Raw genomic sequence first — 72,089 nt, forward strand, 5'->3', positions numbered from 1 at the left:
CAGACCTTTGTGGTATGGTGGGGTTTCAAGGAGTCATCAGCATGAGGCTAGCAGAGTTTATCAGGTCCAAACTGACCAAGATTTGGCTGCATGATGTGAGGGCTCTGCATCTGTCAGGTGTGTAAGGAAAAAACTGCCCCCATCCTAAGGCCACACAACTCAATCTGTCCTGGATTCTGCCTGAATCTCCTGGAGAGTCCAGGAGGTGGGGCTAGTGGATCTTCCATGAGGACAAGGCACCAGTCAGACTCACAGGAAGGTGGGAGGAATGGCCCCTGCAACTGAGCCACACAACTCAGCCACTGACAGCCTCTGAGTCTCCTTGGACTTCTACACCTGGGCCCAGGCAGCTGCCTCTTCTGCAGAGGATGAGCTTCACAGGGTGGGCCACAGGGTGTTTGAAGGGTGGGGCTGTTGCATTCCCCCAGGTTGATGCCATAAGGAGCGGAGTGCTCCACCCAAGAAAGTTGGCGTCTGTAGTGTGGGAGAATGACTCGGCATAGGTACCCTAGTTGCTGTCCCTTCAGCCCTCTCCCCGAAGCCACAAACCCCAGTTTTTCCTCATACAACTCTAGTCCCCTCCACCCTCTGTCTGCCAGAGCTCAGGGTAAGGAGTTGCTGCAAAAGAGATTGTGTGTGCTGTCCCTTTAAGAAGGTACCTGGGTCTCCAGCAGACTCCTATCTGTCCCTGGTGGGTAGAACCTCTGCTGATTTTCACAGCCAGGTGTTATGTGGGTGCTCCTTCCCAGCTCTGGTGCTCTGGACTAGAACAGCTGGCAGGGGGTTGAGACCCTGCGCTCCTCAGGGGGAGCCTTTGCCACTGAGATATCCCTCCAGAGCCTGTGCGAGCAGGGTGAGCCCTTTTCACATCTCCTACCTCTTTTCCAGTCTTGATGGGGCTTCTTTTATAAACCCTTGGTCATGAGGGTTCTCTCTAGCTCGTCCTCAGTTGGCTATTCAGGCTGATTGTTCTACATTTTAGTTGTAATTCCAGTTTGGTCCTGGGAGGAGGTGATTGTAACTTCCACCTACTCTGCTACTATCTTGGATCCTTATATCTTACTTTAAAAATAAATTTTCAAAAATATGACTCAAGGTGTTAGCTACTGTGTACAAATATTTTAAAACCTATTATAAACTTAAAAAGTTTTAGAAACTAAAGTTTTTCTTTTATTAGCTTTAAATAAAATTATGAAATATAACTATAAAAAGAGCCTTTTAAATATGCAAATTATATTTAAATATTTTTATATAATACACAATGATTCAGCCTTGTTCTCCAGCTGAGCATAGTAGGTTTATTCCACAATTTCGAGTTTTAACTGTTTTTATTCCTAGCTGTGTTTCTGAGTCATGGACTAAAGCTGATTATGTTATAATATAAGCCATTTAAAGCGTTAGCTGTAATAAGCCATGTTAATGCATAATAAGACTATTAGTGTTAGACATAATACTATTAATATCAGGTTTTACATCAGCTATAGCTTACTAATCTCAAGCACAAAGAAAAGTGAGGAGAAAATGAACATGAGATAACATTTTGATGTTGTTGATTTGAAATCATTAAATCTGAAAGCAAATATTTAAAAACCATGTATTCAGTAAAGTACTGGATAAGGGAGTAGTCAATAATATTGAGATAACTATGCATGGTTACAAGGTACTGAAAATATGGGGGGGGGTACTTTGTAAAGTATATGATTGTCTAAGCACTATGCTGTACACCTGAAACCAAAAAAAATAAAACTGAATGTAAACTATAATTAAAACAAAATTTAAATTTCTTAAAAAAATAAAAACCATGTATTTAATAATTAGTGTTTTGTTTTTAGTCTTAAAAAAATTTTATTCAATGGAGCCATAAGAAAGAGCACTTTTACCTTAAAAGGGACAAGTAAAATTTTTATTTGTTGCCATGGACAGAGAATTTGCCTTTCAATAAAACAAACAAACAAAAATAAAGTTTGTCTATATTGGTTAACATTTTTCTTTTAAGAGCTTATAAGTTTGCCTTACACAATGTTTCTTTAGTCATAGAATAGTAATAAAGAATTTGTAGACAGAAACATGAACAAAAAATTTATGCTTTGCAACACTCAAAAAATGTTATCTAATAACAAAGTGATTGCTAGCTTCTGAATGAAAGAGAAAACTAAGAAACATATGTGAGGCATTGAACATATGGCATTATTTAAATGTTAGTATTTATGGACTGCTATGAAGGCAGTAGTAAAAAAACCAAGTTCTAATAAAGTTTGAAACAGACAACCATTTAAATATCTTAATAATTTAAATCATTGTAAATTCAAGTGTTTCTTTTCTTCTAAATTTTTACTTCATATAATAGTGAAGGCAACAGTTTATAAACAGGCATTTGTGAGTACAACTTATACACGAAAAATGTTCATAGAGTCTACTTTTCTTCTGTAAGCATTCCTATTGTCTATCTTCTGCTATCAATTGTAGGGGTGGAAGGACTAATTCAAGAAAGAGAAAATATATGTCATTAAGACAGACCTCTGATAGTGGAAGCTCACTGGTAAGATATATAAACGTAGAACCACTGTGTTGCACATGTGAAACAAATATAATATTGTGTGTCAACTACACTTTAATAAAAATAAATACATTTTTCAAAAAAGAATCCAAATGATTTCTCAACATTCTGTCCCGTAATTTTTGCGGGAACGCTCTGTGCTCTACATTGTCCTACAGCCGTGTTAATCTTTCATTGCAATGCGCTTTCTTAGTTCAGAGGCAGTTTCTTCTAGGTGCTGAATGTTCCATTGCCATTGCCTTCTATTCGACTGAAGCTTGTTCAGCTGACAATGCAAACGCTTAAGAATTGCACCATATCTCTTATGTTGTACCTATGAAAAGAAGAATACACATTGATGGGGCTTGAGAAGGATAAATAGTAAACAGTAAGAAGGAATGTTTTGACTACTCTAAAGAGAGAAGTACTTGATTAGAAATTAATCACTGTAAATAGTAATAAAATAAACAGTAATTATAACTGTTTGATATTTATTACATGTTAGATACTGTGCTGAGAACTTTTTATGTATTATTAAATTCTTATACCTTATGATGTGGATATTATGATATATATATTTTTAAATCCTCATCTGGGGATATTTTTTCCATTGCTTTTCAGAGAGAGTGGAAGAGAGAGAGAGAAGCAATGTGAGAGAGACACATCGATTGGCTGCCTCCTGCACACACCGAGACCGGGGCCAGGGATCGAGCCTGCAACCAAGGCAAGTGCCCTTGACTAGAATCAAATCAAAGACCCTTCAGTCCGAGGGCTGATGCTCTAACAACTGAGCCAAACCAGCCAGGGCTATAATACCCATTTTTGTATAAAGAAACAAAAGGTAAAGAGATTAATTTGACCACCGTTTCCCAGCTAGTAAGTGATGATGTTTGGCATTTGAACCCAAGTAAAACTTCTGTGATAGAGTGCCTTCTACTGAACAAGCAGTTACCAGTTAACAGTAATGGCTGTTTCTGTATCTGGTGGTTCACTGAAATACAGACTCATTGATCTAAAAGGTCTAGATCTTGTCCATTTCCCTGCCAGTAAGTAGAAGTGTATGTATGCTGAGCCAGACAATGTGACACTGGAAGGCAATGAAGCACAGTGAAAAGTGCAAGGGTTTTGGTGTCAGGGCACAAGCGAACAAAAAAGTCGTAATTTCTGAGATTAGTGTTGGCTATACAAAGAACTTTTTTTTTTTTTAAACAGCTTTATTGTGATATAATTCACAGACCATATAATCCATCCTTTAAAATATACCATTTAATGGATTTTGGTATATGCACAGGGTTGTGCAACCATCACCGCAATCAATTTTAGAACATTTTCATTAGCCCAAAATGAAACCTAGTACCCATTAATAGTGACTCCCCATTCCCCCACCCCCACCCTTAGCACCAGGCAACCACTAATCTACTTTCTCTTTATACAGATTTGTCTATTCTGGACATTTTATAAAGTGGAATCATATAATATGTGGTCTTTTGTGACTTGCTTCTTTCACTTAGCACGTTTTTAAGGACCATCCATGTTTTAGCGTGTATCAGTACTCCATTCCCTTTTATTGCCTAATAATACTCCATTGTATAATATAGTACATTTTACTTATCCACTTTATCAATTCACAAATATTTCAGTTGTGCCCACTTTTCTGTTAACTATGAATAATACTGCTATGAACACTCATGTACAAGTTTTTGTGTGGACATGTTTTCCTTTCTCTGGGGTACATACATACCTAGGAGTGAAATTACTGGGTGATATGGTAACTTTATATTTAACCATTTGAACTAACAGACTGTTTTCCATTTTTCCATTCCCATGATCAATGTGTAAGGGTTTGAATTTCTTCACATCCTTGAAAATACTTATTATCTGTCTTTTTTATAACACAGCCATCTTAGTGTGTGTGAAGTGGCATTTCACTGTAGTAAAACACCTACTTTTAAATGAACTGACAGAATAACAGTGCTGAGAAGCTACCTCTTCATTCTTAATTCTATTTAAGGGAATGCTCTTGCAAGTCAGGAGGGTGGTTCTAAGTCAATTCAAATAAGGATCAATTTCTCAAAACACCAATTCACCAAATTTATCAAGATAACATATGTCAAAAATAAGTTTATAGCCTAAGAAGGATGTAGGAAGACAAGATTCTTGGTTTCTGGGGCCTTAAGACTCTGTCCCCAACCTGTCTCCCTTTTCTACCCTTCAGCTGTCATTGGGGACCAGATTGTACTACATGTTGAATCTTGTCTATTTCTCCCCCAGGAAAACTCCCCCCCTTTCTTTCCCAGCTCCTCCCTTAGTTCCGGGCTTCTTTACCTTTATTAGGCCATGGATCATTTGGACAATATAGTGAAGACTACGGACTCCTCAGAATAATGTTTTAAATGCATAAAGTAAAACATACAGCATTACAAAGGAGACCAATTATATTGAAGCACAATGCCGCAGAAGAGCAGAGGAGCTGGGACAAAGATACTTTAAGCATTCCAAAACACTGTTATAAAAACAAGGTGAAAACTTGTGAACTAACACTTCACATAAATTGCTATAAACTTTAGACATCTTTTTAAATTTTAAATTTTTGGTAATTCTTCAAATGAAGGTAATTCATTGAAATTGGTGAATGAGGCCTGATGATATGTTGGAAAGTAGAAAATGACTTTAAAAGGATTAGAAATAAATATGGTATAAACTGAAATATTATCAGCTTATTCTTAATTTCTTAATTATCATACCTAATGATGGAGCTATGTTCAAAAGATTTTTATACATTGAATATATTCAAAAAGATATATATCCATTGATATATATGTATATATTACATATGTCTATATATAACCTGTCCTTTAGCTTCATAATGTCTTTATTTTACATATAAAATAACTGGAAAAAATGTTTGGTTAATCGATAAATGTGGTTGGTTGCATATTAACCTGCTTCTGAAATTTTCCTTCAGTAGGTAACATATGAAATAAACACACAACAGATCAGAAAAGAGATGTGCAAGTTCCCCTTAGTGTGACTCTAGAGCACCAGCCACAGCTGGTGCTATATAACTTACTGTATATCTTGTTTATGTCTGTCTCTCCAACTAGAACACAAGTTCCATGAGGAAAGGGGCTTTTATCAATTTACTTTGTTCACCACTCTATTGTAAGCACTTAAAAGGGTAATTGGCACATAGTATGAACTCAATAAATATGTTGAACGAATTAATGAATGAATACATAAGTAAAATGAGACAGTTTTTGTAAATCAAAGGCTGCTACCCTATTTAGAGAAGAACTCTATTTATGTAAAATATATTGCTAAATTCTGTATTGTTCACAATTTCTCCATATTATGTAACAAACACTCACACAATCTCATTTTTCTACCCTGGAGAATATACTGCACTTAAGGGACTCGGCATTCACTTGCTGCCATTTGTATATGTCATGTAACTTCTATTTGTTACTGCTGTTTAAAGAGTATGGTTAAATATTTTTATGAAAGTATAAATATACAGATTTTTTAAAATCCCCATCCAACGATATGTATTTTTGTTTTTTTTAATTGATTTTAGAGAAAGAGGAAAGAGGAGAACAAAATATCTATGTGAGGGAGAAACATTGATCGATTGCCTCTGTAGGTGCTCCGACGGGGGATCGAATCTACAACCTAGGTATGTGCCCTGACTGGGAATCCAACCCGCAACCTGAGCCACCCGGCCAGAGCAACTCATATGCTTTTTAATTGTATTACACTAGTCACAAGCAAGTTAAAGATATATCTTTTTATTTTCCAAATTAATATCTTAAGGATGAAAATTAGTTATTTGCTCTTAACAACATATTCTTCTCCATTTTCATTTCCATTCATCTAAACAATAATGACTATTGCAGTCTACCAGTGGTACCCAAATTTAGTCTCTTTTAATTTTGTGTATCAGTTTTTTAAATTGAACTCAATAATTGCAAATATGAAGTTGGAAGGGTTTGTAATACTGACTTCCATTGCCTTTTACTCTATTTTGAGGAGGCTCTGATATGTCTAGGACTGGTCATTTTGACTCAATAGTCTCTGTTTTCTATCGATTAATTGGGTACCAGGCTGTTGGTGGAATGAGACCTGGAAAAATTTTAGGCCAGATTTAAATAGGAGTAAGTGCTTGTTTTGTCTGAATACATTCATATTTGAATATTTTCGAATGAGGGAGTTATTTCCAATGATCTATTAATGATTTGTTCTTATCGAATGCTCTATATAGCTCTTTATTGTTCTCTGGCTGTTTGGGGATTAAGAGTAAACTGTGGAAAGATCAATATAGTATAAGTTTAAGAAAGGATTCCATAAAACATTGAAATCCAGGTGATTAAGACTTACCTCTATTTCTTTTCTTAATTTTTCATGTGTCTTATTTTCTTCCTCAAGAAAACAAGTTTTTTCAATTATAGATGCTTTTATAGTTGTAATTTTATCCTTTAGCTTCGTAATGTCTTCCTGTATGTTTGTAAAATTTAAAATATACAAGTCAAACAATGAATGATCAATATAAATCCAAGATTTTCAGTGTTTCTATAATTTAATAAAACTAGTCATATTTAATTTTTATAAATAAAATTAGAATATTACTTCCACAGGTATGAGTAATTTAAAGAAAAACTACTGTCTAAACAAACCAACCAACCAACCTTAGGTTTGAACATTTAGAATTAAAATCTAAATGAAGTAACATGCCCAGTAACAACTAACAATTGTCCAGCAATAGTGTAAAGGAAACTTGCAAGTCTCTAGCAAGACATAATAGATATTTTAAGTTTGTCTCTCCCACTGTCTTCAAAGAATAGTAAGAGAAACAGAAAGATGTATAAGTTGCAATTACTGATTCATATTGTTTGCATAACAGCACTAAGCATACTAAATTGACTTGGATTGGTCTTGATCCATTAGCTCAGAAGCTAGAGTTTCAACACTTTTGTGAGTCACACTTTCTGGAAAAAATGGATTAATTGTTCACCATGATTTTGTTTGATTATGCATTTTTATTAATCCACAGGGGATTTAGGGATGTTTTCTTTATGCATTTGCACATTTGGCATAGTTGTTACATAGCTCATGTACTTATCCAAGTTTTTTTAAGTTGTGAAAATAGTTTCTGAATCTCATTAAAACAACCATAGATATTTTATTAAGTTAATGATAAATTTATCACTTAATAAGTATACAGTGAAACCTCGATATGATGGACTAATTTGGGCGAAGGGGTGTCTGTTAAAGCCGAAAGTCCTTTATATAATAAAGTAGGTTTCCCCAGTGTGTTAAAAATTGACAAATTAGGTAGTATAGCTGTTTTTACTTATGTAGACATGTTTGTGTAATTAAAATTAAGTATGTATGAAAGTTTAATTACCCTGGCAAGTGTTTCTCAGTGGTTAGAGCATTGACCCATGCACTGAAGGGTCTTGGGTTCAATTCCTGGTTAAGAGCATGTAGCTGGGTAGCAGGTTTAATCCCTGAGTGTGGGAGGCAACCAATTGATTTGTCTTTCACATCGATGTTTTTCTCCCCCTCCCTCCCTCCCTCCCTCCCTCCCTCCCTCCCTCCCTCCCTCCCTCCCTCCCTCCCTCCCTCCCTCCCCCCCCTCCCCTCCCCCCCCTCCCCTCCCCTCCCCTCCCCTCCCCTCTCTCTCTCTCTCTAAAACATCAATGGAAAAAATATCTTGGGGTGAGGATTAACAACAACAACAAAAGTTTAATTTCACAGAAAAGTTTTCTACATGTATTACAGTAATTTTAAATTTATATGAATAGGTCTAGTAAGTTTGGGCATTCACCAGTCACAGCTCTTAAACAAACGCATACAGCTGGGGTGTGGCTTGGCCAGCAAGCGTTAAACTTGCTGCAGAGCCCAGCCATCATGGCTCAGCGAGTGAGCATGCACCTATGATCTAGGGGGTCATGGTTTGATTCTGGTCAGGGCACATGCCTGGGTTGCGGGCTCAATCCCCAGTGGGGGATGTGCAGGAGGCAGCCGATCAATGATTCTCTCATCATTGATGTTTCTCTCTCTCTCTCTCCCTCTCCCTCTCCCTCTCCCTTCTTCTCTCTGAAATCAATAGACATATTAAAAAAAAAAAAAAGACCTGCTGCAGGAAGTCAAACAAGTCAAGCCAGGAGACAACAGAACCAATTACCATGAGTGCTGTGGTGTGATCGCATGCTAATCATTCGCCAAACATTGTTTACAAGCAATGACTCTTGGATTTAAATATATAGACTACAGTTGTAGATATGTAATATTTATTTATGTTGATGAAATTACTACAGTGTTTTTTCCAACATATGGCCTATTGGCTAAAATTTGTTTAAAATAACTGTGAATAAAAAAAAAATCTGTTAATTTAATTACAAGCAAATCTTGGTTAAAAGCATTTTAAAATTAACAGGGTGGCCCGGCTGGCCTGGCTCAGCAGTTGAGCATGGACCTATGATCCAGGAGATCACGGTTCGATTCTGGTCAGGGCGCATGCCTGTGTTATGGGCTCAATCTCCAGTGGGGAGTGTGCAAGAGGCAACCGATTAATGACTCTCTCATTATTGATGTTTCTCTCTCTCTCTCTCTCTCTCTCTCCCTTCCTCTCCCTGAAATCAATAAAAATATTTAAAAAAAATAAAAAATTTTTAAATATTAAATTAACAGGGTGTTAATTTTCACATATGAGATATAGACCGGAAATTCTGCCTGTTAAATCCAAAGTCAGTTAAATCAAGGTCTGCAAAATCGAGGGTTTACTGTACATGAAAACAAAAAGAATAGCCCAGCCAGAGTGGCTCAGTTGGTTGAGCATTGTCCTGTGCACCAAAAGGTTGCCAGTTCAGTTCCTGGTCAGGGCACATTATCTGGGTTGCAGGTTCAATCCCCAGTTGGGGCATGAACTAAAGTAAAGGCAACTGATTGATATTTATCTCACATCAATGTTTCTCTCTCTCTGCCCCCCTCTCTCCCATCCTCTCTCTAAGCATGTCCTTGGGTAAGGATTTAAAAAAAAAAAAGAAGAACGAGAAAAGAAAAAGTTTTAATAAGTGATATTTCAAACCTGTACTTGTTTCATCCGGTTTCCTTCTGGATCCTGAAGATCTTGCCTAAGTTCCTCTTTCATTGTCTTTAGTTTTTTTACAAGATCTTGTTTTTCATGGAGTTCAGTCACAAATGACCATTTGCTTTCTTCCTCCCTCCAACTATCTTTATGCAATTTTATTTTTGCATAGTATTCATTATATCTTATCGTGTGTTCCTCGAAATCTTCTTGGGCTGACTCTATGTCAAATTTAAGCTTTACATTTTCTGTATGTAAGGATTTGATTTGTGTTTCCAGGTTTTCACACTGAAGTTTACTATTCTCTATGGCAGCATCTTGCTGATAAATTAGCTTTTCTGTTTCTTTAGTTTCTGCAGAAATAGATGCTTTTTGTTTTTCTAGCTCATGAAGTTCATTCTGTAAAATATTTCAAAATTATTATTATCAATTCATGATACTCAACATGAAAGTCATATTTCTATCCACAGTGTGTGTAGGAAATCACAACATAAAAAAATATTGATCAGATATAGAAAAATTGATGTATAATGGAGGAAACATTCAATAATGTAACAAAATTGTGTTATAATCTCAGAGGGGGCCCAATTATATCTTTCTTATTTTTAATGTTCATATAATTCTAAATATTAAAAATTTATCATTTGTCTTAACATTTTATATGTAAAAGATACTTTAGTAAGATATTTACATCAGAAATACACACTGAAGAAAGACAACATGATACAAGTGATAAAGCCCTGGGTTAAAAAATCAAAAGACCTAGGTTCTAGTTCCCTTACTATTATTTATAAGTTGGGATGATCATACATGGCAAACTTAATTAACCTATCCAAATCTCACTTTCTTCATTTGTAAAATGAGTATAAAGATGTCTACCTTACCTCTCTGGGCATTTGGGAATTCTAGTAATCTTTTTATCTTTTTTAGTTTTTCAATTACAGTTGACATTCAACATCATTTTGTATTAGTTTCAGGTGTACTGCATAGTAGTTGGACAATAATATACTTTACAAAGTGTTTCCCCTGATATTTCCAGTACCCAACTGGCACCTTACATCATTACAATATTATTGACTATATTTCCTATGCTGTACTTTACATCCCATGACTATTTTGTAACTACCAACTGTACTTCTCAATCCCTTCACCTTTTTCACCCAGTCCCCCAGCACCCTTCCCCTCTGGCAACCATCAGTTGGTTCTCTGTATGTTTCTTATTTTCACATCACCACTCTTCTCTAGTTCTCCCCACATATCTCTGGGAATTCCTTCTCAGTCACAACGGTTCCTTCAAATGCAGGTCTTCCTTAGGGTGCAGTCATCATAATTTTCTCCTTTCATTCTATATATATTCCTTGGGTAACCTTATCCATACTTGCATCTTAAGCTCCGTCTATGCTGATAATTCAAAAAACTTAAGTGGCTGCTGAGTCCTACACCCAGCTGCCACTAGCCATCTCAAATGCATCATGCCAAAAATCAGACTATCCCATTCTGTTCTCCCCTCCATCCCATTCTGTTCTTCCCTCGTATCAATGATGTACTGTCAGAATGATAAAACCTCAGTGACTTAAAAAATAAGTGTTTATTGCTCACATGACTGGAACAGTTGAAGTTGGCTAGATGTTGACCTTGGTTGGATTTGCTCAAATGTCTGGGGGTTGGCCAGCTGTTAGATGATTTGGTTTGGCTGACGGCCAGCGGGGGTCTCTTGCCTTTGCACCACATGTATCTTATCCTCCAGCGGGCCAGGGCAAGCATGTCCTTCTCATGATGATAGCAGATGTAGAAGAATGGAAGCCCAATTATGGAACAGCTTTTTCAAGCTTCTGCTCAAACAACATCTGCTCACATCCCAGCTGGTCACATAATGAAACTCACAGCCAAGGGGCAGATGTACGCGCACCCGTTACGGGAGGGCATTATAATCATACATGGCAAAGGGTCTGAATGTACACAAGGATGAAGAGTTGGGACCAAAATGAAAATTATCACACTCCTATTTTCACAAATTAACTAATGGTACTACTTTGGGAGCCATCCTATGTCCTTCCTTCTCTTTATTATCTAGATCTAACTGCCAACAGAACAACTCTGCAGGCCATCCTCCATCTTTTTTTCTATCTAATATGGTTATACTTTTTGAACACATAATTTTTGGAGGAAGTCACTGCACTAAAAAGCAGACCCAATCTATCCTCTTTCTGGCGAAGACAAGAGAGGGGAGTACAGCTAAAAATACAACATGCTGATGAATCTCAATCTTTATCTCCAGTTCACTTTTCTATTTCTATATCTAATAGACATGTCAACTATACATGTTCATAAAAGAAATTTAAATTTACACACTCAGCAAGTTCCTTCCCCAGTCTTCCAGATTTCAATAAACTGTACCACTTGCCACCTGAATACCCCCAAATCTAGGAGTCATTCTTAACTCTTCCCTTTACCTTACCCCCAACACCTTATTTACCTGCAAATCTTGCTGGTTTGGCCTCCAAAATAAAAGCCCAGATTCACTTCTTATCTATTTCTTTTTTTAGCACAGCCTAGCTTCTATTGATCTTCCTGTTTCCATTCTTCCCCCTGTACCTGAACTAGGCCCCATATATTAGGTAGAAGAATATTTTAAAATCATAAATCACATCAGGTTACTTACCTGTTCAAGATCCTTTAACAGTTTTCCATTGCATTAATAATAATTTCAAATAGCTAACATAGCTTACAGGGTCATCTATGCTCTAGTCTCTATCTACAGTTCCATCTTTCTCATATTTTTCTCATCCTCCAGACCCCTTTCTGTTTATTAAATATCCCTAGTTCTTTAAGGGTATTTGTAATTGTTCTAATTTAGAATTCTCTACCCCTGGCTATCACCTATTAGTGTGTTGTCTTTCACAACTCAGCTTTATCATTCATTCTCAGAACAGTCTTCCCAGAGTCAAAATATAATCACCCACCCTCCACCCCAGTTACTCTCTACACATTATCCTATTGTATTTCTTTTTTAACACATCAATCAATGGGGTAACCATCTTTTTATTTCTTTATTGCTGCCTTCCCTTACTATATAAAGTAAGCTCCATGGGTGCAGTAACCTTGTCTATCATTTTTTACCACCATCTTTCCAGCACCTGGCACAGAGCGGTGCTCAGTAAATATTTATTACCTGCATGACTAGTGATGCACGTGGGATGGTCAGGAATGGGGCACATGTCCTGCCAAGAAGATCAAGCTATTGACTCTATTGATTAATATGGGGACAGATGACATTTCCCCTGATTCAGTCATTATCTCTTCTTTCCTGGACTAGTGTAAAAGACTGTTTACTTTTCTTCCTGTCTTTAGTCAGTTCCTCTTACACTCCATTTCTCCTTCAATCCCTTTCATTGGAATTATATTTCTCCTATTGTTGCTGTTCTCCTTCCCCTTCACCTCACCTTCCCCTTCACGTCTCCTCCTTCCCTTTTTTGCCTCCCTCCCCCTTCTTCTTTCCTCTTCTCCCTCCCTCTCCCTCCCCCCCCCGTTTTTGTTTGTTTACAGATTAAAGTATACTTGATGTAAATAAACCACAGATACTTAAACTTTATGGCCTGATGAATTTTGACATACTTTTATGCTCATGAGACCATCACAATGAACACAATAGACATATCCATTACCCACAAAAGTTTCTTCCTACTGCTTTACAATACATCTTTCCCTCTTCATCTCTGTTTCCAGGTAACAATTCACCTGCTATCTGTCACTAAAGATTTGTTTACATTTTTGGGAATTTTATATAATTACACAAAATATAGAGACTCACTCCTTTTTACTCAGCATAATTGACTCATCCATGTTGTTGGATATATCAATAGCCTTTCCTTTTTATTGCCAAGTACTATTCCTTGTGTGGATATATCACATTTTGTTTATTTGTTCAACTGATGGGCATTTGGGTTATTTCCAATTTTCCAATGGGCATACACTTTTATTTCTCTCGTGTAAACAAATATCTAGACATTGGAGAGCTGGGTTATATGGTAGATATATTCTAACCTTTTAAAAAACTGTAAGCTGTTTTCCCAGGTGGTTACACCATTTTACATCCCAAATAACAGGGTCTGAGAGTTCTGTTCTTCCATATCTGCACCAACATTTGGTACAGTCAGTCTTTTTAAATTTAGTCATTCTAGTGGGTATTGAGTGCTATCTCATTATAATTTCAATTTGCATTTTCTTAATGATTAATGATATTGAGTATCTTTTCATGTGCTTGTCTTTTGTAATATCTTCTTTGATGAAATGACTATTGAAATGTTTTGCCCATTTTTAATTGCCTTCTTAAATAATAAAAGTTCTTTATATAGTGTAAATACATGTACATTGTCAGATATGTCTTTAAATATTTTCTGCCAGTCTATGACAACCCAAATTCCCAGAGGGTTGCAGAAAATATACTTCTCATTCATTTTCATTATAGTCTTTTTTAAAAAATATGTTTTTATTGATTACAGAGAGAGGAAGGGAAAGGGAGAAAGAGACAGAAACATCATTGATGAGAATCATCAATCTGCTGCCTCCTGCACTCCCTCTACTGGGGACTGAGCCCACAATCAGGGCCTGTGCCCTAACTGGGATTCAAACCATGACCTCCGGGTTCATAGGTTGATGCTCAACCACTGAGCAACACCAGCCAGGCCATTATGGCATCTTTTGAACAAAAACTTTAAAGAAATATTTGATGAGCCCTGGCTGGGTGACTCAGTTGGTTGGAGCATCATCCTGTATACTAAAAGGTTGTGGGTTCAATCCCTGGTCAGGGCAGGTCCAGGAGGGAACCTATCGATGTTTTCATCACTTCGATGTTTCTCTCTCTCTCCCCCTTCCTCTCTCTCTAAAAATCAAAAACATATCCTCAGTTGAGGCTAAAAAAAAATTTGATAAAATCCAATTAAAAAAAAGTTGTGTCCTATTTAAAATATCTTTGCAAATCTAACATCACTAGTCTTTTCCCCTGTTTTCTCCTAGACACTATGTAGTTTTAATTCTTACGTTTAGGCCCATCATTCATTTTGAGTTAATATTTGTATGTAGTATGAGGTGAAAATTGATATCACTGTTTTTGCATGTGACTGTCCTCCACTATTTGTTTTTTAATGAATTGCCTTGGCACCTGTCTTAGCTTAGACTGCTATAACAAAATACCATAGACTGGTGGCTTAAACAACAGATGCTTATTTCTCATAGGTCTGTCTGGAAGCTAGGAAGTCCAAAATCAAGGTGTAGCAGATTCAGTTCCTGGTGAGAGCCATGTTCCTGGCTTGCAGACAACCACCTTCTAGCTGTGTCCTCAAATGAGAGAGAGAGAGAAAGAAACCTCTGCGGTCTCTTTCTCTTCTTACAATCCCATCACAGGAGCCCCACCATCATAACCTCATCAAAACTTAATTATCTCCCAAATGCTCCCCCTCCACATGCCATGGGGGAAACACAAACATTTTGTCCATAACAGCACCTCTTTGAAATCAATTGATATATGTGGAGCTACTTCTGGACACTATTCTGTTCCATAGATCTGTATGTCCATCTTTATGCCATATCACACTGTCCTGATTACTGTACTCTATAATAAATTTTAAAATAAGGTAATGTAAGAACATCCAACATTCTTCTTCTTCAAAGTTGCTTTGGCTATTCTTAGTCCTTTGGATTTCCATATGACTTTCAGAATCAGTCTATCAATTTCTCCAAAAACAGCATGCTGGGATTTTGATCGAAATTGATTTCCAACTATAGATAAAATTGAAAGAACTGAATTTTCTGACTTGTGAAAATGGTATATCTCTGTGTTTATTTTAGTCTTTAATTTCTCTCAGCAATGATTTGCAGTTCTCAGTATATAGCTCTTACAAATTTTCTTAGTCTGCTTGGGCTGCCATAACAAAATACAATAGACTTAGTGGCTTAAACAACAGAAGTTTATTTCTCACAGTTCTGGAGGCTGGAAAAGGTATCAGCATGGTCCAATACTAGTGAGAACTCTTCCTGGTGTGTAGAAGGCTGCCTTCTCACTGGGTCCTCACATGACAGAAAGGGGAGAGGGAGCAAGCACTCTGGTGTTTCTCCTTATAAGGGCACTGATCCTATCAATACCTTTATGATCTCATCTAAGCTTAATTACCTCCCAAAGGCCCCATCTCCAAATTTAATCACACTGGGGGTTGGGGCTTCAACATATGAATTTTGGGGGGACATAAACATTCGGATCATAACACAAACCTTTTGTCAAATTTACCCCTAAGAATTTCATAGTTTTGATGCTACTGTAATTGATATTGCTTTTTAAATTTAATTTCTGACTCTTCCAATATATAGAAATACAACTGACTTTTATAGTTAATCTTATAAGCTTTCAAAACTCACTTATTAGTCCTAACAGCTTTAAAAAAAAATAGATTTCTTAGCATTTTCTAAATATAATCATGTTTGTGAATAAAAAGTTTTACTTCCTCCTTTCCAATCTGGATGCCTTTTATTTTATTTTCTTGCATGATTGCAGTAGCTTGGTCCACGAGCTGCAAAGAATGAGAAGAAGTGGTAAGAGTATACATCCTTGCTTTGTTACTGATCTTAGGAGAAAAACATCCAGTCTTTCACCATTAGGAATAAAGTTGGCTGTAGAATTTATGTAGATGCCCTTTTTTAGACTGAGAAACTTCTATTCCTAGTTTGCTGAGAGTGTTTATCATGAATGGCTGTTTTATTATGACAAGTGTTTTATTACACATCTAGAATTTTCCTTCTAAAACATAAATTTAATCACTTGCTTCCTTGCTTAAAGGAAACTACCCATCACCTTTAAAGTAAAGCCCAAGGCGGGGGAGGGAAGAAATAAAGTAAAGCCCAAGTTTCATACCTTGGCATACATCTCTCACCACTTCTCAAAACACACTTTATGCTATAGCACCACTGAACTACTTATAGTTCTATGAACATGCCAATGCTATTTCAGGCCCCTATGAATTTTCTCAGATTCTTTTTATTTGGAATACTCTCCTTCTCACCCCCTAACCCTTAAACCTGTCCCACATACCCAATCATTCAAGTGAACTCTAACTGTCCTTTAAAACTCAACTGAAGATAACTTTCTTTGTGATCACTCCAGTGTTAAATCTATATTCATGCCGCTTTTGTTGACACTGCCGCCCTTCACGCAACATGTGTTTACTTCTTTGTCTCCCTCTTCAAAAGATAATGAGAAACTTAAAAAGTGGACCATGTTCAGCAAAATGCTTAATAGAAAGTAGGCCCTCAATATAAGTGAAATAACATCTGTGAAACTGCCATAACAAAGTACCATAGACTGGGTGGCTTAAACAACAGACACTTATTTCTGTTTAAAAACAGAAGTGTTTCAAAGAGAAAATTTCTTTATAGAAATCAAAGACATTACTATTTTATATCATATTCTTTCGTAAACATGTATTGTTTTCTAACAGTGAGTAATGCAATGCAAATATTTATAAGAAATACATATAACCATGACAGTATAATTATCATCATATCTCTGCTGATGCATTAATACCTAAAGCCCAGTATAAAAATCCAGTCCTATACTGTCCACCAGGGCCCCAGCAAGGATATCTTATGTAATGTTTACAAGAAGTAATTAATTTAATCATCATGAAAACCTTATAGGCAGGACTTATTATTATATCCATTTTAAAAAGGAGAAAACAGAAGCACAAAGAATTAAACCATGGGGCTGGAAGTAGCAAATCTTGTCTTTCAAACTAGGCAGTTCATCTCTAAAACCTCTTCATTTCTAGGAGATATTTAATAAAAAACCTTTACAAAGCACATAGTAAGGGAACTGTTTCCATTTTGCTTTTTCAGCTACACCAACAGAATATAGTTATTTAATTATGCTGCATGCAAAAACCAAACATGGCTTTGAGATTCCCTGTAGTGAAATTATAAATACATTATGAAATATAAGAAACACTGAAGTGTTCCTTATCTACTTAAAATGTTCACTAATAACTAGTAACTCAAAGCCATAGCTTTCTAAACACTGGCTTAAAACTTAACCTTCCTTAAATTCAGCATTTTAGGAAAAAGTATCAAATAGAAGTGAATTTCAAATAATTCTATGTGACACATTGGGTTTTATATGCTCATACTACAGTTGCAATGACATTGTTGAATATTTGTATACTGGGTATATAAAATGTTCCACAAAACTGGAATACTCAAAGAGTTTTCATTTAGGGATAAAAGAATAATTAAGAAAGGGATAAATATAAAAAGTATGGGTTTAAAATTGACTACCCAAATTAAGTATTCTCAATAAATTGTTGCTAATTTAATGTAGTTTTGAAGAAAATAAAGACTCATTTAGAAGACAGTATGAAACAGATTACCTGCAAATGAAACAGAATTTTTTTGTTTTTTTCTATTTCTGTTGTTTGTGATTGTTGTTGCTTTGCAACTTGCTCTACAGCATCAGTTAATGAAGATGTGTCTTGCTTAGCCAGAGCTAGACAAAGGAATAATGTACATAATAAAAATTTAAATGCAAATAAGTCATGTTTCTTTACTCAAAGTCATTAAAAATGTAATGTTTTTTCATAAATAAATTTAGGGTTGGTAATTTTCCTTTTCTGACTATAAACAAAACCAAAATCAAAAGCCATAATAATAGACAATTCAAAATAGCCTACTGCAATGTTATACCTATTTCTTTATTGAACAGTATAAATATTTTGATTGTCCCAATCGTTTTTATCCAGACCACTAGCACACATACTATAATTATACTGCCACCATAGCAACAATATAGCAATTATAGTTGATGAATTTTCATTATAGGCCTGCATTTTCAGGTTGTTGTACCTTTTCTAAATACTGAATAAGTTTCTTCCTGGAGAAATTTAACAGCTTCCCAGTATTCTAATTTTCTATAAATTTTAACACAATTACCCTATTCCGTACTTCTTTGTTGCTGCTTATGTTTTATTTATTTAATATTGCTTCATTACCGTCTTCAGGAACTCCTTGGCTCTCCCTTTCCTGGTTGCCTGACATTCTTCTGTGCCTCTTTCCCCCTTTTTGGTTCACCTTCTTTATTCCTACAAAATAATCAATGGTGATAATTTTTCACTTTTCTTTGTTGTTTTTTTGTATATCCTGGTGATCCTAAAAGTAAATTAAATGCCAAATACTACATAGGGATGTCAATAACATTTCATCATTAGTTCCAACAATTAAATTGTAATTGGTGAGAGATTTTTGGAGGAAAGTAGATCTGTACTTGAATCTTGGTTCTCCTGCTTTTCACCTTTTATGATCTTGAGCAAGTTTTTTCACTTTTTTGGTCATTGGTGTCCTCATCTGTAAAACTGCACAGGGCTGTTGTAATAATTAAAGTAATATCTATATAACATGCTCAGCACAGTAACTGACATACTCAGTGAGTAATTAATTACTATGGATTAGTAGCTGGTACCTCCAGTACTGTGATGAAATGGATTCTACAACTATAGCCAGAGTCAGGGAGAAACAGTGCCAAGTTGGATTAGCAATTTCTGCCATGGGTATAGGATGTAGAAAATGTAGCACTCCTGTCCAGTGCTATTCTGGCCAGAGTAAGCCCTGTGCAGCTTTAAAATCATACTTTAATCTCTTCTATATCTAGGAGTAACTGATAAGATGAAGGGGTATTCTTCTTTGAAAGATTGAAAGGGTTCCTACCTCTACCAACACAGCAAGTGAAAGCTGGGTTGGCAGTTAGGAGAGTCCCCTGTTTCTCCTGCAAATCATATTGTCATCTCCACAATCTGCCTAAGACACTGTAGGCCTTTTTCCCATTATGCCTCACATTCCTGTTAACCCCACTCGCAAGAAGCCTAAGGCCCCAGGTCATTCCTAATCATGAAGACTCATCCTTATTAGGCTTAGTAAGTCCCTTAATTTGGTATGTTACCCACTCCCCAACTACTTTGTATCCCTCCACTGTGACCCCTAGAACTCCTAGTCCATCTTGAGCAAAATCGGCTCCATATTCGACCTCTTCAGTACACTTCTCCTTCACCTTTTTTTCTGTTAGAACTCAAATCCTCAGAGATACTGCTTTCTCATCCTCAAGTCACTGAGTCTGGACGTGAGGCATTTTTCCTGATCTCTGTTACTACTGCCAAACTGTTATCCTCTACTCTCCCTAAAATGACTTAGTTTCTTTGGAGTTCATGCCATCAGGCTATTATATAAGCTTTGCCCTTCCTTGCTGCTGTCAGTTGACTTCCAGATCTCTACACCTCACTCCTAGATTACAGCATCGAATTTACTATGCCTCTATTACTACTCCTCTTATATTTCTTTGGGATTTCAACATCCACACAATACCTTGACCTCTTAGTTCTTGGATTTCTGCTCTCATCCATCCTCCCCAACCACCCACAGGTTATAACTACACCTCATTCACAATCTCAGATTCAAACTCTTATTTTTCATTTCTAGTTCATTCCTCCAGCATTTTGACTACAAGAGCTGTTCAACCACATGGACTCTTCCACATTTTCACACTCCCTCAGCCCCTCATGTATTCACTTCACTTCTTACCTGGCTTAGATTCCTTAGCATTCTCTTATGGCTCTCTCACTGTGCTATTTCCCTGGGAAAATCCCAACCAGTTGCTTTGCTTATGCTCCAGTTGCTGAAGTGCCTACAAACAAACAAACAAACAAACAAAAAAAACACCTATTCTGTAGTATCATTTTAAATTCAAAACTATGTGTGTCAAGTGGACCACTGACACTAGGTCATTAGGATTCACCACATTTCACAGATATTTATTTCACTCCTTCTCCTCTGTCTTCAAACCTCCCATATCTTCCCTCTTTTAGCTGAAAATCCAGCTACTTATTTAACTGAGAAAGCAGAAAAATCAGAGAGGATGGCAAATCACCCCATTTACCAGTCTTCCTGCACCAGTACCTATATCTAGTCTATCCTTCTCTTGCAATGAATAAAGTGTCCTTGCTCCCATCTAAGGCCAAGCCTCCACTTTTGTACTCCTCTCTCTTCAAGAGCATTAATATTTCAAATGTTCTATCAATAGAATTTCCTTCTTAACTTAGTCAAAGATATTGTTCTGAAAAGCCTATCATAAAATCAACAACAACCACCCTTCCTTTACCCTACAATCCCCTTCAGCTATTTCTTTGTTCTTCTTTATAGCCAAGATGCTTGCTGTCCACTCCCTTTCCTATCATACTTCTTGAACCAACTTAATCATTCATCACTTTACCTTTAAAGTTCTATCTTGTACACCTGAAACTAATATAAAATTGTATGTCAAATATAATAAAAAATAAATGTAAAAAAGATAGGCAAAGTTGTGCTGCATTAATAACCTCAAAATCTCCCTGGTTTAAAACAATGAAGGTTTTTTTCTTATGATGCTATATGTTAATACCAGGTTGGCAGGGAGGTTCTTCCCATCTAAGGGAACTCAGGCTGATGGAGGCTCCATATTGATAAGAGTTTCCCCAATCAACATGGCAGAGGAAAAGAAACATGGCAAGTCCTGCTCTCAAAGTCTTCTGTCCAGAAATGGCCCACATAACCCCTACTCACATTCCATTGGCCAAAGCCAGTTTGTGGTCACACCCAAGTTTAGATAATAAGGAAATGATTTCCACTATAAACCCAAAGAGGAGTGGAGTCAGAATACCAACAAACAGCCCTACTAACAACCACAACCCTATTGCTGGTCTTTTTTTATGGAGAGCCATATGCCTATCTCTGCCAGCCAGACTCAGGATGCCAGCATGCTCACACTTGAGGCATTGCAGCCTAAGGCGAGTTCACTTGGAAGAGACTGCAGATGGATATGACAGGACTTCCTTATCCTATGTGTCTTGTTATCAACAGGGCCTTTATAGTATCTTTTCTGGGTTTTCAGGAGTAGAACACAGATCTGTAACAACCCTTGTTTTCAGGAAAATAGCAGTTGAACATAAGCTAAGTGTGTGGGACTTTCCCTTGCTGGTACATAGAGCTCTGCAAAGGGCAGGGATGTTGGTAGGTGGCAGAAAAAGCAAATCTGACTACGTTCTAAATATATACCCTTAACTACTGTGCTGTACCATTAAAAAACAGTCTTTTATTCTTTTAAGCAATGTAACCATTAATACAACAAAAAGTGAAACTCAGTTTTCATTCTCTCATTAAGAATCATTTGAAGGCCTGCTTGAAAGAGCCTAACCACAGTTCTATAAACTCTCAAGTAGCAATAAAATGAAAGTTTATGGGGAAAAATAAAAAATATCTAAACTCACTTTTATTCTAGGTGGTCAACTACTGTATGGCTCACTGTCTACAACCCACTTATCTAGAATCATGTCCCATAATATTTCAAGTAAACAAATATATTCAAAGAATCATGAAGGTGTGGTAATTTAGAAAACCATGCATATATGTCAATCTCATCTGGAAAGTACTTTCTTTACATTTTTAATTTATCTTCCAATTTAAATAAAGTGTTTTATTATTCTCACTCACTCAGGAGATATTGCCTAAAGCCACACAGATGTGAGGAGAGATTAGAATTGATAAGTAAATTAAGTTACTGTGTAGTCTATGTTAGTCAAACTCTCAAGCTGACTCCCCATTCCCATATCCAATAAAAATTCACCCAATGCTCATTAAAGAGTGAACTGCCCCTCTTCACATCTCCCTTTACTGGACTTAGCTTCCTGACTTTTTTAGCTCTTCATTCCTTGTTTCATTTCTTGGCCACTGCTACAAACTCCTCAGGCTGGACATTTGGCTAACTTCTGACTTGCCTTCATGACTACAATTTGCTCCTACCCTGAAGATTATTTGCTTCCAAGTATACCAAGTATATAATATACATGATGAAATTGGGTCTTAAGTGTATAACTGTCACAGATCTGTTGACTGATATTCCTGACAAGTTCCACTTCTCCTTCCTCCTCATCAGCTAGAACCAAACATAAACTCAGAAATTACTTCTTGCCCAAAGTGGAGTTCCACACCAATGGAAAGACATTATCTCTGCTAATGTCATTCAGTCTTATGCTTTCATTTTTAATGGTGACAATATGTTTTGTACAATAATTATATTTTCAAAGCTGCCAGCTGAAAATGTAATCCAAACCCCAAATTTATAGAACACCAAAAGAGACAGCCTCATGAGATATTTCTGGACTTCTCCTTACCCCTAGTTTTTTTGTTTGTTTGTTTTTTTAAGTTCTTATCAAAGCATCTATTGCCTCCATGTTGCTACATTCAATGGACAAGTTCAGTCCTCATTTTTCTTGACCTATCTGCATCATTTGACACATCTGATCATGCCCTCCTTCTTGAGGCACCATAATTTTTGGCCTCCTTTGCTGGTTCCTCCTCATCTTTCTCATTTATGGTTGAGTGTCCTAGTGCTCAATCCTCAGGTCTCTTCTTTTCCATATACTCACTCTGTGGATGATGCTATCCTGTGCAACGGCTTTAAAATGCATTTATAGGCTGGCAAATCCCAAATTTATAACTCTAACCTGAGCAACCCTCTTGAGCTCTAGACTGATACTAAATTGCATACCTGATATCTCCACTTGGATTTCTTATAGGCATTTTACCTTAATATGTTCCAAACTGAACTCCTGATTTCTCTGTCAACTGGTATCCATCACAACCACAAAGCCTGCTTCTTCACAGTCTTCTCCATTTCAGTAAATTATAAGTTTACTTTTATTGTTCAGGTCCAAAACACTGGAGGCATTGACAGGGAGGTCTCTAGAAGTGTGTAGAGCCCATAGCAACTGAACCAGACTTGCTTAAGATAATCATAAATAAGAGCTCATTGTTGATGTTTCATAGGTCCTTTGGGAAATCCTCCCCAAGTATGTGGCTCACGACTGCTGCCCCAATTGTCTCACCCAAAGGGTGAGCCAAAATCTTGACTCTTTTCTTTCTCTTACAGGCTACATGTAATTTAAAAAAATTTTTTTTTTGCAAAACTCATTGGTTCCACCTTTAAATTACATGGGAATCCAATCACTCCTTACTACTTGCAAATACTCTCTTGGTGGAGAAGCCTTCCTCAATAACTCCCTCTAAAACATGACCTTTCCTCCTTCCTCCTCCATTTCCTTACCCTGCCTCATTTTCCCTTTAATAGCATTTATCACCACTGACACCTTACACGTTAATTTCTTTTCTACCTTCTTTTACTAATATAAGATCCATGAGGGCAGAGACCCAGAAAAGTACCTGGCACATAACAGATATCTAAGTGTACTCTATCTCCACTCTGATTCAGTTCCACTAATAATGCTCCTAAAAACCTGTTCTGATCATGTCAACATTGCAACCAATCTTTCGGCTCTCTTTTAGATGGCATCTTCTTTAAGAAGTCTTTCTTGATCTTGCTGGGTAGATGAGACTTCTCTCTCTCTCTCTCTCTCTCTCTCTCTCACACACACACACACACAATTGTTTCTGCATATTTATTATACAGTGATTTATAACAGTATAGTTCCCTGAGTAAGACAGAGCTAGTCTTGAATCCAAGTTGTGCCACTTACTAGTTTACTAGGTAAATTCTTTACAACCCCAGCCTCAGATTCCTTATCTGTAAATGGGAACAACAGGAGTACTTGCCTTGTTAGGATTATTGTGAGGACTAAATAAAATAATACATGTAAAGCATTTAGAAAATCGCTGCCACTCAACAAATTTTTCTTATTATTTCCATTATTTTAAACTACATTTCTCTATTAGACTGTAAGCTCCAGAAAGGCAAATACAAAGTCTTACTTATTTTTGTGTTCTCTAAGGTATTTGATAAATAAACCTAAAGAATGAAGAAAATTACATTCATACAATAACATATATCATACAATAACATATAAAGTAACTGGTACTTCTTGATCTATATTTCTAAAGCAACATAAATTGAAGAACTCGTGGTTGATATTTATTTAAACCAACTATTCATGAAAAAATATCTGTGTTAATTTGGGAAAGTTTTAGCTCTTTTCTGGATTTCTACTGTAGACTACACAAAATATAAAAATAAAACACACTACTGCCATCTATTGATAATTCATTATAACTGTATAAACCAATTAAAACAAGAGTTTAGAGACTAACTAGATGACATCATTTACTCTTTCATTCAAACTACATATTTGGATGCATATCATATGCAAGGCATCATGAGGAATATAAAGAGGAATTAAGTGACTGATTCCAAAACAAACAAACCTACAATACCTAAAGTATTTGATAGTAAATATCCAAACAGTAAATATAAAAGAAAATTGTTAAAAAACCCCACAACTTTTAACTGAAAAAGTTTTACAGAAAACAATGCAATAGAAATGCTATAATAAACAACCATTCTTCTATATTAACTGTAGTCGACATTTACTGAGTACTAAGTAATAGCACTCTTTTAAGTGCTTTTACATGGGTTATCTCCCCCACCCCCCACCCCCATCACAGCAATCCTACAAGCTAGATTTTATTTTTACCTATATCTTGTAGATAAGAAAAATACAACTTGGAGAAATAAAGAAATATGCCAAAGGTTACATATCAAATAAGTAGGAAAGATGAAATCTGAAGCAATTAGGATCCAAATGAACATTTACTAGATACTTAACACGTAATAAAGCACTATGATAAGCATGATTTGTGCATGACTTCATTTGAATTCATGAGACAAGCCCCTGTACTTGGCCCTTGAGAGGAGATTTTTAAAAGGCTATTGTTCAAGGTTTTGGAAACACATCATCTGGTACCTCTCTCTAAGTTAATGAGCAAAATAAAGCAAGTCTGTCAAACTCCACTGGGGCTTTTGAGAGCTTTTGGCTTAGAAGAATTAAGAGGAGGCAGTTGTATGTGTGCATCCATGTCACAAAAGTACCATTTTCCATTTTTTATGGAAAAACCTGGAGTCTGAACCTACTAGGTAGTTTAAATCATTAAATTCATAACTTCATCCTACCTCCTTTAGAGTAGATATTTTATTAAAAAACAAGAAAAATTATGTAGATAATTTTCAAGTAAGTATGAAATTGTTTTTTGTTTTGTTTTCTAAGTGGGAGGGGGAGTTTAATATTAAAGCTGACGTTCGGCCAGATAAGCTAAAAAAATTAACCTGAGGAAAGATGAGATAAAAGTTTTTCTTGGTATCAAGGGAATTTATTAGTATGGTTTGTACTTGTAATAAACATGATAAAATAAGATGGGTGTGGTTCAATTTCAACAAATAAGTTAAAGAGGCATAATGGGGAAAATGTGACAAACTGCACAAATGAGAGAGAATAATAACACATACTTCAGGAAAAAAAGACTAAGTCTTTTCAACCACATGTTTTCAATAAGTTATAACATCATCAGAGTCATCCAAAAGGAACTGATTAATTGAATCATTTTTTAAATTGCATACCTGTTATATACCAGTGTCTTAGAATCTCCTGAAATGGGGTTCTCTTCTTCGGCTAGGCAATGAGATTCAAGCTTCAGAATACTGAGAACAGAAAGCAGCCAGAAGGCTTGTAATACTCCTTAACTTTCTGTCACAGACAGTATTCATACATTACACATGTTGCTTATAACTTTCTACCAAAGGTGGGATTTCTCTGAATGTACAGATAATACCGGACTACCAAAGCATCTTGTTTTGGAATGCAGACATACAAGGACCGGTGTGTAGCTTGAATCCAAGCTTTAAGAGACATCCAGGCAACTATTTGAGAAATTATAGGCTTTTGGAGAAATGCAGTCATAACCTACCTGCTTGTCTCATTCAGGACAGTAGGGGAAAGGTCTTTTTTAACTCTATAAATAAGTAAGCATGATTTCTAAAATAAGAGGAGCCTGTAATGAGTTCAAGTATGCTACCGCCCAAAAAAGTATGTCTATGTCCTAACCCCCAGAAACTGAATGTTACCTTATTTGGAAAAGGGTCTTTGCAGATTAAGTTAACAATCTCAAACTGAGATTGCCCTGGGCCCCAAATTCAATGACGGGTGAGACTGAATTTGCAGTGACCAGACCATAAGAAAAATAGAACTCTGACCCACAACCTGAAACAACCGACCCAGGAAACCACCAACCACCTACCTATTATCTACAGTAACCAGCCCAAGAAGCCACCTTGTTTATCTGTAAGTCAGACTTATAAGAAGTTAGACCACTATCTCTAATAACAATTAAGGAAAACCAAACAATAACCCCTATAACAACTGGCCCCAAATGGCCAGTGCTGGATTAAGTACTGACAACTTCCCTAATTTTTGTCCCCACTTTCAATTTGGGACCAACCTGAGAAAAACAAATATGCATCCTTAACCAATCACATAGGATATCCTGCTTCTAGTTAGCCCACATATAGCTTTCCCATGCCAGGAGCCTCCAATTGGGGCACACCTGGAGATTTTCCTTTTTCCACTGTAAAGCTTTCCCACTTCTCTGCCTGCCTTTGAGTCTCTGCCACAACACAAGTAACAGTGGCTGACTCATTTGCTCTAGCAATCTCTGAATAAATAGCCTTTGTTGCCCTGCTGGCGTGGCTCAGTGGTTGAGCATCGATCTATGATCCAGGAGATTGCAGTTTGATTCCCGGGTTGGGGGCTCCATCCCAAGTAGGGGATCTGCAGGGCACAGCCAATCAATGACTCTCTCATCACTGATGTTTCTGTCGCTCTCTCTCTCCCTCTCCCTTCCTCTTTCTAAAATCAATAAAGATATATATATTTTAAAAAATAGCCTTTGTTCTCATAGGCTTAGCCTTTCTTTATTTCCACACCGGCCTCCTTACTTGAGAGAGAGGGAAATTTGAGACTCAGACACACAGGGAAGTAGACCATATAAGGATGAAGCCATAGAGCTCCAAGTGATGGGGCCACCAGAAGCTGGAAGAGGCACAGAAACCTTTGAAGGGAGCATAGTCCTGACACTTTGATTTGAGACTTCTGCCTCCATAGCTATGAGAGAATACATTTCTGTCACTTTAAGCCATCCAATTTGTTGTGGCAACCTTAGGAAAGTAACAGAGCTTGTAACAAAAAAATTTGCATATTATATGTCCTTTTCTGGAAGTGCTCATAAACCTTAATGTAAATGCCTTAAAAACGACTGTCAGATTTTTTTAATTCCACTTGTTCTCATGAGAAAATTTACATGGTATTATGAAAATATCTGGAGATTTCCTTAATGGTTCCCCTTAACAGCCAGGTACTATCTCTGCCATCAAAATGCTCTAAGTCTCTTGAAGAAGACAAACAGTCAAATAACTAAAATGTAGGAGGTACTGTAGGTACTGTCTAATAACACTCTCTAATCAGTTAACTCATTCTACTGCTTTTGTAAATTATAAGTTGCTAATTCCCATATCATGCTGAATGCTGAATGATTAGGAAGTTTCTTTCTAGTAAGTCTGGCCAGTTCTGCTCCTACTCTGGTAGGCATGAGCAGAGCAAGGACAATGGGCCAGGTACAGAAGGTCATCAGGGTGGAAAGCCCCAGGTGCCAAGCAACGAGACACTCGTCACTGTGCTTTCACAATTTAATTGTTATATAAACCGATGAAAAAGTGTGGAAATAAAGTTTGTTGTTTCTTTAAAATCGATGTTTAATATTTTTGAAAGACCCAATAAAGGTGAGTTGATTGTTAGATAACTATGAAAGATTATGAGACATCTGTACTCAAGTGTCTTTAAGTTGTTTTACTTTAAAGGGAGAAAATCTTGGGATAACTTAACTGATGGTTTAGACTAGAGGCATAGCTTATGCAAGAGATACAATACGGAGCTCTAATCAGCAGGCCATGTGAAAAGGCCTGACTTTCTCAATCTAGTGAGAAATCAGCAAACAGTTGTTCTAGGTTAAAACAAAATATTTATGGTATTTATGTTAAACTTCTTCATGACTCTGGTTTAACTGACTTTTAAATAGTTTATCCTTATAAATTACAGTGTACAATTCCAAGTTTAATCCATCTTTTCAATTTATTGCTTGGCTATGGGTCCAGGCTGCATCTACAAGAAGGCTTCTTCTGTATGAACAAAATGCGAAAGAAGCAGCAATTAATTCTTTTTGGTGAGGAAATGGGAATTCAAGGAAGGTTATGTTTGAGCTTGAAAGGTCTTGAACAACTAACAGTTAAATAAATATATAAAGAGAAGGGTGTTCCAAGTTGAAGAAATAGCTTATGTAAACGATGAAATCATGTGGCCCTCCCAAGGAACTCCCTTGAGTTTGAGTGGTTTAGGAATAGGGAAGCTGTTTTTTTCAAACCTAATTATGCATTTGAATCATCTGTAGAGATTAAAACAAAACAAAGCAAAACATGCCTAGACTTGACTCCCAGAGATTGTTTCAAATGTATGTCATGAGTGGAGTCCCTGGATTTATTTATTTTTTTAAGTTCTACTTGTCACTCCAATGTGCAGCCAGGATTGAGAACCACTGGAGCTGGGTGACTGGAGATGAAGAGAGTGTTAGATGAGCATTAGGGCCAGATGATGAAGGAAAACAGTACGTCTAATAAGGCAGAATGGCAAACTCTCTCTTCCCTGATAGCTGCTCTATGCTGGAATATCTTAGAAAACTTTTTACCGCCTCTATTGTAACATGAAAAAAAATGAATTCCACCTTTGTCTATAAAAACAGGGATAAATGTGTTAAACTGGCTTTGTAACTACAAGGCCTCTATTTTACTTAGGGTAACATTTAACAAAACATGCTCAGGGCAGAGAGCGCACGTTCTGATCTCGTATACCATCTACCACTCAGGGCTCTTAACAAATGTCCAGCAAAAATAATGAAAACACAAATTTTGACAAAAATGCCTGCTAGGAATACTGAACAGTACGTTCCCATTCTGGGTTAGTGATCCTATTCTCTACTAAGACAGAATAGAAGCACTCGGCCCCTCCAAATGCTGTTCTAAACTCCCACATATCCAAGATCCTTTCACTTTCAGGTAAAGGTTCTTCCGCCCTCATCATCTGAGCGACTAAAACATAAAAGGGACCTCTTCCTTCCATCATGACCAGTTCCACTGAAAATATTCTTTATCCTGCTCTTTGAAGGTTGGATATATTCTCCCTTTACCATAGCATCCACCCTTCACATAGTACTTAATTTTTAAAAATAAATGAACGTTATACTGTTTGAGGCCTGATAAAGGATGCTAATTGGCACCTTTATCGCAGCCTTAATGGTTAGTGGCTTCTAATTTTCTACTAGCGGCAGGTATTTATTTTAATCCTCCCTTGAGGGTATGTTCTTATTGATTTTTTACAGAGAGGAAGGGCGAGGGAGAGAAACGTTGATGTGAGAGAAACATCATGGGCCGTCTCCAGCAGGCACCCGACCGACCAGGAGCGAACTCGTAGCCTGGGTATGTGCCCCGGCCGGGAATCGAACCCGCGACCTTCCTGTGTAAGGGAAGCCGCTCCAGCTGCCGAGCACCGGCCTGGGCTAGCGGCACACAGGTTTAAACGGGGCATTCGGGGCACCTGCCAACACACCTGAAGCGCAGCGCTGGTCCAGCCCGCCAGGCAGAGCCAGTAAAAAGGTGAAGGAGGGCTCCGCCCACTGACTCGTTTCTGGAAATAAAAACAGAAGGGGGGGAAAATCTCCCTTAGGAGACCCAGGACTTGAACCTCGGACCAAACAAACTGCCAAGCGCTAAGGCCACGCGGGCCTCCGGCCTGGGCTCTGGCGACTCCAGCTGCCCGAGCGCACCGCGGGGACGGGGCCTCGCTCCCCGGAGGGAAGCGCCGAGGCGGGGCGGGCCTCCGTCGCGAGGGAGTCCGCGCGGCGTGACCCGGCGGCGCCGCCCGCCGCCCCCTCCCGTCCCCCCACCCCGGCCTCTCGCCCCCTGACCGCCGGGCTCGGGCGCGAGGGCCCTTCCGCGCTCAGGTTCCTGTTCCTCTTCCCTCCGCGGAGCCGCGCGGAGCTGACTCGACCGGCCGCCCTGACCCGGAACTGCTGAGGCGGCGCGGGCGCGGCGCTGCGCTCCTCCCGGGATTCCCCCGCGCTCCGCCCGCCCCGCCTCCCCACTCGCCCCCGGCCTCCCCGCCGCTCGCCGCCTCGCCCGGGCGCCCGCGGACTGCGGGGCTCTAGCCAGGCCGATGCCGCGCAGGGATCCGCCGGGCGGCGCTGAGGTGGGCGAGGCGGGGGCGGGGGGCGGCTGTGCGGGAGACCGCGGCGGCGCGGGGCCGGCCTTAGACTCCAGGTGACGCGCTGGCGGCTGCTCGGGTTCGCTGGGGCTCCGGGAGGGGACGGGGCGGGGTGGGGGTGGGGCTCGGGGGCGGGACGGGTGGGGGTGGGGCGCGGGGGCGGGACGGGGCGGGGGTGGGGCACTCCTGACCGCGGGCTGCGGGCTGCGGGCTGGCGTGCGAGCCCAGGTGCGGCGCTCTGAGGCGGGCCCGGCCCCGGGGCGCGGCGGGGCCGGAAAGTCCCTAAGGGCGGGGCGCAGGCGGGAGGTGCCTGGGCAGGTGGAGGTCCGCGCCCCGTTGAGCGCGGCACGGGATCGGCGAGGACAGGCGCGTTTTGTGGAATTTCATGGTCACCCCCCTCTCCTTTTAATCTTTTTCAAAACTGGCGAGACGACCCTGAACCGGAGTCCTGCACGGTAGGGCGTGGAGGGTAGGAGTGGGGGCAGGAGAAAGCCCGGGGACAAACGGTCAGGGAAGGGGGTAACCGAAGACAGAAGGACTGCCTGGTGGGAGGACGGGCTCAGGAGAAAATGCCCCCACGGGAAGGGCTAGGAAAGCAGACGCCTCATCTAAATCGCGGTCGCTTTGTGGTAATTGCCATACCTGCAGTATTGTGTAAATCCTGGAGAGAAATGTGTAAGTCATCTCAACTTTATCTCTTAAAAATGCGATTTTTAAAGTGCAGCTCCATTTAACATAGTTCACTTAAGGCCCCCATATTTCTTTTTTTCCCTCTTTATCTGTATTGTTGAGAGTATTACAGGTGTCCCATTTCCCCCCCCCCAGGTGACCACCTCCACCTTGCTGCCACCCCCTCCCCAGGCCTTCACGCATTATTGTCTGTGTCCATGGGTTATGCATATATGCATATAACTTCTTTGGTTAATCTCTTCCCACCCTCCACCCCCCTTCCCTCTTCCCTCTGAAATATGATGTCTGTTACATGCATCGATGTCTCTGGATCTATTTAGTTCATCACATTCTTTTGTTCATTAGCTGCTTCTTAAAGAAGACTCTTCAACATTTCCTGTAGTGCTGGTCTGGTGGTGGTGAACTCCTTTAGCTTTTCCTTGTCAGAGAAGCTCTTTATCTGACCTTCAATTCTAAATTATAGCTTTGCTGGGTAGAGCAATCTTGGTTGTAGTTCCATGTATTTCATCACTTTGAATTTTTCTTGCCATTCCCTTCTGGCCTGCAAGGTTTCCATTGAGAAATCAGCTGACAGTCATATGGGTGCTCCCTTGTAGAGAACTAATTGCTTTTCTCTTGCTGCTTTTAAGATTCTCTCTTTGTCTTTAACCTTTGGCATTTTAATGATGATGTGTCTTGCTGTGGGCCTCTTTGGGTTCCTCTTGTTTGGGACTCTGTGCTTCCTGGACTTGAAAGTCTGTTTCTTTCCCCAGGTAGGGGAAGTTTTCTGTAATTATTTTTTCAAATAGGTTTTCAATTTCTTGGCCTCTTTCTTCCCCTTCTGGCATCCCCATAATACGAATGTTGGGCCTCTTGAAGTTGTTCCAGAGGCTCCTTATACTATCTTCATATTTCTGGATTCTTTTTTCTTTTTGTTCTTCTGGTTGGGTGTTTTTTGTTTCCTCATGTTCCAAATTGCTGATTTGATTCTCAGTGTCCTCTACTGTTGATTCCCTGTAAATTATTCTTCATTTTAGTTCATGTAGTCTTCATTTCAAATTGGTACTTTATTATGTTATCAATTTTCTCAGTTATTTTCCTAATAATATGCTTAAACATCCTTATAAACAAAATTCTGAACTCTGTATCTGTTAGCTTGCTTGGATCTATTTCATTTAGTTCCTCTTCTAGAGATTTCTTCTGTTCTTTCCTTTGTGACATGTTTCTTTGCCTCCACATTTTGGCTGCTTCCTGGTGTTTGTTTCTATGTATAAGGAAGAGCTGCTATGTCTCCTGGAATTGGTAGAGTGGCTTTGTGTAGTAGGTGTCCTGTAGGGTTCAGTGGCTCAGCCTCCCGGGTCACCTGAGCTGGGCCTTCTAGGTGCTCACCTGTGTGGGCTGTGTGCACTGTCCTGTTGTAGTTGAGTCTTGGTTGCTATTGGCGTCACTGGGAGGAATTGACCCCCAGGCCAATCAGCTGTGACGACCAGCTGCAACTACAACCAAAGAGCTACTGTGCTGGAGACCCCCCCCCCCCATGGATCAGGATTTACTTCAGTGGAGCTTTGGTGTTCACCAAGTGCGCCCCTTGAGTGTGTCACTCGTGGATGTGGTAGGGTTGTAATCCAGCGTGGTCGAGGCCGACCACCAGGTGCACTGTCTCTGGGGCCTCCTTGGAGGTGCAAAGTCAGCCTCTGCCAGTGCGTTGCCCAGGGCCACCCAGCATGAGCTACAAAGCAACCCGTAGTTGGCTGCTACTTGTGCTGGGCTTGGAAGTGTCCGGGAGAGGCCAAGCTATGAACCAATGCAGGCTGCCGCTAGTGCCAGGCCTGGGGCCACTTATCGAGTATGGGGCCCGCTGCTGCTTATTTGAGAGATTTTAGGAAAGTCCTAAGCATAAGGCTTGAGAGGCCACTTGCAGAGAAAAGCCACTGGAAATGGCCTGGATAAGCCTGCAGGTGGGGAGGGGCGGGGCCGGGCCTCCAGGAATCTCAGGGCGGGGCCAAAGGTGTGGGTCCGGTGCTGGCGATTCAAATATGGCGCCTGCCTTTGGGCTGTGTTCGGGGAGGACTCGCCAAAGGAGCAATGGCCTCCACCAGCTCTTCTGCCTGAGAGGAAGCTGCCCCTCCAGCTCTTGCCCCGATTTCAGGCAGGTTAGTTCCTCCCCAAGTGTCCCAGGTCCTTTCAGGCTGCTGCCCGGTGCTGGGCTCAGAGGGAGCTCGTCTGAGTGAGTCCATGTGCGGGCCCTTTAAGAGGAGCTGCTGGGGCTCCCGCAGCCTCCGTGACCCTCGGTGACAGTCCCCGCTGGTTTCATAGCCCGGAGTTGTGGGGACTTTCCCTGGCCCTGGAGCCCTGGGTTGGGAGCCTGATGTGGGGCTGGGGCCCCTCACTCCTCCAGGAAACCTCCCCCGCAGAGATGTACTCCTGGGTTTAAACTGCGGCACTGGGTGTGGGCCCGCAGCCACGTCTCTGGAATCCACCCCCAGTCCGTCCGAGTCTCTGCCCCTCCTACCGGCCTTATTGCTCCTTCAGTTCCCTGGTTGTAGGGCTTCTGTTCAGCCAGATCTCAGGAGGCACTGAGTGATGGTGGTTCTGTATTTTAGTTGTGATTTTGATGTGGTTGTGGGAGGCGGTGGGTGCAGCTGTTAACTATGCCGCCATCCTGTTTTTCTCCAAGGCCCCCATATTTCTTGTGAAGGGATGTGACCTAACATGCCAGTCGTGTCAGGATTAATGATATATCACATAAATTGATACCATGTGATTAAAAAAACAGGACTTTGTCTAAGTCAACAGGTAATTCCCTATTTAAAATTCCCTAAATAAAAACAAAAACAGAGGAACGGTTGTCTTGCTGGAAAGATGTACATATACTTCCAGAAAATGAATTAAGAGATGGCTTTGCTTTAATTTTCATGATTCTCTTAGGACAGTGAGCTACCTTTCCTGGGAGGGGTCTAGAGTTACAATTTTGGTTACATTTTTAGATCAATGCAATCCTTTTTTTCCCCCCCAGCCACAAATTTCTGTTGTAACTGTAGTAAGATGAATCTAATTTTGCATTCTTATTTATGCTAATATTTCTTTACAGGTGATTTTTGATGGGCACAAAAGTCTTCTTTGAAGAGCATTGTACAGTTACTGAAGGATGGCAGAAGCAGTGTTGATTGATCTCTTTGATTTGACACTGAACTCTCAGAAAAACTTTCAGACATTACTGAAGACATTGAACGCTGTTCCACACCACCATGCGGCCAAGACCAAGTTCCGCTGCATAATGTGTTGCAGTAACATCAGCTGTGAAAGGAACAGTGACCGTGATTCTTATGATTTAGAAACAAGCAATGGGTTATCAGCTCTCTTGAGAGAATTTGAGACTGTTAGCAATCCCAGTATGGCTGCCTTGTTGTATACCATTAAACAAAAAATTGATGAAAAAAATCTCAGCAGCATTAAGGTAATTGTACCCATGCACCGGAAGGCATTAATGAAGGCTTTTATTGATCGACTCTTCACCGATGTTTACAATTTTGAGTTTGAAGATTTACAGGTAACTTTGAGGGGAGGTCTTTTGAAACAGTCCACGGAGATAAACATGATCACAACTCAAGAACTAGAAGCTATACAGAATGAAATAGAAACGTATTTGAGAAGTCTGCCAGCACTGAAAGGAGAATTAACCATTATCACATCTCCTTTGATCTCAGGTATATTACACACTATCTGTTGTCTTCACCATGTAGGTGAAAAACCAGTGGTTCTTTAGAAGTCGTTCACTTCTTTTTTTCCTTCTTTCTTTTGAGTACTGTCTAGGCTGATGTGCTCATTAGCATCAGTTGCAACATGGGAATGTCATGGATGGTCTTATAGTATTAGGGATGTCAAGGGATAGTCCCTTTAAAACCGTCTATATAGATAAGTTTGCTTTATGCAAATTCAGCTTTAAGACAGATCCCCAGGCTTCCTTTAAAATGAGATTTCCTATTTAGCAGTTCTGAAACCTTAAATTCATTGGCATCATTATGGAACAGTGAAATTTTAAACGGTCAATCTTACGCCTTGGTTTAATGATATTTACTATGAGCTATATGCTATTGCGGATAACAAAGACAAATGGGACAGAAGATACCCTTTGAGGAGCAATTACTCCATAGGAATGCTAAGACAAACACAAAGCAGTGCATAATACGTGGAGGGACAAAGTGCTATAAAAATTAGGTGCCAGATAAATGCAGGTTGAAGTGATCAGGGAAGGTCTTAACCAAGAGATAGGGTCTGTAATGCTTTTTATAGTTTTTTGCATAGTGTATTTTTAATCTTTACTGCTTATCTTCAGCAGATATTTTCATACATGGATTTACTACAAGAACAGGTGGGATATCTTATATACCAACTCTCAGCTCATTCAATCTCTTCAGTAGTTCCAAACGGAGAGATCCCAAGGTAGTTGTTCAAGAGAATCTGCGTAGATTGGGAAGTGCTGCAGGATTTAATGTGAAGAAATTTTACCGAATAAAGGTAAAATTGTGTTTCATATTTTAGAAGATCTAAAGTATATTATTGACTCTGCTAATGTTTAGTGGACTTAAATCAAGCTACTTAACTTTTGCATCTGGCGTTTTATCTAAAACTTTAGGATAATGCTTTCAGTTGATCAGTATACCATAGCCTACAAATCAATTCTATGTGTTTTATTTATTTATTTATTTATTTATTTTCCCACATGGAGCTCCTCACATCTAAAAGTACAGTTAATTCTCAGCATATTACCACTGCCCTTTTTGATTTAGAAGGAAGGTTTCTGAACTGTGGAAGAGAAAGGCCATTATTTTCTAAGTTAACACCAGGGTACAATTGATGAGATAGTGCTTTGTTTGTTACAGAATTCCAGCTTTAATTGAGCCTAGGAAAAGTAAAAATACCATTGACTTGGTAATTCATTTCTTTCAATGAATTAGTTCACTTTGAAAAGTACTGCACGCAGAGACTTACCCATCTCTAGTAGTAGGTATTTGTAATGGACAGTATTGAATTTTTAAATGTTAAAGTCTGCTTTCCTTTGAATAAAATATGCAGAGATTATAATACCAAAAGTTAAATGATAAGAAAGTTTGGTATTTTACCATATATAGAAGTGATATATTTAATGAATGCTAGTAATTTTAAACCGGTTATATAATTTTGTACAAAATGAATACTTTCAGAAAAGCTTATGGTATGAGAAATCCTACTTTCAAAACATTTTTATTGCACATCTTTGGTATTAGACTGATCATGCCAATGACGTCTGGGTTATGGGAAGGAAGGAGCCTGAATCCTATGATGGAATCACCACAAATCAGAGAGGAGTCACAATAGCAGCTCTTGGTGCTGACTGTATACCGATAGTTTTTGCAGATCCTGTCAAAAAAGCATGTGGGGTTGCTCACTCTGGTAAGTTAACTTAATTAAGCATTTAGAATTTTGCCATTTTGTAATACAGGAAAAATTATAATTTTTTTCTGGAAGGCGTAACACAGTTAATTGCTTTAGGTGGTGATAAGAGTAAAGATAGGGGTAGGTTCAGCATACTCCTATTATAGAAGCAGATAAAAGGAATAACTAAGTCAAACTATATGAATCAGAGTAGAATTCCCCCCAAAAGTAGTACCTATGCTGATTCCTGAGGAATTGATAGAGTTTGGCTAGGTACCAGTGTTTCTCAGGAGGGATGCCAGTAACATTTTGGGTAAGGTAAGCTTACATGCAGACACTTTGCTTGGGTTTTGGAATTCCTGGTTACTGTAATTAAAAAAAGAAAAAAAAAAGCCTTTATGCTTTTCAGACACTCCTCAGGGTGTGGTGCTGCCAATGAGAAGCCATGAAGTCTAGGCAGTGAGGAATAGGAAGGTTAGGCATGTTGCAGAAAGGTGTTCATTAAGATGCAGCAGCATGTGTAAAGATACTGAGGTAAAAAAAAGTGAGAAATATTTGGAAAATTGCATTTAGTTCAACATGCTAAGAACAAAGAAGGATTTTTAGATGATGTGTTAAGGTTATGGAATTTTGTTTTCTGGAGGCGTTTTAAAATACTATTTTAGATTATCCAATGGCTATGTACCTATGTGAAGTGAGGGATGATCTTTTGGATTTCCTTCTACTTGTAAATCTATGACTAATTTGCTTTTTAGGCCATGGATAAATAAGAAAGGAGCTAAAGTAATGAAATTAGATGACTAGAAGTCAGGATTGCTACTTGACATTGCTAAAAGTTATTTAAAATTTATTTCCTGGATATAAAAGGAATATTATTTGTTACTTCTTAGGTTTTAATACATTTTTAAAATATCAAAGATAAAGCTGTCAAAAAGAAACTATTGAAAAAGAACAAAGAGGTCTCACACTTCCTGATTTCAAAACTTATGATGTTACAGTAATCGAAGCAATGTGGTACTGGCATGAAGACAGATATATAGACCAATAGAATAGAATAGAGAGCCCAGAAATAAATCCTTGTATTTATGGTCAAATGATTCTTTACCAGGTACCTAGACTATACAGTGGGAAAAAGACAATTCTAACAAATGATACTTGGAAAACTGGATATTCACATGCAAAAAATGGATGGTGGACCAATTATCTTATATATAAAAATTAACTTAAAAATGGGTCAAAGAAGTAAATATAGAGCTAAAGCTATAAAATTCAAAGAAGAAAACAAGTGTAAATTCTTATGATCTTGGATTGGGCGGTGTTTATTTTTTATTTTCATTTTTAAAAAATATATCTTCATTGATTTCAGAGAGAGGAAGGGAGAGGGAAGGAGAGTTGAACATCAATGATGAGAAAGTTGTCATTGATCAGCTGCCTCCTGCATGCCCCCTACTGGGGGTTGAGCCCACAACCCAGGCATGTGCCCTGACCAGGATTGGAACCAGATCTCCTAGATCATAGGTCGATGTTCAACCTCTGAGCAATGCCAACGGGGCTTTTTTTTTTTGGCAGTGTTTTTTTAGATATGACAATAAAAGCACAAGCAACAGTTAAAAATTTTGGATTTCATCAAAATTTAAACTTCTCTGCATCAAAGGACACAACAAAACAAAAAGATAGCTCATGGAGTAGTTGAAAATATTTGCACTTCATATATCTGACAGGGGGTTAATATACAGAATATATAAAAAACTCCTACAACTCCACAACAACAAAAACAACCTGTTTAAAAATAGGCAAAGTACTTGACTAGACATTTCTCTAAAGACAGTATACAAATAACTTACAAGGATATGAAAAGATTCTCAGCATCACGAATAATTAGGAAAATACAAATGAGAACCACAATCAGATATCACCTGACACCTAATAGGGTGGCTAATAGTAAAAAAAATAAATAAGTTTTGGTGAAGATGTGGAGAAATCAGAACCCTGATGCGCTGCTGGTGGGAATGTAAAATGGTGCAGCTGCTATGGAAAATGGTATGGTGTTTCTTCAAAAATTTTAAAATAGAATTACCATATTATCCAACAATTCTGATTCTGAGTATGTATTCAAAGTAATTGAAAGCAGTATCTCAATAAGATATTTGTACACCCAACTAATAGTAACATTATTCACAAGAGTTAAGATGTTGAAGTAACTCAAGTGTCCATTGATACATTAATGGATAAACAATGTCTGGTATATACATAAAATGGAATATTATTCAACCTTAAAAAAGAAGGAAATTCTGATGCATGTTACAACATGAATAAACCTTGAGGACATTATGCTAAGTGAAATAATCTAGTTATAAAAAGAAAAACACTGTATGAGTCCACTTATATGAGGTACCTGGAGTAGTCAAAGTGATAGAAACAGAAAGTAGACTGGTGGTTGCCAGGGAATAAGGGGAAGATGGGAAGGGAGATTTATTGTTCAAAATTTGTATATTGCATAGAGTTTCAAGTTTGAAGATGAAAAGGTTGTGGAGATTTGTAGCACAAAAATGTAAATATACTTTACTAAATGGTCACTTTAAAATGGTTAAAGTGGTAAATTTTATATGTTTTTTTACAATTTTTAAAAATGTGGAAATAAAGTAAGGGAGGGGGAGAGAGAGGACTAAGAAAGGCATAATGCCTGTGGAAACTAAAAGTAAGGATGTTTTTATTTTATTATTATTTATTATTTATTTTTTTACTATGTTTTTATTGATTTCAGAGAGAGGAAAGAAGAGGGAGAGAAAGAAACATCATTGATGGGAGAGAGTCATTGATCAGCTGCCTCCTCCATGTCCCCACTGGGGAACGAGCCTGCAGCCTGGGCATGTGCCCTGACTGGGAATCGAACCTCCACGTCCTGGTTCATGGGCTGATGCTCAACCACTGAGCCATGCCGGCCAGACAAAATACAGGACGTTTTTAAAAGAAAATGGAAGGGGCACCCCTCCCCCATTAAATGTCTCTTTTGTGTCAGGTGCTATGTATAGAGTACCTCATTTAAAAACTAGTATTTTAATTTGTTGATTATTTAACTTAATTTTGTTCATTTATTATTTCTTGACTTGAAAAAAACACAAACTGACTGTACTTATTTTTAATTTAGATAAAAATTAAGGTGAAGTTGCCCTGGCTGGTGTGGCTCAGTTGGTTGGAGCATCGCCTGTACCAAAAAGGTCTCAGGTTCGATTCCCAGTCAGGCCAATCGATGTTTCTCTGTCACATCAATGTTCCCGCCCCCCGCCCCCAATAAATAAATAAATAAAAACATATCCTCGGGTGAGGATTTAAAAAAATTAAGGTGAAATTTCGTTATGTTTTAACTGTCCTTATCTCTTTTTCTTCCTATTTACCAGGTTGGAAAGGTACTTTGTTAGGTGTTGCTATGGCTACTGTGAATGCTATGATAGCAGAATACGGTTGTAGTCTGGAAGATATCATTGTCATACTGGGACCATCAGTAGGACCTTGCTGTTTTAGTCTTCCGAGGGAATCAGCAAAGGCATTTCATAATCTTCATCCTGAATGTGTGCGGCTATTTGACTCACCAAATCCCTATGTTGACATTCGTAAAGCCACCAGGTATGATTGGTTTCATTCCAGAACTGCAAGTTTTTAATGAAAATTAATTTAGAGAACAGTTAGTAACTCCAAGAAAAATCATGTGGCAGATATTCAAATAGCTGACATATACTATACACACAAAACTAATTTTAAATATGAAATCTATTCTCATCTAAGTTTTAATAACAGACATTTTCCTGGCTGGTATTTCTTACTGACTTAAAAGTAAAGGTTAAACTTCATATAGAAAAGCTGGCACGTATCTTACTTCATAGTTATTCTTCAGCTAAATTCTCCTAAATATAATAAACTATCAGGAAGCTGATATTTCAAAGTTATTTGTATTCTCTAATTAACTAGGGGAACATATTTCTTAGCAAAAATATTAGATAATATAAACACATAGTCATTTTCAAGTTTTTTATGGTCCCTAACATTTTTTAATTTATCAAGTTTTGCTATTAATAGCTGTTAAAAATTATCCTTTTTACAAAGGAAAATTGATGTCTGATTTGAATCATGTTTCTATTCCACTCACCTAAACCTTGACTAGATTCTGTCTCATTGAGCACATAAGCAGAAAGGGTTGAAATCGACCCTTAAATATTACTTGTGGAATGACTATCATTAATTTATAGTCATATTTCATATAAAGTCTTATGAAGAAGCAAATTTTCTGTGAAAAAATTGGTAATAAGGGAAAAAAGATGGGAGGATCAAATGACTAAAAGGCACGCTCTGTCCGAATCAAATGAATTTTTGTCTATAAATACCCTGGTAACTTTAAAGTTTCTTCTAAAATAAGTACTTGACATTTATTACAAAATTCTGTACCCATATCATGTCTGCAGGACAATATGAAAGGTTATTAGTTCGTATATGAACTTAGGTGACAAATGGTGATAAAATCTACCATTTCCTGACTAGTCCATGTTCTATAACCGAATAACAATTTGCATTGTTCCAAGAATATCTTTCCCAGAATTCTTTTACACCAATATCCATACTTATTTCATAATGCTTTGGCTATTGGTAAAACAAACTTGCTATCTTTTGGAAACTCTTTATCTTAAGGATTCTTCTAGAACAAGGAGGAATTCTGCCACAGAATATTCGGGACCAGGAGCAAGATCTCAACCTCTGTACATCCTGCCATCCTGACAAGTTCTTCTCCCATGTTCGAGATGGCCTTAATTTCGGTACACAGATTGGCTTCATATCAATTAGAGAATGAGGTACAGTAGGTTCTCTTTCCCCTCTCCCCACTTCTCCTTTCCCTCTACACTCTCTCCTTTCTCTTTCCACCTTTTCCTCCCCTCATTTTTAAAAATAATTAATCATATTCAACTTCAAGCCTTTATTCCTATAGGAAGAATTAAGTTTCTATTTTTTAATGAAGCAACAGTGGTAGAGAAGTTAATTTTCAGTAGTATATTCTAACATAAAGAGCAGCCACGGCTTTTACTAGTTAATGAAGAACAGTCAGGCAGTCATACGTTAAAGGTATTAAAATAACTTATTCTTTAAAAAATATTCTGTAAGTATGCCCTTTATCTCGCCTATGTAGTTGACATCTGTATGTTTCCTATTATAACATCCCTTTTTAAAAAATTAAATTTGCTGGGGCAGTATTGGTTAATGACATTATGTAAGTTTCAGGTATACAACTTTATAATACATGGAATGTATATTCCATTGTGCGCTCACCACTCAAAGTGTGGTCTCCTTGATCACCATGTATTTGACACCATTTACCCTCTTCATCCTTCCTCCACCCCTCTCCTTTTGGTGACCCCCATATTGTTATGTGTGTCTGTGAGTTTGTTTGCTCGTTGCTTTTTGTTTTATATTTCACGTATTACTGAAATCATATGGTTCTTGTCTTTTTTCATCTGACTTATTTCACTTAGCATGATACTCTGTAGATCCCTCCATATTTTTGCAAATGGCAATATTTCATCTTTTTTTATGGCTGAGTAGCATTCCATTGTGTATATGTATCACATCTTCACTATCTAATCATTGGTCAAAGGACACTTAAGTTATTTCTATGTCTTGGCTATTGAGAATAGTGCTGCAGTGAACAAGGGGTACATATATCTTTACATATAAGTATTTTCAAGTTTTTTGGGTAAATACCCAGAAGAGGGATTATTGGGTCATAATATCCTTATACCTTCTTTAAAAAAAATTTTTTTTTTTGGTTTTGAGAAGAAATCTTTGCATAAATATTCTAAGCTCTAGAAAATAAGAAATCCTCACATACACAAAACTGGTTTGGATTTCAACTAAATTTTTTCTAACTGATTATCTACAGCAGAAGTTGGCCAATTTTCTCTAAAGGACCAGATAGTAAATATTTTAGGCTTTGTGAGACATAAAATCTATGTCTCAGCTACTCAACTTTGCAGAACAAAAGCAGACAGGAACAATACAGAAACAAACAAGTATGGCTGTGTTTCAATAAAACTTTATTTACAAAAAACAGGTGAGGGGCCAAGTTTGGCCCATAGACTATAGTTTGCTGACACCTGATCTACAGTCATAGAGCAATATTGAATGCAGTTTCATTAAGTTATTTATTAGATTTTTTTTTAGAGTTATACAAAAATATTTCATGATAGTGATTTAACACTGACCCTTTAGCATATATCTAATTTTCCTTAAGGTTACTTTTAATTGAATTAATATTCTTCTTAGTCTTCAAAATGTCTTTAACCCTTTAACATACAAAAGAGTTTAACAGACTAAATGGTTCTTACTTTGATATTATAATAGATTAGTAAGGATCTCATATTTGATTTCTATTTATTTTTACAGATACTTGACTGGATTTTTGCATAACTGTTTCCTGCCTCTTTCCAAACTGACTGCAAGAGAAAAATTTAGTTATTTGATTTACTTAATACTGAAAGGATTACAATGGAAAATTCATGTGTAGGGTAAATTTTCACTATTATCCAAAGTCAAATGTTGTTCATTTAATTATAACAATAACTGACAAAATAATCAGTGGGATGTGGCTTATACATTTTATATCAGTGAGGATTATTCTTAAAGTTTGTTCTCTCTATTTGTTACATAAATCAAGACTAGATCTTGCTCGTGGTCCTGGTTCAGTTCAGTATATATTGGGTTCCTCTGTCAGTCGTGTGAAGCTTGGGTGAAATCAAAATGAATAAGACCTTTTCCTTTTGAGTGTAATGTAGTGGAGGAGATAGAAACTTCTAACATGTAAATTTAATTTTAATAGCAGTAGAAAAGTACAGAAGAAGGGAAGGATTAATAGTATCTAGAAGGCAGGATAGAGAAGATATTACAGAGAAAGTGACAGATCACATGGGCCTGAAAGATGTATAGGCTTTTAACAAATGAAAATAACCATAACAGATTGAGGGAACACCATGAACTAGGGCATGAAACTGAAAGTTTATAACATGTTCTAGAGAGAGAAGGGTGTGGACAGGAGTTACTGGAAAAACAGGTTGGAAACATTATTTAGGGTCTCAAATGTCATGCCAAAGCAGTTGGAGTTTATTTCCAGGCAAAGAGTAGACATAAAATGTGGGGGAGTTCTTTATGTTCTTGGCATCACATTGAGAATAGTCGGTAACTTTCCAATTTTTCACTGGGCATTATTTTGTTTGAAGTTTACAAGTTTACAGAATATTAGGTAGCTATATTTTACTTGTATGTGTGAAAATATTAAAAACCCAAATAAAAATTGTTTGATTATCTATGAGTTTGGATTATTTGTGCCAAAGCATATAGTGAAAAGTTGTCTTCTGTTTTATTGAGTGAAAAGTATTGATTCAGTAACTCAGAAACAAAATGACTAGGTTAGTCAGTGATTTTATCATTATTGCCTCTATAAGACCTCGGTCACGCTTGAGCATTTGTATATAGGTTTCTGGTGCTTTTAGTCTGCAGCCACAATGATAATTTTTTTTTTAAGTATTTTTTTTTTTTTTAATCTTCACCTGAGGATATGCTTTTTATTGATCCAAGAGAGAGAGGAAGGGAGAGGGAGAGAGAGGAATATCAATGTGAGATCGACCGGTTGCCTCCCATACATACTCAACTGGGGATGGAATCTGAAACCTCAGTATGTGTCCTGACAAGAAATCAAACCTATGGCTTTTCAGTGTACCAAAAACCAACCGAGCCACACCAGCCAAGGCCACGAAAATAATTTTTAATAAGTTTTGTTTTGTTTTCAATCTAAGCACTGTTACTTAACTTCACATAGGAAATATCAGTTGTAGTTTTATTAAGAAGAGAAATTAAGTTTGGAAATCAAACGATTTCATGACATGATTTGTTTAAAGGTACTAATTATCAAACTAAAATTTACTTGTAATTTTAAAATGTGAAGAATAGCATAGTTACTAAATGGGCTATACTCCATTACTTTTTAAAACACATAAAAAAATGATCTTTTCACTAGAAGGTAGTATTTCTATAAGTAGCTTTGCTCTTTTTTAAGATATAAAGTTGAACCAATCTTTATCTCTTAATTTACTTGTACAGGAAAAAAGGAGGGCATTTAATGTTAATGAATGTGTTGCTCTTACTTTAGATGTAATACGTTGTAGTTCAAATAGATAAAAGCATTTATGAACCCTCACCCACCTGGATCTCATTTCTACAGAATCTCCAGTAACTGCTTTTCTGTAAGTAGATTTTTTGGGGCGGAAATTTATAGAAAGTTACTTTGTCTTACATGACAAAAATATAAATAATGCCCATGGATTCAGAAGCTGGAAGGTAAGATGACAATGACATCTGAATTGCATCATTTTATGTCTCAAAGTGCGATTTTTTTTTTTTTTACTAGACTGTCCTAAAGTTAAACTTAGATGTAATGGATACTTAGTGTATCCATTTTGCTTTTTATGTGAACTCTGAGAATGCCACCAACCTGTGAAAGTCTAGCATTTTAAAGAAAGCACTGCTCAGTTTTCTGTGTGCTTGTATGTATGGGTACAGTATATGGACCTCTGTGCATGTGCTAAATGGTAAACAAGAAAGATGTATCTGCTATGTATGATCTATAACCTCTTGCTCTAGCTAATGTAAATTCACACAAATACATTAGATGCAGTAGAATTACAGAGTTCTCCCTATAAAGTGTTTATAAATTGTGCACTGAAGAATGTTTAGTGTAGTCCAGATGCCTACTGTATGTGTTTATGGGAACTCTGGCCTAGAGCATGTACATTTCCACTGTAGGCAGTTTCTAAACTTGTGATTTCAAAGGTGATACAGCTGCTGTAAATAATGGCATTGTTCTGTGCTAGGTCATTGCTTAATGAAGGAAAAGGAAATCTGCCAGTACTTTTTCCCTAACACATTTAGTTTGGACTCACGATGATCATATGTCAGTTGTGTGGAGACAAACACTTTACACACTCCTTAGATGTATTTTCTTTGTAGAGAAAGAAATGCTTACATCATGTTCCCTGTGTCTTTGTGCTAAATGTCTGAGGTAAACCATGTCCTCTGTATCTGGAGCAGACTCTTTTTTTTAAATTTAATTCTCAGGAGGCTGGGGTGTCCAGTTACTGTATTTTATTAAACAAAATTTCCAGTAGACTCTATAACTGAAAATACCACATTCCTTTCTAACAACAATAAAAGAAGAATACTCTCATTTCATGAGAAGCATTGGTAGAAAATAGTCTGTTCATGGTGACAATTGAGTTTTGAGTTTTTAATATCTTAATTTTTCTTAATTCTTAGTTTTGCATCACACATTGCTTTAGTTTGCATCTTACCAGTACTTCCATATTCTTTTCATTTCTGTAAGCATGTGTTTTAGAGTTGTATTTTCTTATCTACCTTCCCATGATTCTTGTTTTTATAATTGATACTTCATATTCATAAGGTAACTTAATTCTTTTGAGTTTTCTACTTTTAAATATATATTCAGACTTGGTTATAGAATTGCTTGTTAGACACTTCCTATGGGCCTCTCAAATACAACATCATTCAAACTCCACTTACCACTTCTCTCTAAAACCTGTTCCCCTCTGGTGTGCTATCTCAAAGAATGAAATTATTCAGGCAGTTGCCTCTCCAGAAACCCTAGAGTGTTGTGTGTTTTTTTTAAAAAAATATGTTTTCATTGATTTTAGAGAGAGAGAAGAAGGGAGAGAGAGAGAGAGAAACATCAATGAGAGAGAAACATCAACATTGATCAGCTGCCTCCTGCACATCCCCTGCTGAGGATCAAGCCAGCAACCCGGGCATTTGCCCTGACTGGAATCGAACTGTCTACCTCCTGGTGTGTGGGTCAGTGCTCAACCACTGAGCCACACTGGCTGGGCAGAAACCCTAGAGTATTTCTGAATGCCTGCCTCTCCTTCACCCCTTCCCTCACTACAGACTGAATCTACTATCTATCCCTATGTCTCTATCTCATCTTCCACAGACATTCAGTTCATCTCACGTACTTCATTAGAGCAGCCTTCTAACTAGTCCTTTCTCATTGAATCCCTTTTTATACTGCTATGGTGATTGCTCTAAAATACAAATCTGGTCATATTACATACCTCAGAATTATTCTATCGCTTTTTCACTCTTTCCAAGATAAGGACCTGCTCACTAAAGTTTATAACTGCTGTCATCATATCATCCCACTTACCTCTTCAAGTTCCACCACTCCCCACTCAATACCATATATTCCAGACATTCTGTACTTTTTTCATTTCCTAGAATTTGCCATTAAGCTAGGTCAGATCACAGAGGCAGGTTTGCATTCAAAGACTGATTAGAACTCAAATTGGGTTCAAGGTTACTTTCACTTAGGCTTTCTACTAAATTAGCAAACAACCAGTGCCAAGGACAGATGCAATATATACATCTAAGTAAATGGATACAGCACTGTAGTGTCCCCCTAGTTCCTCATGGAGATATGACCAAAGTTACATTGTTAATGTAGTAATGCACAGTGAGTAGTATGTCTGGCCATATGTGGAAGCTCAGTAGCTTTTGTTCTATTAGGCAGGGTGAGGGGGCATGTTAATGTTTAAAAGTCTGCCTTCTACCATATAAGGTAAGTTTTGGTATATCTAAAAACATGAACTTTTTTTTTCTGTGTCATTGGGTCCATAGCAGGTCTTGTCATGATCTCCCACAGACATGCTTACTCTTGACCCCTGGTTTCGTACCTTATGCCAGTTCTGTATGCACAGTAATTCTCAACCCTACTTCTCTTGAATAACTCATATCCATCCTTTCAGACTTGCATCAGGGGTCACCTCTTCAGAACATTTTCCTTGGTGGTTGGTCTCACTAGCATCCTGTGCATTATTTTTTATAGTCCTTATTGTGCTGAGTTTTAAATGTTGGTCTGTTTACTGTCTACTACTAAACAAGAGTTCCAGCATCTCATATTTTTAGTCTCTAGCAAGAATATTAACACAACGTAATCAATATCTATCGAAGAAAAAAGGGAGGGAGGAAAGGAAAGAAATAATCTAATACAAAGTCTAAAAGGATAAAGATAAATCACTTGTGTGTGTGTGTGTGTGTTGTCAATTTTCACCAGGTACTTTTATAGCTTCAATATTTAGATAAATTTATGTAAATAATAATGATACATTAAAGTAATTCTAAGGAAAGAACATTTGTAATGGAGATACGTTTTAAAGTGCTAAGCCTGCCTGGCCGGGTGTGGCTCAGCGGTTGAGCATCGACCTAGGATCCAGGCGATCGGGGTTCAATTCCCGGTCAGGGCACATGCCCGGGTTGCGGGCTCGATCAATGACTCTCTCATCATTGATGTTTCTGTCTCTCTCTCTCCTTCTCCTTTCCTCTCTCTGAAATCAATAAAGATATTTAAAAAAATAAATAAAAAAATAAAAAAGTGCTAAGCCATGTTATTTTACTCATTATTAGACTTTCTTGTTTCTAACTTGTGACAAATTTTAGAATGTTAACAAGTTCAATATAATCTAAATTTAAAGCTTCCCCTCTCCCCAGCTTGGACCAGACAGGCATCGAGGAATAAGGCCTGATTTGTTCTCTATTTCTGCTATCTTGCTCAACTTTTCCACCTGCTGTTGCCAGAGTTTTGATAGTAAAGAAGGATGAGAGATAAGGTGGGTTAGTGGGAGACTTTAACTCACCCCCTCCACATACACACTTGCAGACAAAGTGCTCTCCAGTTGACTTTAGCTCCCGCTGTGATGGTACACTTTACACAGCCACTCTCTATTCTCCTGGGCAAAACTTTGTAAAGACAGTACTAGTCTACCTATAGTGCTTTAGCCTACAGAGAAACTTAGCTGTTTTGCCCCTTCAAATTATGGATGTGCAATCTACTCCCAACAGGGCCCTGTCTCTCTCCCCTCTACTGTTCAAGGCCACTCCAACCACTAGCCAGCATCTTTTCTTTAAACGGGAAAGTTAGGCAAAGATCCCAGTGCATGCAACCCCCGAACTTGTGAACAGGTCAAGTTTAGTAAGACTTCTTAAATGGTCTGCTTTAGATTGGTTGAAAAATGATTAAAGAGGACAATTTAGGTGACACAAACTTTAATACTTCATGAAGGAGAGTCTTTATTAAGAGAACTACAAAATGGGGCAAAAGGTGGGGAGCTTTTATAGGATAAAGAATGAAGAACAAAGAAGAGAAAAAAGATATCTGCTTGGCTGGGTCACACAGTCAACCTTGTTTGGGGTGAGAAGGAACAGGGACCTAAGTATAGAGTTGAAAGTTGGCTTGGTGTTTGGCTGCTTTTCTGGTCAGGTGGGGCATTTAAAGGAACAAGAAAGTTGGGTTTGCTGGGCAGGAGAGGCTCCATCATGGGCCTAGGAATTTATTTCATCAGCTCTTTGTGGCACCTGGCTCTGCTGGGGAGGTGGGAGTTCTTTTGAGGAGGGAAGGGAAATACATAAGATTTGACAATGCTCTTTAACATAATTCTCACTGCCTGGACGGTGTGGCTCAGCAGTTGAGCGTTGACCTAGGATCCAGGTGATCAGGGTTTGATTCCCGGTCAGGGCACATGCCTGGTTGTGGGCTTGATCAATGACCCTCTCATCACTGATGTTTCTGTCTCTCTCCCTCTCCTTTCCTTTCTCTGAAATCAATAAAGATATATTTAAAAAAATAATCTTACCAACTCCCACTCCTTGAAGCCCTAATCTATGCAGGTAGATGATGGTTTTGGGGTACCAAGAGTTGTTTGGGGTCCACCGCACAGCAAATTCTGCTTTGTTGTGCCTGGTTCTCTAGAATATGGGGTCACTGTTTTCGATTTTAGTCATTCAACAAAGACTCCACAACAGGAAACAAATCTCATGTTCTGTTCTAATTTTATGGGAAGTCACATCTCTAATTTTCCAACCTACTCTGGAAGAAATAAAAGAAACATATAGAGAGGGAATCTGTATCTGCCTTATCTTTTCTTCACCCTGTTTCTATTCATATAATTTTACTTATGTAGATTTTAATTTATAACCCTCCAAAGATCTCACATATTTAAAATACATGATGAAAATCTGGCCTCGATACTACTCAATGATTAATTGCAGATCTTACTCATTTGAGAGCCTTAGTAGGAATCTCCTTCACCATGACTCTACATTTCCCTTCTGAAAGCTATGTGCTGGGTCAAAGATAGAGTTGGAGTAGTATATGCCCCAGATTTCCTTTGCTAAAATTCTTACTCTATCCTTTACTTTTCATATTGTCAGTTTTGAGTTCAGGTCTGCGTTCCTCGGTGCTAATGGAATTCCTGTTCTTGACCTGAAACTGTAGGCTGTTCAAAGTGCTGGTGAAGGAAATAAAAGAAATCACAGGATGGGGGAAAGTTTCTTTTTTAGTTGCAAAATAGAACAAAACAAAACTTTGCTTGTAAAGGTGGTTTCTAACAAAGAACCCTCATGAAGGCACCCAGAGTTCAGGAATTGTCAGAATGCTCTGTGGCAATAACTGTTAATCTCTTTTAAAAATATCTGCAGTTTTAACTGATTATCATAATGAATAAGTTGTGGGGAGATATTCTAGATTTGTGATCATAGTAGCAGTTTTGAATAATCACTTTAAAACTCTTACTGAAAACCAAACAGAACAAGACAGGATAAACAAACAAACAAAACCCTTGATAGCATCTTTAATGAAAGTTGGTGACATGAAATTCCTCAAAATCCAAGAATAAAGGTGGATGTGGCAAATCACCAACAGGAGCTATGCTTTAAGAGTTGCTAAAAGTAAAAGGGGTTACAAAATCAAACCAGGATGTGTAGAAAATAATGATAATAAAAATTAAAACCCATGGGATACAGCTGAAGAAATTGTACAGGAAGCATTTACTGCTTACTTACATGATCTTCATTGTTACTTACATTTTTTATTGAGTAGTAAATACCTTCACCAATAAAAATAAAAAATGAATTAAAACTTCAACTCAATGGAATATAATAAAACAAGAAAGTTAACTAAAAGTAAGCAGTAGGGAGATTAAAGATGGTGGTGAACTGAGTGGAAGCTACACTGACACTCTCCTGACACCAAACTGGAATTACAAGTAAAATATAGAAAACCATCCAGAATAATCAACTGCAACTGAAGACGGGCTGGAGAGCACTTTCATAACCAAGGCGGAAAAGTGGAGACCAAATAGAGACTGGTAGGAAGTGAGGAGGCCTGAGAGGGCTGGCTGGGCTCCCACAGGCAGCAGCTGAAGGTCTGAAGGGATATCTCAGCTGTGGGGGGTTCCCACTGAGGACTCTGGGACCTAAACCCCAGGTCAGGCTACCCAGCCAAGGGCACCAGAACTGAGAAAGTGCTCACATAACATCTGGCTGTGAAAAGCAGCTGGGTTTCTGTCTGCCAGGGAGAGAGAGCTGGAAATGCAAGCACCCTTGTAAAGAGCCAATGCACAAAGTTTTGTGTGCAGCCACTCACCTTGGGCTCCAGCACAGGGAGGGCAGAGTGGGGTGGAGCTGTGGGCTCTGGAGATAGAGTTCAGAGAACACCCCTCTGGATTCCTGCACCAAGTCATTCCCCCATACAGCAGAGGACATCTTTCCTAGGCAGACATTTTCCCTCCAAGCAGCTTTTACCTGTGGGGGAGAACCTCTCACCCTACCCCTTGGAGTTTCAAAGCCTGAGGCTCATTAAGAGAATCAGATTAATCAGCCTGCAGGCAGAGGCTGACCTCAGAGTGCTTTGAGTCTTTGCCTGATCTGCTTCTGGACCTGGGCCTTGGAAAAGCAGACTTTGGTGTGCATCTTTGTCCTGTCCAAATTTACACAGCCCCAGGAGAGGAGACCTCACACCAAGGGTTGTTGATAGCTCCAAGCAGAGTATTCAGGGCCAGTCACAAACAGCATCTGATATCAGCCTGCACCAGAGACCCTCCAAAAAGACTGAGAGTCCTAGCAGATCTACCTAATACATAGAAACCCAATCAGGCAGCCAAAATGGGGAGACAAAAAACAAGCCCCAAATGAAAGAACAAGAGAAGTCTTCAGAAAGGACTAAATGAAATGGAGATAATCTATCAGATACAGAGTTTGGAATACTGAATAAGGATGCTCAAAAGCATGAAGAAAGATAAGGAAACTATGAAGGAAATTAAGAATGACATAGCAGAAATAAAGAATACATTGGAAGGAATAAACAACAGATTAGAGGAAGCCGAGGCTCGGATCAGTGAATTAGAAGACAGGGTAGAAAAAAATCACTCAATCAGAGATCCTGAAAGAAAAAACAATTTAAAAATAGGAGGACAGTTTAAGGGAGCTGTGGGACAACATGAAACATAATATTCACACTATAGAAGTGCCAGAATGGGAAAAGAAAAAGCAAGGGTTAGAGAACCTCTTTGAAGAAATAATGGCAGAAAACTTCCCTAATCTGGTGAACAAAAAAGTCACACAAGTTCAGGAGGCACAGAGAGTCCTAAGCAAAAAGAATCCAAAGAGGCCCACACCTAGACACATCATAATTAAAATGCCAAAAATTCAAGACAAAGAATATTAAAGGCAGCAAGAGAAAAGCAATCTGTTACTTACTATGAAGCTCCCATAAGGCTATCAGTTGACCTCTCATCAGAAACTCTATAGGCTAGAAGGGAATGGCATGAAGTATTTAAGGTAATGCAAAACAAGGACCTGAAACCAAGACTACTCTATCCAGCAAGGCTATTATTCAAAATAGATGGTGAAATAAAGAGCTTCCCAGATAAAAAAGGCTAAAAGAGTTTATCACTACCAATCCAGCATTGCAGGAAATGTTAAAAGGACTGCTGTAATTAAAAGTAGAAGTAGAAGAATTGCAAGAAATATTAAAGAGACTGCTATAATAATAGTAAGAAATAGAGATACATAGGCATAAAAAATTAAAATGGCAATATATAAGGACATACCAATAATAACCTTAAGCCAGCCAGGCGTAGCTCAGCAGTTGAGTGTGGACCTACCATCCAGGAGATCTCAGTTCGATTCCTAGCCAGGCTACGTGCCTGGGTTTCGGGCTGATCCCCAGTAGGGGGCATGCAGGAGGCAGCCAATCAATGACTCATCACTGATGTTTCTTTCTCTCTCTCTCCCTCTCCCTTCCTCTCTCTGAAATCAATAAAGATATATTTAATAATAATAATAACAACAACCCTAAGGACTTTAAGGGAGAGATCAACAGCAATACACTCATAGTTGGGGAGTTTATCACCCTACTGACTTCACTGGTTAGATCTTCCAGACAAAAAATCAACATAGAAACATGACTCTAAATGGCACACTAGACCAGATGGATTTAACTGATATTTACAGAACATTTCACCCCAAAGCTGCAGAATATACATTCCTCTCAAGTGCACGTGGGTCATGCTCAAAGATAGATCACATGTTAGACACAAAACCAGTCTCTACAAATTCAAGAAGATTGAAATCATATTAAGCATCTCAGATCACAATGGCATGAAAATAGAAATCAACTACAATGAAAAACACTCAAAAACATTCAAATACATGGAGGCTAAATAGCATGTTATTAAACAATGAATGGGTTACCAATAAGATCAAGAAAGAAATCAAAATTCCTGGAAACAAATGAAAATGAACACACAACAACCTCAAATCTATGGGACACAGCGAAAGTAGTCCGAAGAGGGAAGTTCATAGCACTACAGGCCTACCTCAAAAAGCAAGAAAAATTTTTAGTAAGCTATCTAACCCTACAGCTTAAAAATTAGGAAGCTCCCCTGTGAAGCCGTCCGGACCAGAGTTTTTGTTTGCTGGGAGTTTATTAGTACTTTGATTTCATCAGTTGTTATTAGCCTATTCAGATTTTCTGATCCTTCCTGATTCAGTTTTACATGATCTCACTCATATGTGCAATCTAATAAACAAAATAGACTGAGGAACAAAATAGATCCAGAGATATAGAAGCATGGAACAGACTGAGGGATCTCAGAGGGAAGGTGGGGGTGGGAGAGTGGGTGGGGAGAAATTAATCAAAGAATTTATGTGCATATATGCCCAACCCATGGACACAGACAAGAGTGTGGTGAAGGCCTGGAGGAGGGGCTTGGATGTGGGGTGGAGGGAAAAAAGAGGGGATATCTGTAATACTTTTAACAAGAAAGATAAATTTTTAAAAAATAAAAATAAAAATAAAAGTAAGCAGTAGGGATTGATAAAAATAAAGGCAGATATGCATGAGCTAGAAAAGAGAAAAAAAATTAAATTAGCTAGTTAAAGAGATCAACAAAAATAAGCTATTACTTAAGCAACTTAAAGAAAGTACAAATTTACAAAATATAAAATGACACAAGAAAAATAATCTTTGAGACAGAGAAAAAGAAAATGAGAGCGAGAGAGACTACTTTGTATAATTCTATGTAAATACACTTCAAAACCCTGAAAAGTTGTCAAATCTCTTGGCTGCTCCTCTTCCTCAATAATCCCTTCAGACTTGATGATTTCACATAGGCATTCTACTAAACTTTTGAAGATCTGATAAACCCTATGCTAGTTAAATTGTTTCAGAATATAGAAAAAGAAAAAAACTTCCAAATTCTTTTTATGAAAAAATCATATATTAATGCTAAAACCCAATAAAGATTATTTAAGAAACAAAATTACAGTTCAATCTCACTTATAGTTCAATGCAAAAAATATATGATTTCACTTATATGTGGAATCTAATGAACAATAAAAACTAACAAAACAGAAACAGACTCAGATAAAGAGAATAGACTGACAACTATCAGAGGGGATGTAGTTTGGGGCTGGGTGAAAAATGTGAAGGGATTAAGATAAACACACACAAAAAACTCGTAAATGAAGACAAGAGTATGGTGATTACCAGAGGGAAAGGGGATGGGGGAGGTAGAAAATGGTAAAGGGGGCTAAATGGTGATGAACACATATTACAATATTTGGGTGATGTATTATAGAGTTATATACCTGAAACCTATATAGTTTTATTAACCAGTGTCACCCCAGTTAGTTCAATACAAAACAAAACTAAAATAAATATTAAGTTGAATTAAAAGCATTAAAGAAATACAATAATCTAGTGGGATTCATTTTGGGAATGCCAGAAGAATTAATTTAATATTAGAAAATCCACTTACGTAATTTATAAATTCATCATACCAATAATTATAAGAAGAAAAATGATGTTATAGATATCTTATAGATATCTCTATAGATATCTAAAAGGCTTAACAAAATTCAATACACATATATTTTTTAATATTTTTATTGGCTTCAGAGAGAGGAAAGGAGAGGGAGAGAGAGAGAGAAACATCAATGATGAGTGAGTCCTTGATCAGCTGCCTCCTGCACGCCCCCTGCTGGGGACTGAGCCCGAAGCTGGGGCATGTGCCCTGACCAGGAATGGAACGGAGATCTCCTGGATGGTAGTTTGATGCTCAATCACTGAGCCATGCTGGCTGGACCAACACATATATTTGACAAAAAGGGGGGGGGGAATGGTGGAGGGAGAAAAGGAGGAAGGAAGAAAGAAAGAACAAAGTAAGAAAAACTCAGAAAGAGTTGATGGATATTTCCTTAGTACGATTGAACATAGTGAGGCAACCAGACATTGTTGCTTCCCAATGTGCCGGAATAGGAAGTACACAGAGCCACCTTGAAACATTCCTTCCACGAATATTGAGTCTAAATCTAATCAAGCTCTAGAGCTAACTATCAATTTATGAGAAATATGGAAGAGGGAGGATTAAGTTTAGGATACCACAAATTCAGAATGGTAAAAAAAAGTGACCCATTTTTCCCAAGTTGGTAAGATTTTTAAAAAGGCTGGGAGGGGGTAGTATTCTGATTAAAAGAGACTTAGAAGACATTACAATTTCATACAATGAGTGGGCCTAGTCTGGGTTACAGCGAGAAGGAAGCAACTATAAGAACACGTTTTGGAGACAACTGGGGAAATTTGAATATGGACTAGGTATTAAATAGTACCAAGGAATTATTGTTAATTTTTTAGATGTTAATGACAATGCAGTTATGGAAAAAAATATCCATGTTGATTTGTATTGAACCACAAAGGACTAAACTAATGTGCTATCTGTGAGTTGCTACAAAATGCTTCAATAATAACAATGAAAGGGACAGATATTGCAAATGTGACAAAATCTTGATAATTGTTGAATGTGAGTGATGGTTATCTTGAGGGTTTATTGTACTGTTTTCTCTGGTTTTCTGTATGTTTTAAATTTAGTCAAAATTCAAAAAATTTTTATCTTATTTCCCTGGTAGTAATATTTAAAGTAACATTTTTGTTTTTGACAGTATATATACATGCCAATTTTCTTTGTTAAAGAGAAGATAAACATTGTCAACTCCGTATTCTTGTACATGTATAGTGTGGGGAGGGAAGGGAAGAAAGCAAAAATCTCTGACTGTTGGATTCTTATTTAAACAAGAGCAGGAGAGTCTATGCCATTTATTTTAACACAGAGAACAGACAGTTTATATACAGGAGGTCCATAGTTCACAAAATAGGACACAATAAGGAGTTACACTTTTCTGCTAGAACTGGTAAATAACTATTTTTTAAAAGGAGCTTACTCTTACATTTTCTATTACATTAAATGGATTCTGGTTGATGATTCCTTTAATATAAAACTACATGGAGCTTTCACCCTCTGGAATAACAACAGAATAGAATTTAAGTGTATGACTTAATAGCAGTTTATGGTACAAGTCAGGATTTTTCAGTGGGAGTTAATGAGATTACAAAAAAGCTCATGGGATCTTAGGAAGCCATATAGAGGTATATTTCTAGAATAAGCAAAGCAATATTTCTATTCTGCTCTAAAGTGGTTAGACCATATTGGAGTATTTAGTCTATTTTGGGAAGTAACTCTTAAACAACTTTAAAGTAAAACAATACTAACGGTGAGGGGGCTGAAAGCCAGATCATGGGAGGAATGGTCAAAGAGATTAGAAAATATTAGCTTGGAGAAAAATCTTTTGGTGGCAATAGGATAGCACACTGCAGTTGTTTGAAGTACAAAATGCTGAAAGGATAGGAAAATAGAACGAATTGTGAAATTATAGGAAGGCTGATGTTGGATTAGCATGAATGCTGGGAAGGGCAATCCACCACAGGCCTGAAGTAGCCCAGCAAGGCCCTGACTTCTCTTTGTCCAGGCCATTTATCAGTGTTGACTTTGCAGCAAGCAACCACTGAAGGATATGTTAAAATTCCACTTTGGAAAAAAAGGTGGACTTTCTTACCATTTATTATAAAAGCAGTGGATTCCCCATACTCAGAACTCTTAACCTAAGATGCAAAACTATTGTGAGCACAAGATACACCTGGGCCCCTCTTTGGTGCCTCCATGGGACTTGAGTGTAAGAGAAACTAACTGAAATACGATGCTCATCCTGCTTGTTAACTGTGAATAGTTCTCATCTTTTGTCTCTGATGTCTTCTGCCAATATCCATGAAACAGTGATAAGCCGACTTACTAGCTAATAAGTAGGGTTAGATCAATAAATCCCAGACCCAACAAAGGAGAAGCACATTAGTGGTTCCCTCTCTGGGAGTATTCAAAGGGGAATGGGATAAACCTCTTGGTGAGGATGCTGCATAAACATAGCAAAAGCCCCACGCTAGTTTTCCTTGGATTTTCAATGTCATTCAAACTGCATAAATTCTATTATTCCTTTTAGGAAACACAGTACATAGACTTGGCTACAAAATGCCAGAAGATTCTTTGGAGTTATCCCAAGAGAAGTGCCCCTCCCACCCTTCCTCTCTCTCTCTCATGTCTATATATATATATATATATATATATATGCTTCAGATGAAGAAAAACAATGTTATTATGCCAAAAATGTAATTTCTCCCAGACTTCATGTCAAAGCTCTTAGCACCCCAGGGAGTCAAGATTTGAATCTCTAAACTCTGCCTTGACAACCTTCCTCCTACTCTATTATAAGCATCTCCAACTTGTCTTATTGGAACTTCATGGACATAAGTTTCATTAGCATTAATGAGACTTTAGTATCAAATGTAGTGGTAGGCACACTCATAACATTTTTTCTCTCAGTGCTGAAAGCCTCTGATAATGTTTATCAGAATATTTTGAAAATGTGTATTAAAATCTACTCTAGCATTTAAATAAGTGGGTGATTTGGATTTGAATCACATGATAACTAGTTTTCACTGACCATAAAGCTTTAACACTGTCCTCTTACTGTCTTCCTTTGTCTTTCTTTCCTTTTGCAAATGCTTTGTGTATCAGACACATTTGTCCACTGGGTGGCAGTATGGACTCAAGAATGTTTACTGTTTCTTGTTCTGTCAATCTAGCTGAATCCAAGATGTCAACTTCTTTTTTTATCTGGAAAATAGCCATTGTATCAAATCTTAAGAAACAGTATTGTCTGAATTCCAGCTGCTACCGAAAAGTGACTCAGGAGAGTTTAATAATATTAATACCTCCTACCATTTATACTCTCTTCTCCCAACATGCTCACATACCACACATTTGCAAAATAGATTTTCCCTCCTGGTCTTCCCATTCCTTGCCATTTTACAGTCGTTCACACCTCGCTCCTTAAGCATATTCCCCTTTTAAATTCCCTAAACTATTTTCCCGCTCCAATACTCTTTGTTCCCTACCTCTTATTTCGGTGGCTCTTCCCTGACAATGAACTATCCCCGCTTTTCTTTTTTCTTAAATATCACACCTCTTCCACAGTGAAATCAAGACCCATAGTGTTAAGCTCCCGTGTAATACCATATGCATCCCCTCTGGTTTTGTCCTGCATCCTAGAGAAGCAGAGTGGATTTTGGATATTCATATAATCTTGGGAAGTCATATAGTTCTTTTTCACTTAAATGAATTCTGTCCAAAATGCAGATTACAAACAATTAACTAGCTCTATGTATGATTTATCTTCAATTAAGAGAGGGAAAGATTTCCAAGAAATGAAATCGTGTATCACGTATGATTACAATATGAGAAAAACCACAAAATATATACATATTTTAAAAATTGAAAACAAAATAGTAATAATAGGTGTATTAGATGGTGAAATTATGAAAGCTTACTTATATTTCCTTTTTTGGCTTTTTCTGTATTTTTCCTGTGTTTTATTTAATGAAATATACTTTTTCTAAGTGAAAAAGTATAAAAGTATATAGGACTGTGCACAAACCATCTTTTATCTTTCTTTCCTAGATTGAAAAATTCCTGTTGCTTTAATATATCCTCCTGCTATCTAATTTTCCAAAAAGTACTTAATAACACTTTGATAATTCCTTGAATCTCCACATGGTCCCAAGTGCTATGGGAGGATTGGTTTATGCTTTAAGAAAAAAAATTCTTTATTTTAGAATAGTTTTTAGATTTATAGAGAATTGCAAATATCTCATATCCAGTTTTTCTTATTACTAACATCTTACCTTAATTTGGTACTTTGTTACAATTAAGAACCCATATTGTTACATTACAATGAACTAAAGTCCACATTTTATTCAGATTTCCTTTGTTTTCACCTACCCTCCTTTTTCTGTTCCAGGATCCCACCCAGGATATGACTTTACAGTTAGTCACCATGTCTCCTTCTGGCCGTGGCAGTTTCTCAGACTTTCCTTATTTTCCATGACGTTAGCAGCTTTGAGGAGTACTGTAGAAGCCCCTCAGTTGGAATCTCTCTGATGTCTTTCTAAGGATTAGACTTGGGTTATGGATTTGGGGAGGAAGACCACAGAAACAAAGTCATACCCAGGGCAGGCACTATCCGCATGATTTAGCACGGTTGGCCCTCTGGCTGAAGCAGCGTTTGCCAGGTTTCTCCACTGCAAAGTTGCTCTTTCATGGCCCCCGTCCATGCTTTCCTCTGGTGATGGGGGACACACAGCCACACTATGGAGTGCGGGGTGATGCTCCACCTCCGGAGGGCAGAGTATCTACGTAAATCATTTGAAATGTTTCTGCACAGGATATTTGTTTACTTTCTTCCACTTATTATTTATTCAATACTTTATATCAGTATAGACTCATGCATATTTATTTTATGCTTTGGATTATAATCCAATATTGCTTTATTTTCTTGCTTAAATTGGCCATTTGGGACTTTTTCAGTTGGGCTCTGTGTCCCTTTGACATAATTCTATCATGAGTTTTGGGGGTTTTTTTTGCACCTCCTTAATTTCTGGCACTACATGACATCCATAATCATCTTGAATAATCCCTGCCTCACTCCTAGAATTGGCTCATGCTTTTAAACTCTTCATTATAAACATCAATATTTAAAAATTCTGAATGTCTATTGCATGTAAGACCTTGTGTTAGGATTACATTTTTTTTTTTTAAAAAAGTCTCTATTCATCTTGTTCTTGCATTTTAGCTGAGGAAGTTAGACAAACATATCATATCATAATTCCATATATTAAGCCTTATATTAGCCTTAAAAAATCCATAGTAATATTTGTTCTCTCTTTGCTTTCCCCTCATCTGTATGGCTGAATTTGAGGAGGAAGGGGTCAAGTATGTTATAGGGTATGCTGGGGCTGGGTCAAACCAGGAGAAATGGTATCTAGAAAGTAATTATTAGAAATACGTAGCTGAGGGGAGAGATGAGGACAATCAGAAGGGAACCTAGGTCAGAACAAGAAAGATTCCTCCAGCCGTGAGTTCACATTCAACTGTGAAAAGTTTGCACGTCACCTCTGATAAACCTTCTTATGCTGTGACTCCTCACAGGTTTTTGGTCCCAGTTTATAATTTTCCAGAAAAACTATGTTTTTATATATATTCAAAAAATCATGATCTTATAACTTCAAGGGATTTTTAGGTAGAGTCAAACTTTACTATTTCTCTCTCTCTCTCTTTTTTTTTTCTGGACAAATAAACAGAAGCCATAGTCAATAATGTTAGGGCTGGACATGACCCTAGAGATCACCTACTTAGAGATTCTATATACATCAATACTGAAACCCAGAGATCTGGTGACTTTCCTAGGATCACTCCACAGTTGATAGTGTGGAACTAGATGCCTACTGTTGGGATGTGGGAGAGAATTCCCTCACTCTGCCCTTCTTTAGTTGTTTTGGCTGGACTAGTTATAAAATAATAAAATTGGAATAGGACTAGATTAACAGGGTGGAAAAAAATTTAATAGGTGCACATGGGAGAATCACAATATGATGCTTAATCGTAATTTGAGGCTCAAAGAATTGATCAAACGAGACACCTTTTTCATAGTTTTGGACAAACAAGAAATTTGTCAGAAATTGACAGGACAAAGTCAGTGCTCATTAGAAAGGAATCTAAGCAGGTTTGGACATTCATTAGGAATCTAAACAAAGTTTGGGGTTGGGTAGTAAATTAGTAAAGGTGTTATAAGGTTTATACATAGTTTATATATGCTTTTTTCGACCTGGATTGATTTTATAACTCATATGATAAGGCTGTCTCTCAGTCCTTTAGGAGTGGGGAGGGCATCTAGCATGAAGATTTATTTCCTGCTTTTAGTGGAACAGAGGAAAGAGCTCTTCTTATTTTTGCTGCTTCCCAGGTGATTTAGTTCAAAATAATAACATGCTACTGTGGGATATCTTCAGATCAGAGCACTTTCACCACAGAGCTTTGCTTTATTTAATCATTGATTTATGCATTCAACTCATTAGTTAATTAATTCATTCAACAAAAAGATGTTTGAATAGCTGCTTCACTGTGCTAGGGTTTACAGGTACAAATTTGGAGAGTTAAACCACTTAAAGAATTGAACCTAAAATTGGATGAACTGCCACCAGGTGGCGTAAGCCCTCAGATTGGCAAGGACATTGTAGGTAACCATTCGGATTTTCCTCAGACATATTTTCAAAATCAGATGGTGGAAACTGGTCTGAATGTGCAACCCAAGCTTATTTTTTTCTGTGAGGGTGCTGCCAGTCTTACAGCATCCCGGGCAGAAGTCTTTGAGTTCTTTTACCGTTTCATTCCATATTTTACTTACTGAGTCACTGCTCTGTTCAGACTGGCTCCTTCCCTCACCTTTAGCCCCTTCATAAAAACCTCCAGTTTAGCCATGTCTGCAAACAAACACCCCGACATGGTCTCAGCCAACAGCAAGTTCACTGCTACTTCTGAACCTTTGCTCCTGTTGCCCTCTTCCCGAGATTCCTTCTCTTTTAAACTTTCGTCATTGCCTCGTCAGTGTTCAACAAACATTTAAGTAGTTATGGTGATGGCAATATATGAAATGCCAAGCTATGTACTCTCTCCCCATATCAGAATCTGCTATGTCCCTCCCTATCCTTCTAAGAGCAGAGCTAGTTGGTCAAATGGGTATATGAGTAAATATATGGAAGGCATTTACCAGGCACAGTGGTGACCAAAGCATTAGCCTGAGAGGGTGGTCAAGAAAGAAACTAGTCCTTGGGTTAGGTATGAAAGTAACTCAAATAGTTTAAATAGATACAGAGTCATAGATGGTTTTACATGGTGAGATGAAATGGCATGACATTTCAAAGTCTGACAATTTTAGCGTGGGAAGGAAGGCATGATGCATATAGGCAAATGGCCAAAGTTGATAGGAAAAGAAATAGCAGGTACCAGAGTATGAGGGCCCTTGAATGTCATGCAACAAAATTAGGACTTTGTCTTTCAGGCATTAAAATTCATTTAAATATTTAGAAAGGGGAATAGCTCGGACAGATTTTCATTTTAGAAAGATCACCACAAGCTGTATATGGCATGGATTGGAGAAAGGTGAGACCAGATACTGGCAACCAAGTAGGGAATGACCATAGAGCCTGGGTGGAGATGCCAAGGCTTGAACCAAGGAAGAACTGTGCTGAAGGAGAGGCAGGCATGGATCTGAGAGAGTCAACAGAATTTGATGATGTGATATTGTGATTGGTAGTAAGATCTTTGTCCCCATTCCCAGCTCAGAGCTCCTAAAACCCTGGGAATTTCCTAAGTGATGAGAGCCCTAAAGTTGTCTTTAGTTATATTAATGGGGTGACTTTTGGAAAGCTCCTAGTTAACTTAAAGATGGGAACTAGTTGCCAAAAGAACCAACCCTATGACCAGAGGGTTAGAACTTTCAGTTCCACAGTTGTACCATCTGACCTCTGGGGAAAAAAGAATAGCTGGAGGTTGAACCCATCACCACTGGCCAATGACTTAATCACTCATGCCTATGTAACATAGTGTCCATAAAAACTCAAAAGGATGGGGTTCAGAACACAAGGAGATTGTGGGAAATTGGGTTACCCAGAGAGAGTATGGAAGCTCTGAGCCTTTCCCACATACTTTGTCCTAAATGCATCTCTTCCATCTGGCTGTTCCTGAATTATATTTTTTTATAATGAATTGGTGATCTAGTAAGTAAAATGTTTCTCTGAGTTCTGTGAGCCACTCCAGCAAATTAATTGAACTCAAGGAGAGTGTCATTGGAACCCGCGGTCTATAGCCAGTTGGTCAGAAGCACAGGTGACAAATTATACTTGTGACTGGCAACTGAAGGGGGGGGCAGCCTTGTGCTACTGGTTTCTTTTCTTTTTTAAAATATATCTTTATTGATTTCAGAGAGGAAGGGAGAGGGAGAGAGAGATAGAAATATCAATGATGAGAGTCATTGATCGGTTGCCTCCTGCATGCCTCCTACTGGGGATCGAGCCCACAACCCGGGCATGTGCCCTGACCAGGAATTGAACCACCATCTCCTGGATCATAGGTTGATGCTCAACTGCTGAGCTACGGCTGGGTGTACTACTGATTTCTTAACCTGTGAGACCTGACACTTTTTCTAGGTAGCTAGTGTCAGACTTGAGCGAATTGTAGAACACCCAGCTGGTGTTGGAGAATTGCTTTGCAGTGTGAGGAATTGTGATATGAAATTGGCCCCAGAACCTTTAAAATAGGAATACAAAATGAGAGTAAGGACTTAGGTAACTGGGTGAATGTTGATGTTATTAATTAGGATAGAGGACACAGGAGGCTAAACATTTTTTGGAGTGGTGGGGTGGTGGTAAATGTCTTGAATGTACTTTGGGACATATCATCTGATTAGCTGCACTAATCAACTTCATATATTATTAACATATAAGTTAGAATATAAAGTCTTAGTAAAGAAAAACTTCCTTATTACTATTCATCAATCAATCAATATGCCAGTCACACATATTTTAATGCCTCCTTTATGTCTTCTAAGGAATTCAGTGCAATGGGAATTCAGTGCGATGGACCATACATCCCAAATTTTCCAAGATAGTTTCACTTTCCTACAGTATTATTCTTTTCAACAAATGTAATTCATTAAATGTAAGGTTAATGTGATTCAATTTTTATATTTTGTAAGACTTTTCTCAGAAGTTAGTACATCATTAAAAAGCTTAAGACATGAGTCTTGCAAGAAAGGAATCTGTATTGTAGTCTAATCCAGAAAAAGAACTGAGCACCCATTAAAGAGCCATTTATTGGTAAACTGTGTGTTGTTATGTTCGCAGATATCCAGAAAGTGACTGCTGTTTGGGGTAGGAGGGATTAGAGAGGGCTGCGCTGAGGGGAAGCTGAATTGCAGCATGGCTCTGAAGAATGAACAGTGTCTGAAAAGTCAGACGATGGGCGAAGAGAACGGCATCAGGACAGACAGCAAGTTGGAAATGACCTCGACACGCTCAAGGGAGATTGAGGACCATGGCCTGTCTTGATTAGTTTTCTGACTCAACCAGATGGATTGTATGACTCCCATTACTGCTCCCCTTATCCATCTCCTGTACAGAATTCACTTTGTGATAATTTTTTTAGGTATAATGAAAATTCCTAGTTGTGTGGTGTCTAGAATCTGTTTTTCCATTTCCTTCTAGCTTCTTTCAGTTTGCATCTCATTTTGAACTTTAGCTTTTCTGACCGTAGTCCTAAATGCTTTTGCTAAATTTTAGTTTTTCCTGATCAACTTAGGTTCTATTTTTGGTAACATCCCCATTTCCCTGTGTGGTCCACATGCAGCGTTTCAAGGCAATGAAATTGAAATTCCTGTTGGAACTAACTGGATAATAATGAGATGTTCTTCTAGCATATTTTCAAGAGCTGTAGATGAAATGAACATGTGCTACTGAAAAATCTGTAAGGAACAAGTATATATAAAAGTGCCTCTTGCACAGTAGGCAGCCAGCATTTTTTTCTAAATGAATGAATTTCACATAATAACCTATTAATAAAGAATACACCTTTCGTATTACTTTTTACAAGCCCCGCTTACCGGCCAGAGCAAGAAATACTGTAGGCGATTCAGGGACTAAGCAGCTAGGAGCTGGCTCTTCTGAATACACTTTCCCCTGGCTTCCCCTTCCTCCAGCCAGACTTGATTCCTGCAGCTCAGCTCTGCGGTGAGGTGAGTGAGGGTCAGGGGCCTGGTGCCTTCACCCCACCCCCTTGTTTCAGGGGGCCCGAGCTCAGGAATCTGTATGAAGTGTATCAAAACAGTAGTCCAAGTGGCTGACGTCCACTGCAGCTATTTGTTTACAAATATGACCTCTGAACACTTTGAAAACAGTTTGTTCTTTATCGTTGGTGAGCATTCCTTTTATAATTTGTTTACACCGTGTGTTGAACAAACTACTAACGTCACTGATAGAGCAAAATTAAAATTAAAATTCAACTAGCCTCACTCTGATGGCTGATGATAAATTCCAAATTAGAAAAATGTAAATAAATAAGATTTCATGATCTATGTTTATATATGTATTTATATAGGGTTTACATGCATGTGAATTAAGAGTCATAGCAATTTAGAACTGGAAGGGAACATTAAAAAATTCTGTTTAAAGCCTACATTTTAAAGCAGATGAAGAGATTTGTGACTGGTAAATTGTTCTTTTTCTTGTACCCAAGAGACTAGTTCTATGTTTAGACACAATCCAGAAATAACCTTCTTTACAGATAGAATTTGCTGTGATTCCATGGCTCCACTGAGCACGTTAAGTGTTATGTAATGCTCTTCTATTAGTTGTCTTATCATGTCCTATAAGTCTATGGGAACTTTGAAGGCAGAGATTTTGTTTTATTTATCTTTGTATTACCCACAGTATCTGTCCCAGCCCAGCCCCACATCTGATATGGGATTGAACATCAGTCCATCTGCAGACAGCCATGATCCTACACTGAGATTAGGAAAACAGGCATTAAGGAGCTAGGTCTCCTGTGTGCTTTGCAAATATTCTTCTGCTCCAGGACATCTGATAGTTTCCCTGGGTAACCTTGTTTGCTGTTTGGAGTCCTGTTGTCTGCATTCTTCACTTCATAGTTATGAAGCTGTGCCCCAAATAAGGCCCTCCCATCCCATTGTTTCCCCACCTACATCGCCAGCTGTATCGGACCGGACTGGATTTGCCATTCCCTGGTTTGGACACAAATTGGAACTGCGGCTGCTCCCCAGCCACCCCCTTCATTGTGCCCCTGAGCTTCACCCTGGCATGCTGGGTAGTAAATAACTAAGCCTGCTGTCATCCCACTCTGAGAGTTCCAGCTGTTGCTTACCTGGCATGGTTACACACAATAAATGGGTGTTGAACAATTCTAAAGAATGAAATTTGACAAATACTTGAGTGTACAATTAATGTCAAATTAATGACCCTGTTCTGGGTACTGGAGATACAGCAGGAAACAAGACCAAATTCCTGCCCTCATAGAATTTACATTCTAGTCATGATAAACAAATAAATTAATCGATATATACTATAAAATCACTGCTAAAATGTAAGTGCTGAGGAGAAACATAAGGCAGAAAAAAAGAACAGAAAATGACCAGAGGGGGTATTATTTTGCAAAGAATGGTCAGGGAAGGCCTAAACTTAGAGACATTTTGGATTCCTCTGCACATAGGTGGTATTTAAAGCCATAGGAAGAGTGAGATCATCTAGGGAATAAATGTAATTCGTGAAGAGAGGTCTGAAGACTTGACTCTGGGAATTCCGACATTGAGGAAGGTAAGCAAGAGGAGGATTCAGGGAAGGAGGTCAGGAGGGAACAGCCGCTGAGGCGGAGGGTGGGGAGGAGAGGGGAGTGTCCTGGAAGTCAAATTGAGAAAGTGTTTCAAAAAGGGGGGCAGTCAGCTAACACCAAGAATTGACGTGTGAATTTGTGAATGTAGAAGTTAAAGGTGGCCCAGGAGATAGCAGTTTCATTGAAATGGAGGAGGCCCTGATAGGAGTCAGCTCAAGATGGAAAAAGAAATGGAGAGAGTGAATGAACACAGTGCCTTTGAGGTACTTGCTGCAGAAGGCAATGGAAAATGGCTGGTAGCTAGGGAGGGCTGTGAGACCAAGAGAGGCTTTGATTTTTTCTAAGATGAGAGAAATAACAGCATTTTCGTGTGCAGGGAACAGACAGAGTGAGAAAACTGGTGATGCAGGAGAGGCGTTAATGTACAGGTAAGAGGCAAGGTGCACTAGGCCGCATTCCCTCCAGCAAAAAGGGAACTTTCAGCCAAAGACTTAGTCAAAACATTTCAAAAGAAGACAGTCAGTGGTAAATTCACCATTTAGCAAGCACACATTTTGTTTCCACTCTGTTTTGCTCTGTCATCATTAAATTACAGTTCATGATGTAAGTGAAGTTACACTGATAATATGAATGTCATTATACAGAGCTTTAGACAGTGATCCTTCAGTGAAGTCAGTGATATCTTAATGAATTATTTTCAGTTTCTAAACCTAGAACAACTTGAGATTTCTTCTCTACAGTGTATGATAAATAATTTATCACGTTATTGTAATTAGAGCCATATTATTAAAGCAATAGCCGCTTCCTTTCTGTAGCACTTCTGTTAATGCGACTTTGGTTTTCTTGAGGGAAGCCTTAGAAAAAAACAGATGGGAAAAGTATGACCCCATGAACAGAAAATACAACCTTTCCTGCTTGGCTTTTTCTCTTTATAGTACTTCAGGTCTAAGTTCCCAGACATAAATAGGGGTAGAAACTGACCTAAAGTCCAATCAACTTTTTCCTAAAAAAAACCAACACACGTTTTCTACAGGATAAAAAAATTTAGATAAGGCACATAAGAAACAAAATTTTCAGGACATCAGAGTTGTGGTCAGAAAGAGAAGCACCCTCAGGGAATGTAAAACCTTAATTAAGACAGATGCAATTTATTCCTGTTATGTAAAATGAGATTTTTAGGCATGGCCGGTGTGCTAAGTGGTTAGAGCATTGGCCCGAGCACTGAAAGGTTGTGGGTTCAATTCTCAGTCAAGGGCACATACCTAGGCTGCAGGTTCAATCCCCAGCCCAGTCGGGGCAAATGCAGGAGGCAGCCAGTTGATATTTCTCTCTCTCTCTCCCTCTTTCCCTCCTTCCCTTCCACTCTCTCTAAACTCAATGAAAGAAATATCCTCCGCTGAGGATGAAAACAACAACAAAATACTAGAGATTTTTAGATCTAGAATAAGATATTAAAGATCATTTATTCCAACCACTTTACAGATTAATAAACTCAAGCCCAAGTGCTTAAATAACATACGAAGATGCTGAGGTGATTACTGACTTTGTTGGATGAGTCTTAAAATTAATAAAAAGAAAACTAAGATAGTAATCATAGTAATAATAATTATAACATTATTGAGTGCTTTCATATACCAGACACACTTTATAGTCATAACCTCAGTTAAAGTTTATAGCAACACTATGAGATGGGAAGTAAGGGTTTTCTTTTTTTAAAATTGAACTTATTGGGGTGACATCAGTTAATAAAATTACATAGGCTTCAGGTATACAATTCTACAATACATCATCTGTATATGGTATTGTGTGTTTAACAATCCAAGTAGAGTTTCCTTCCATTACCATTTATCCCCCTTTTACTCTCTTCCACCTCCCCCCACCCGGACCCCACCTTTCCTCTGGCAATCACTATTCTGTTGTCTGAGTCTTTTTTTTTCTTTGTTTAATCCTTTCACCCATCTCACCCAGCCCTCCCCCTCCCCCCTGACACCTGTCAGTCTGTTCTTTGTATCAATGAGACTTTCTCCATTATCAACCAACTGCTACTTAGTTGACTTACAAAATTCATCACTTATTTCCATTTCCTTCTCTGTAAAAAAACCTGACTAATGCCCACACCATATTGAATGATTGAGGCTGGTAAATGTCTTTCCATATAGCTAATCTGCTATCTGCAGGTGCAATCTATATTGGTATCTGTATCTCCTGGAAACTTGTTGAAAATACAAATTATTAAACTGCACCCACACCCAGAGTCCCATGGCTAGAAGTCGTGCTCATTGCCTTCTCTCCTTCAACTCACATCGTGGTTCAGTGGCGAGTTCCCTATGCCCTGTTGCCTGAGAATAAAAGAATTTGGCCCTGGTTTACAGATGTTTCTGTCAAAAAAACAGCACCAGGCACTCAGGTGGGGCCTAAAGAAAAATGGAAAGGGAAACTTTTTTACTAAATAAAATTTCAAACAGTAGATTTCATGGTAAACTTTGTCGGGGGGGGGGGGAATTTTTTTCTTTCAGGAGATTATCCTCAATTTTAATCATATACCACTGGAAAATCACACAAATAACACATATACATTAGTAGGTAACCTACTGGGTTCAATTAAACAATTGATTCATTCAATAGTTATAAAGTGTAGTCTACTTTGAGAACTAATACTATAGTAAATGGTGCATAATTCTGTAAGGAACACCATCTATATTAATTAGCTATGCCACAATAATGCTGTCTAGCAAACCACCTAAAACTCAGTGGTATTGAGTAGTAATGTTACCGGAAAGAGGACTTGGCCCTTGGTGGGTCTGCCTAGGACCATCTGCTAGTGTGTGGGATTCTTGACTTCATGCAGGAAAAATTTCACAACACAAATCCAGGTGATATGAAGGGAACATTTATTAAAGTTGGGGACAGTAAAACAAGAAAAAGCTTAGCATAGAAGAAACAACAGGAGAGCCTAGGCTGGTCTGCCTTAGCTCTCAAGGGAATTACAGAAATGGGGGCCTGGGGGTCAGGTTCAGGGGTTAACTTGGGACAAACTGCTGCTGTCCATTGCTCCCCTGGTGGAAAGTCTCATGGGGTCCTTTAGAGTTTAGGAGATGTGTGCCTGTGGGGAAAGAAGAGAAGAAGGGGGAAGGGAATGGCACACAGGCTACTCCCCAGAGGGAGAGCGGGCACTAGGTCCTTTGTCTTGAGGTTTTTCTTTCTTTCTTGCAGGCAAGAATCTTAGGGGAGATCTTAGGGGAGGGTTTCAGCAGAATAATCATGAGTTATCTATGCGTTCTCCTCAGGGTTGTGGTCTCCACTGATTGGTCAGTGTCAGGGCAGGGGGTCATTAGTCACTGCAGCTGGCCCTGGTGTGGCCCACCTGACTTTGCTGCTTTTCTGGGTTGGAGCTGAAATACAACCGAGGCCTAGATGTTTTCTCTAAGGAGGTGACCTTCTTTTTTTTTTTCTTTAAAAAAAAATATCTTGACTGATTTCAGAGAGACGAAGGCATAGGGGAAGAGAGAGAAACATCAATGATGAGAGAGTCGTCATTGATTGGCTGCTTCCTGAATGCCCCCGACTGGGGATCAAGCCCACAACTCGGGCATTTGCCCTAACCGGTAATCAAACCACTGTCTGGATCCTAGGTCGATGCTCAACCGCTGAGCCACACCAGTCAGGGCAAGAGGTGACCTTCCGTGTCCGCTGTAAATTGCTCTGCCAGTTTGTTCAGCTATCTGTCTCAGTTTTCTTATTTCGCTTGTCCTGGCTTACTGTCCTGTCTCAGTAAGTGTTTCTGACTTACGCATCTAAAGGTCAATTGAGGTTTGGCTGATCTAGCCTGGCTTTGGGCCGCCTTGGCACCAAGTGTTTCTTATCCTCCTTTGACTAGTGGTTATTCAAGCCATGCTCTTCAAATGGCAAAAAGAAGAAATTCAAGAGAGCATGCTCAACTGTGCAAGCATAGTTCAAACCTCTGCTCATGTCATGTCTATTAACATCCTATTAGCCAAAGCCTAAATTCAAGAGGTGAGGAAATATATTCTTCTCATTGAGGAGAGAAACAAAGGTGAATATTTGTTAAAGATCTGATTTGCTATACCCTCTGAATTTAAAACTAGTATTTGTTTTTTACAGAAATATTATTCAGTATGTTGTCGTCAAAGAGCTACAGCTGTGCAAATACAGTGGTACCTCGGTTTTCAAATGTAATCCATTCCAGAAGACTGTTGGAGTTCTGAAACATTAGAAAACCGAGGAATCAACAGCTGACAGGTAGGCCTCAGGATCTTGTCCTCAGCAGAAGCCATGTGGCATGTTTGACTTCTGAGGCATGTTCGAAAACCGAAGCTTTTACTTTCGGGTAAACTGAAATGTTTGTCAACGGAGATGTTCGAAAACCGAGGTACCACTGTAGTTGATTCATGCAACTTAACAAACATTTATTGAATGTCTTAGAGATCAATAGGACACAGTCCCTTCCCTCAAGAAGCTCAGAGAAAGAACTCCAAACAAATCAAAATTTAATGTTATGAATCCAACAAAGCCTTTGCAACGTCCTGAGTTTGGTGTAATTATTCTCATCTTATCATAAGAAACTGAGACACGGAAGGATTAAATTATTTATTCAATATTATATTACAGAACTGAAATCCAACACTTTGGGGGGATAGGGGATTAAAATCCTAAACTCTTCTTGTCATTCCATACAACCTCCCTCAGAAAAGGAGCACAGAGGTGATCCAGTCCAATACTTCACTTAATAGTGAAATCTTTGCATCCTTACCGCAGCAAAAAACCAACACCTTGGTGAATTTAGGCACATTATAGAGGATGTAGAATGGATTATATATAATTTCCCCTGTTTATAATTCTGCCCTTTTTACTAATTGACTTAGATTGTTCATCAAAAACTAACCTTTATAAAAGTAGTAAGGGAGATTTGCAGGCCTATCCTGGGCTAATAGAGATCTGAGATGCTGAAGGATTCCTTAGTCAGTTTTGAAAATATCTGAGTCACAGACCGTAGCCTTTAAGTCGATTGAATTTTTGTCAATATATACTATTTTGATAATAAAGAAAAAATTGAGTGGACCATTGTGTTCTTTGGTCCTGAAAAGTGGAAA

The 72,089-nt window shown here is 38.3% G+C and overlaps 2 protein-coding genes across 11 annotated transcripts; one reads left to right on the top strand and one right to left on the bottom strand.

Annotated features, from left to right (window-relative positions):
• Positions 1-1,874: 1,874 nt before the first annotated feature.
• CCDC122 (coiled-coil domain containing 122) lies at positions 1,875-30,269 on the bottom strand. Of its 5 annotated transcripts, XM_016205422.2 has the most exons (8): positions 30,179-30,269; positions 26,089-26,169; positions 20,232-20,334; positions 18,653-18,742; positions 18,035-18,150; positions 9,624-10,022; positions 6,911-7,027; positions 1,875-2,870 (listed from the first exon to the last, which is right to left on the bottom strand). In XM_016205422.2, the coding sequence occupies exons 4-8, from the start codon at positions 18,696-18,698 to the stop codon at positions 2,721-2,723; spliced, it is 828 nt and encodes a 275-aa protein (XP_016060908.2). In that variant the 5' UTR covers positions 18,699-18,742; positions 20,232-20,334; positions 26,089-26,169; positions 30,179-30,269; the 3' UTR covers positions 1,875-2,720. The 5 variants fall into 5 exon arrangements, with proteins under 5 accessions (XP_016060908.2, XP_016060909.2, XP_016060910.2 ...); XM_016205423.2 differs by lacking the exon at positions 26,089-26,169 and having other exon boundaries at positions 30,179-30,240; XM_016205424.2 differs by lacking the exons at positions 20,232-20,334; positions 26,089-26,169; positions 30,179-30,269 and having other exon boundaries at positions 18,653-19,388.
• A 911-nt stretch (positions 30,270-31,180) lies between these two features.
• On the top strand, positions 31,181-44,259 carry LACC1 (laccase domain multifunctional purine nucleosidase 1). 6 transcript variants are annotated; one of them, XM_087814323.1, is made up of 7 exons: positions 31,181-31,287; positions 34,593-35,208; positions 35,838-36,019; positions 36,769-36,934; positions 40,315-40,540; positions 41,597-41,721; positions 43,343-44,259. In XM_087814323.1, exons 2-7 carry the CDS (start codon positions 34,650-34,652, stop codon positions 43,348-43,350), a joined length of 1,266 nt encoding a protein of 421 aa, XP_087670449.1. In that variant the 5' UTR covers positions 31,181-31,287; positions 34,593-34,649; the 3' UTR covers positions 43,351-44,259. The 6 variants fall into 6 exon arrangements, with proteins under 6 accessions (XP_087670449.1, XP_087670446.1, XP_087670448.1 ...); XM_087814320.1 differs by having other exon boundaries at positions 31,183-31,287; positions 41,597-41,757; XM_087814322.1 differs by having other exon boundaries at positions 31,183-31,287; positions 35,841-36,019; positions 41,597-41,757.
• Positions 44,260-72,089: the final 27,830 nt, after the last annotated feature.

This window comes from Miniopterus natalensis, chromosome 2 (genome assembly GCF_054644295.1).
Source record: "Miniopterus natalensis isolate mMinNat1 chromosome 2, mMinNat1.hap1, whole genome shotgun sequence".
NCBI lineage: Eukaryota > Metazoa > Chordata > Mammalia > Chiroptera > Miniopteridae > Miniopterus > Miniopterus natalensis.

Coding starts and splice junctions, on each gene's coding strand:
- CCDC122 (XM_016205421.2), bottom strand. CDS start 11,387: ATGCTTGCCCTGGCCCGCTGGAGGATAAGATACATGTGGTGCAAAGGC. Junction 7,028..9,623: donor ACCGGATGAAACAAGTACAG/GTTTGAAATATC, acceptor ACAAACATACAG/GAAGACATTACGAAGCTAAA. Junction 2,871..6,910: donor AATTAAGAAAAGAAATAGAG/GTAAGTCTTAAT, acceptor TTCTTTTCATAG/GTACAACATAAGAGATATGG.
- LACC1 (XM_087814320.1), top strand. CDS start 34,650: ATGGCAGAAGCAGTGTTGATTGATCTCTTTGATTTGACACTGAACTCT. Junction 36,020..36,768: donor AGAAATTTTACCGAATAAAG/GTAAAATTGTGT, acceptor CTTTGGTATTAG/ACTGATCATGCCAATGACGT. Junction 40,541..41,596: donor GACATTCGTAAAGCCACCAG/GTATGATTGGTT, acceptor CTTTATCTTAAG/GATTCTTCTAGAACAAGGAG.